The 69,886-nt window shown below is 32.5% G+C and overlaps 3 protein-coding genes and 1 long non-coding RNA gene across 6 annotated transcripts; 1 reads left to right on the forward strand and 3 right to left on the reverse strand.

The window, feature by feature from the left end:
* The first annotated feature begins 12,815 nt into the window (after positions 1-12,815).
* LOC108469164 (probable protein S-acyltransferase 14) lies at positions 12,816-16,329 on the forward strand. Of its 3 annotated transcripts, none has more exons than XM_017770052.2 (7): positions 12,816-13,242; positions 13,646-13,892; positions 13,976-14,067; positions 15,229-15,352; positions 15,432-15,517; positions 15,601-15,672; positions 15,791-16,329. In XM_017770052.2, the coding sequence occupies exons 1-7, from the start codon at positions 13,054-13,056 to the stop codon at positions 15,911-15,913; spliced, it is 933 nt and encodes a 310-aa protein (XP_017625541.1). In that variant the 5' UTR covers positions 12,816-13,053; the 3' UTR covers positions 15,914-16,329. The 3 variants fall into 3 exon arrangements, with proteins under 3 accessions (XP_017625541.1, XP_017625543.1, XP_017625542.1); XM_017770054.2 differs by having other exon boundaries at positions 15,804-16,329; XM_017770053.2 differs by having other exon boundaries at positions 15,453-15,517.
* Positions 16,330-16,581: 252 nt separating this feature from the next.
* LOC108469476 (uncharacterized) lies at positions 16,582-17,523 on the reverse strand. The gene is made up of 2 exons (XM_017770358.2): positions 17,433-17,523; positions 16,582-17,317 (listed from the first exon to the last, which is right to left on the reverse strand). The coding sequence occupies exons 1-2, from the start codon at positions 17,490-17,492 to the stop codon at positions 16,733-16,735; spliced, it is 645 nt and encodes a 214-aa protein (XP_017625847.1). The 5' UTR covers positions 17,493-17,523; the 3' UTR covers positions 16,582-16,732.
* Positions 17,524-33,121: 15,598 nt separating this feature from the next.
* Positions 33,122-35,889, reverse strand: LOC108469194 (LRR receptor-like serine/threonine-protein kinase RGI5). Its single transcript, XM_017770090.2, has 3 exons — positions 35,087-35,889; positions 34,747-35,007; positions 33,122-34,653 (listed from the first exon to the last, which is right to left on the reverse strand). Exons 1-3 carry the CDS (start codon positions 35,514-35,516, stop codon positions 33,302-33,304), a joined length of 2,043 nt encoding a protein of 680 aa, XP_017625579.1. The 5' UTR covers positions 35,517-35,889; the 3' UTR covers positions 33,122-33,301.
* Positions 35,890-49,139: 13,250 nt separating this feature from the next.
* On the reverse strand, positions 49,140-50,084 carry LOC128279460 (uncharacterized). The gene is made up of 2 exons (XR_008269646.1): positions 49,918-50,084; positions 49,140-49,294 (listed from the first exon to the last, which is right to left on the reverse strand). It is a non-coding gene; the product is annotated as an uncharacterized LOC128279460 (long non-coding RNA).
* Between the last annotated feature and the right edge of the window lie 19,802 nt (positions 50,085-69,886).

Below are 69,886 nucleotides of genomic sequence, written 5' to 3' on the forward strand. Positions count from 1 at the left end.
TTAATGAAATGCTTTTTTAATGATATATATGTTATAGTATGTTCGATAAGCTTTTTATTTTAAGCCTATGAACTTACTAAGCTTCATTAAGCTTACTTGTGTCATTGAATGCTCTTTGTAGATTTTCAACAAGTTCGGAGGATCAGATCAACACATTGGACTACACTATCCAGATTACTCTGATAGATTTTGTTAAATATCTTATGGTTTATATGACATGTATAGGGTTGGTTTAGAAAAGAGTTAAACTTATAACATGGTTGTGAATGATACATATGTATATGTTTGTATGCATGTATTTAGTAGTAGTTTTTAGTAAACAATGAATGGAGTTATTATGGTAAGTTTATGCAAATAAGTCTTGTGATTACATATTATGTTTAAAACTTGATTTTTGGCTTGTATTGGTTGCTTGATTGGGATATATTGGTGTATATCAATGTTATGTGCAAGTTGATATTAAAAAAAGTGAGAAAAGTGGCCTCAAAATGACCTATTTTTGTCCACACATGCGTGTATCTCAGTCGTATGTGGCACACGACCTGACACATGGGCATGAGGTCTGGCCGTGTGTCCCCTACACCTTGAAATTTCAAAACAGAATGCCCAGGTTTTTGTACACAGGCTAGTACATGGGCGTGTGACTTGGTCGTGTAACTCCTGCACTTTACACACAGCTTAGCACACGGGTGTGTGGTTGGCCGTGTGTCACAAGTCAGAGAGTTACGCGAGTAAGGACACGGGTTGAGACACGGCAGTGTGTTTCATTCGAATGCCTACACGGCCTAAGACACAGGCGTGTCTCCTAACCATGTGAGCCATAAGGTCTGGCCACACGGGCATGTGTCCCCTACTCTTAAGAAAAAATTGAGATTTTGAAAAAATTTTCTTGAGCCTTCGGTTTAGTCCCGGTTCACTTCTAAAGTGTATATTGGGCCTCAATGGCCCATCTAAGGGACAATATAAATATTTTATGATTGATTCTTGATATGAATAATAAATGTTGTGAAATATCTGTAATTAATCAATAAAGTTCGGTAATACTCCGTAGCCCTGTTCTGGCAACGGATAAGGATTAAAGGTGTTACACAGGATCTCAATTTACACCTAACTTGTACACAAAAAACAAAATTGTACGTTGAGCAATAGACCTTAGTGGTACCTTATGATTCAAGTGATGATAATTTAATATAAAAGCATGACAATACGTATATGAACTCAATTTGTAATTTATATAAGTTTATATATAGAGAGAGAGGTAAGTATTTATATCCCATTAGGTAAGCCAATTTGTTTAACATTTCAATATTATCATTTCGCACCATATTTGTATACTTACACCTACCCAATTATATACCACATTTGTAAACATATACTTAATCGTATGCATAAACACTTATTTTTATCTTAACCCATTTCCATAATTTCTGAGGTTATTAGCTTTTAACTTAATAGGCCCTTAAGGCTCATTTTTGGCTCATTTTGCATGATCTTTTATATGTTATCATATATCACATTTCATATGTGTGCAATTATGTCATATCAATTCACGTTTCATATCCAATCTACCTTATAACTAAATCACATTCATACGCTCCTATTAACCTAACTCGGATTTTCAAGACGGATACTCAGATAAATCAATCTACATCTCAAACTAGCACCGCAGTGTATCATCGGGTTTATGTGCATCATCAGATAAATCAAAGAATGTTTATTGGCATACATAGTGCATAACCAGGTATACTGAAGCAAATATACTAGCACGTAAGTGTATCATCGAATATACCGAAACAAATATACTAACATATAAGTGTATCATTGGATATACCAAAGTAGTTGTACTGGCACGTAAATGCATCATCGGATAAATCGAAGTATAGATATGTACAATTAATAGAATAGCCAATTTCCAATTTCATAATATAGTTCAATTCACATCTCATCATTCTCAATTCAATATCAATTCATCATTGCATCATATGATATAACATAATTCAACTCAATTTCATACAAATTTTCTATATTAGTTAAGTCATTAAACTTTGCATTCTATTCAATTTAGTCATTGTCTCGATATTTAATTTCAACTGTAACATTTCAACTCAATAACCATTAATAACTCATATCAATATAATATAATGCAAAATGTCACTAGTATGCAATAATTAGATTAGTCTCGGGTTATAGAGATACAAACCGAAAACTCGTGTTACTCGTTGTCCACTCTCATCTTTCCTTTCCTTTTTGACGGTCCTGCCCCGTTTTTAACTACGAATAATAATTCAAAAATAATATAATATCAAATTTCATCAAAATCATATTCAATTATAAAAGTCATACATATTTTACAATTTATTCAATTTAATTCTTAAACTCGAGACAAACATAATTTTTTATTTAGACCCTCGAATTAAGATTTGATTTCACAATTACTCATTAGGGACTTCCTATTTCTTATTTCTATTGTTAATTGTACATTTTATTCAATTTGGTTCTTATGAATAAGACTAACAATTAAACTGTTAAATCTAGTTCTTTTTCACATCTAAACTTAAAATCTATCAATTTAACACCAATTTCTTCAAGAAATCAACAACTTTCAAAAACTTTAATATTTTTGTAAATTGGTATATAAGCTTGTTAAATCAAGTTCCTATAACCGTAAAAACATAAAATTAGAAGAAAAAAAAATTAATTGCACTAACCAATTTATTGTTGAAACTTGAAACCCTTATGGCCGATTCTTGATTTCTTTGGCTATGGTGTTTTCGGTGGTTGGAAGAAGATAAGGATAAATTCTCTTTCTTTCCGCCTTTATATGTTTAGTTTATACATTATAAAATTTTAGTTATAAAATTTAATAATAATAAAACTTACACATTTCACCATTGTGCACTATACATGGTTTATTTTCCATTTTAGACCTTAGGTTAATAATAATTTTAATGTAATATCCTGATTTTGGGCCTAGTCGGAATAGTGGTTTCGTGACCACAAAATCCGAGATAGAAATAATTATTTTATGATTATTTTGAGGTCTATGATATGATTGCATGATTGTGTGAAAATTTCGTGAAGAAATTTTATGCATAAAGTGCTTAAATTGAAATTAGGGACTAAATCGAATAATTTGCAAAACTTGCATTCTAGAAGTTTCTAGTATGAAATTGTTTTGAAATATTAATTAGGAGGTCTTAAATAGAAATTTTACCAATTTCTAAGTCTATGGACAAAATTGGACATGGATGGAATTTTTGGAAAGTTTAGTAGTAAGGGCATTTTGGTCATTTAGGGTAAAATGAATTAAAATACAAAATTAAAGCCAATTTTGCTCATCTTCAACCCCATGGCTGAATATAGCAAGGAGAAACCATGGCTAGGGTTTTTCAAGCTTCCAAGCTCGATTGTAAGTCCGTTCTAGCCTCGTTTTTAATTATTTTTACGTTTTTGGAGTCTTGGTAGCTCGATTAAGCTTATGCTAGCAATAATTCAACCTAGGGTTCATATTTGGAAAAATACCCATAGGTGAAATTTGTGTATTTTTGTGTTTTATGATAGAATATGAGGTTTTAAATTATGTTAGACAACTTTTGCTACTCGGTTTTAAGCGAAAACTAGCAAAAGGGCTTAATCGAGAAAAATACCTAATAGTCATAAGTACATGTTAGAGTGAGAATTTGATGTCTCCATAGAAGGGAAAATGATCAGCATGTCATAAAACATAAGAAAATAGGCTGAAGTTTAATTTACGAGCTTTGGGGAAAAAGTGTAAATATGCAAAAGTTTAGGGCAAATCGTAATTTTGCCAAAATATGATTTTGGGTCAATTTGAATAATGTGAGTCCTAATTAGACTATATTTTAAATGATAGAGCAAGGAAAACTGAAATTGAGCTAAAATGGAAAAATACCAAGTTGTGGACGAAATGGTAAAAGTAGCCATTTTTGCATACGAGGTAAGTTCATGTGTAAATAATGTAGCATAATTGTTATTTTTAAGTTATTGATGGTAATTATATGATATGCTGATTTTTTTATCGTGAAATATTATGCTTTGTGGTTAATGTTGAGTAATATGCAAATTATGTTTACTACTTGATAAATATGAATTGCTACCGAGTATCGGTTCCGATATTCCATGGAAGACGGTAATGTGAGATCGAGGAAAAAAGCCCGTTTGAACCTTAGGAATAGATTAGGATACAAGTGACATGTCACTAGGATGGCTGAGCATCCGAACTCGTTGAGTTGAGTCCGAGTTCACTTATGGATGCGAATGTCCGAACTCGTTGAGTTGAGTCCGAGTTCGTGAAATGTAACTAGGCATCCGAACTCGTTGAGTTGAGTCCGAGTTCACTTATGGATGCGAACGCCTGAGCTCGTTGAGTTGAGTCCGAGTTCACTTAGGGGCGGGTTACATGATTTCTTGATTACATATGAGGCACCTATGTGCAAATTATCCGTGTATCCGAGTTGTATTCGATGTGTTCAACGGGTGAAATTTCTAGTGAAATGAAAGAACACTTAAGATGCAAGCGACGTTTTGGTAAGTGTTGTGAAATGGACACTTTGGACAGGTATGTTCTTAACCCTCGGGTTGATAATAGATACAACAACGATAAGGTAGTAAGATGATGAATGATGTTTAGAAATATGATATATGTTTTGGTGATACCATGCTAAAGTTGTTTGGTATATTTGTATTGTTATGTTACTTGTTATTTACATATGAACTTACTAAGCATTTATGCTTACTCCTCCTCTTTTTTACTGTAGTTTTGAACAAGCCAGCTTGGGAATCGGGACGGTCGAAGGTTCGATCACACTATCCAAAGGACTTTCATCCGGGTAAATGGCTTGTAAAACTTAAGTATGGCATGTATAGCAATATATTTATTTTGTGTAAATAATTTTATGATATGGCCATGATTGGTTGAGAAAATGTTTGATATTGATAAGTCATGGTGATGGTTAAATTTAGATCATGTTTGATATCATGGAAGTTTAATAGGTTATTTAGTTCATAACAACTCATGAAAAGATGAAATTTGCCTTAAAACAGAATATTACTGCAACAATGACATGAATTTGAAAAATCAATAAAAATAGTATAAATGGAATTAAATGATGAAAAAGTATGAAATTGAAGCTTAATGAGTCTATTTTCATATGGGTAAAAAAAAACAGGCATATAAATTATACTTTATGAGATATTTGAAACCTTGTGAAACAGGACCAGAGTGATTTCTGGATCCTCTATTCTGACTTTAAAAATTCATAATAAATTGTAAAAAAATAATTAGAAGTCATTCTTTATATTTACAGATTTCTTATTTAGTCTAGTTTTAATAGAAACAAACCTAATGGTCATTTAAATTCTGTATAGAGAGATATCTGGTTCGTAATACACAGATGTCAGAGCAGTCAAACCCTAAAACAGGGGAGACTTTAACTAATAAACTATACTAATTGGCCCAACAAAAAATTCTAGAAAAAAATTATTAAATAGATATATGAGTCTAAATTTAGGGAAAATTTACGGATCTTGATTTTGAGTTTCGTAACTCGAGATATGATTTTTCTTGTAACTGTGACGTTAGTAGCTAGAAAGCTGTGAATGTAGAAACAAAAGATTTGAAGTTCTTAATTTGATAAATTATGTTCGGTAACTCCTCAAGCTCGACTCCGGCGACGGTTTCGGGCGTGGGGGCATTACATTTAGTGGTATCAGAGTAGGTTTAGTTAGTTCTCGGACTAACCTAGCATGTGTAAAAGTTTAGCTATACATGCCACTGATCTGTGATAGTGTGATGTCTTCCGACGCGTATGAGTACCGTCTTATTTAGACAGGGTACTCTCCAACCGAGCTGCGCGACCATGTTCAATGTTATGCGAAGGTATTTGAGTAAAGTTATGATTATGATAAGTCTTGGTTCAGAAAAGTATGAATAAAAGTTTATGATACATATGTGATAATATGTGAGATGAAAGTTCATGTTGTGATAAATATCCATATTTGCTTAATGCTCATACGATGTAGTATATGTGGCTTACTTGATAAGATGAACGGAATAAATAGAAAGTAGTAGAGGTATGAATAAAGGTCATAATATCATGATACGAATGAAAATGTCCTTGTCTTGATTGGACGTTGAATGTTGATGAATGTTAATGATATATAATTTTTTATGAGATAAAGGATTATAATGAAATGAACTTATCTATGTTAAATTGTTGGACTGAATTATATGATTGTAATGATATGTACATGATGATGCACGAAATGAAAGTTGTAATTGTGATGCAAATATCTATGTTTGTTTGGCCTTATATGATGTCATGAGCATGAATTAATTTAATTAAATGAATGGATAAGTAAAGCTATCTAGAAAACATAGAATGTATGCATAAGTATATTGTCTAAATGGGACAATAGGAAAATTGGTGTAAGCCAACATGAATGAATGACATGATTTTGATGATGTTGCTATGATGATGGGAGTTGTGTCATATGTGTATGTATAAGAAAGTCGAGTCGAGGTCCTACAACCCTCCCCTTACCAAAGTGGTACTTATAATGGAATTTCATGAGATTTGTATTGAATAAGTTTCCTGTTGAGAACCCAAAGAGTTCAAAGATAGAATAATTATAAGTATGATCGAGATTGAAAATGAGCTGATAAGTAAAGTCGAGCCAAGAAAGTATCGGATTGATATAAAGATTATTGGTATTATGCATTTGTCCCGATTAGAAAAGGAATTCTCCTTGGTAAATCGAATTACTCGGTGCAAGGTCGAGAAAAGTGTAAATCGAAATTTATTCGAATTGGCCTTCTTTAGTGAATGGTTTAATATGAAATTTGTGACGAGAACTAGTTGGGGAAATGATAATTGAAATGTGAACTATCTGAGTGTGACAGCTTATGACCGGACAGATTTAGCGATCTCTTTTGAGATGTTCTATGTGTTTACCCGTTCTCGAAAATATTTCTATGGCTATTGATCTTCTGAAGAAATTCTTGTTATATGGGAATGTCTTTTAATCCTGGTGTTGGATGAAAGCATTGGTAATTTGACTGGTTTATAATTTATATTGCTCTATTTCATCGGGTATTCTATTTCATTTCGTCTGATAAGAATTGATGAGAGAATACATATGATATTATGATTCTGTTTCTTCTACTTGATGCTTCATCTGATATATATGTATGGGAAGATATATTGATCTTGTTATATTTGATTTCAGTGGGATTAAATGATGTTTTCTTTTGGACTTTCTTTCTTTGAAGAATTATCGGGGTATTCTGTATTTTCTCTATGAGTTTGGTTTTCGATTCTCCGGCATAGTATCGTATCTTGGGTTTCTTTATTCTGGATTTCTCTATCTTGGATTTCTTTATTCGGTTTCCTTGTTATCTTTGTTCCGTAATTTGTCAATTATGACTCGTGTTCGAAGTGCGTTCTTCAGCTCGTGATAATCATGTCAAATATGACTATACTTCTAATTTGATCTTGGTAATGTGGTGATTTTAGTATTGGGATTTTTCTAATTTCGTAAGGATTTGACATCGAGAAAGGCATAGGTGATAAAAGCGCGAGTTTCAATCGGTATGGTGAATTATTTATTTGAAAGATTTCATGTGACAATTATGTCAGGATTATTTTTCTCAAGTCTGATAATAGAATTTCATTTTGTACAGATAAAAGAGTAAATAGTCTGAACGAGAAGTGTATATTTATTAGAAAGAGTTGGATATTAGTTAAAGTCACTACGAATGATAAGGTTTTCGTCTTGTGAAAGTGAAAAGTTTATTACATGTTGACAGAGTTCGGATAGATGAGAATATTGGTAATCAAGCATCCGAACTAGACTAGTCTACATTGAGTAAAGACTTCCTGACTTTCAATAATGTACCGTTGTATGAATTGTGATGTGTTTCAAGACAGTGAGGTAATGTGATAGTTTAGAGCATTCGATGTTACATAAAATCTGAGTTGTTAAAGAGGTTAAAGCCGAGCATTGGGATCTATCAAAATTATCCTTGCCAGTGTTGATATTGGGATGGAAATGAGAAGGATTATTCTTGAGGCCATATCAGAATTATTTCCATGGCGGAAAGAGGAAAATGTGATGTATCCTATTGTTAAATGTTTGGCGAGATCTATAAATCATATCGGTATTGAATGAATTCCTACTCATCAGATTCATGGAATTTCAGGTCTTTTTGATTGTTGAATTTCTTGGAATTCTAGTCTCCATTAACCAAATTGAGATCTGGTTTTATGTCAAGATGACAAGGGAAACGGAGAAGGGTTGAAAATTTAAGAACAATTAAGAGATGAGTTCGTAAACTTTCAGAATATATGAGAAATTAATGAGATATATTGGAGGCACCGCCTGAGTGAAAGTTCTTCAGCACCGAATATGAAATTGAGGAATCTAAGTGAAGACCACTTTTCTGGTAAGATTTTCGGGGACGAAAATCCCCAAAGGGGGGGAGAGTTGTAATATCCTGATTTTGGGCCTAGTCGGAATAGTGGTTTCGTGACCACAAAATCCGAGATAGAAATAATTATTTTATGATTATTTTGAGGTCTATGATATGATTGCATGATTGTGTGAAAATTTCGTGAAGAAATTTTATGCATAAAGTGCTTAAATTGAAATTAGGGACTAAATCGAATAATTTGCAAAACTTGCATTCTAGAAGTTTCTAGTATGAAATTGTTTTGAAATATTAATTAGGAGGTCTTAAATAGAAATTTTACCAATTTCTAAGTCTATGGACAAAAATTGGACATGGATGGAATTTTTGGAAAGTTTAGTAGTAAGGGCATTTTGGTCATTTAGGGGTAAAATGAATTAAAATACAAAATTAAAGCCAATTTTGCTCATCTTCAACCCCATGGCTGAATATAGCAAGGAGAAACCATGGATAGGGTTTTCAAGCTTCCAAGCTCGATTGTAAGTCCGTTCTAGCCTCGTTTTAATGATTTTTACGTTTTTGGAGTCTTGGTAGCTCGATTAAGCTTATGCTAGCAATAATTCAACCTAGGGTTCATATTTGGAAAAATACCCATAGGTGAAATTTGTGTATTTTTGTGTTTTAAGATAGAATATGAGGTTTTAAATTATGTTAGACAACTTGTGCTACTCGGTTTTAAGCGAAAACTAGCAAAAGGGCTTAATCGGTAAAAATACCTAATAGTCATAAGTACATGTTAGAGTGAGAATTTGATGTTTCCATAGAAGGGAAAAATGATCAGCATGTCATAAAACATAAGAAAATAGGCTGAAGTTTAATTTACGAGCTTTGGGGAAAAAGTGTAAATATGCAAAAGTTTAGGGCAAATCGTAATTTTTCCAAAATATGATTTTGGGTCAATTTGAATAATGTGAGTCCTAATTAGACTATATTTTAAATGATAGAGCAAGGAAAACTGAAATTCCGGCTAAAATGGAAAAATACCAAGTTGTGGACGAAATGGTAAAAGTAGCCATTTTCGCATACGAGGTAAGTTCATGTGTAAATAATGTAGCATAATTGTTATTTTTAAGTTATTGATGGTAATTATATGATATGCTGATTTTTTTATCGTGAAATATTATGCTTTGTGGTTAATGTTGAGTAATATGCAAATTATGTTTACTACTTGATAAATATGAATTGCTACCGAGTATCGGTTTCGATATTCCATGGAAGACGGAAATGTGAGATCGAGGAAAAAAGCCCGTTTGAACCTTAGGAATAGATTAGGATACAAGTGACATGTCACTAGGATGGTTGAGCATTCGAACTCGTTGAGTTGAGTCCGAGTTCACTTATGGATGCGGATGTCCGAACTTGTTGAGTTGAGTCCGAGTTCGTGAAATGTAACTAGGCATCCGAACTCGTTGAGTTGAGTCCGAGTTCACTTATGGATGCGAACGCCCGAGCTCGTTGAGTTGAGTCCGAGTTCACTTAGGGGCGGGTTACATGATTTCTTGATTACATATGAGGCACTTATGTGCAAATTATCCGTGTATCCGAGTTGTATTCCGATGTGTTCAACGGGTGAAATTTCTAGTGAAATGAAAGAACATTTAAGATGCAAGCGACGTTTTGGTAAGTGTTGTGAAATGGACACTTTGGACAGGTATGTTCTTAACCCTCGGGTTGATAATAGATACAACAACGATAAGGTAGTAAGATGATGAATGATGTTTAGAAATATGATATATGTTTTGGTGATACCATGCTAAAGTTGTTTGGTATATTTGTATTGTTATGTTACTTGTTATTTACATATGAACTTACTAAGCATTTATGCTTACTCCTCCTCTTTTTTACTGTAGTTTTGAACAAGCCAGCTCGGGAATCGGGACGGGTCAAGGTTCGATCACACTATCCAAAGGACTTTCATCCGGGTAAATGGCTTGTAAAACTTAAGTATGGCATGTATAGCAATATATTTATTTTGTGTAAATAATTTTATGATATGGCCATGATTGGTTGAGAAAATGTTTGATATTGATAAGTCATGGTGATGGTTAAATTTAGATCATGTTTGATATCATGGAAGTTTAATAGGTTATCTAGTTCATAACAACTCATGAAAAGATGAAATTTGCCTTAAAACAGAATATTGTTGCAGCAATGACATGAATTTGAAAAATCAATAAAAATAGTATAAATGGAATTAAATGATGAGCAACTAATGAAATTGAAGCTTAATGAGTCTATTTTCATATGGATAAAAAAAAAGGCATATAAATTATACTTTATGACATATTTGAAACCTTGTGAAACAGGGCCAGAGTGATTTCTAGATCCTCTATTCTAACTTTAAAAATTCATAATAAATTGTAAAAAAATAATTAGAAGTCATTCTTTATATTTACAGATTCCTTATTTAGTCTAGTTTTAATAGAAACAAACCTAATAGTCATTTAAATTCTGTATAGAGAGATATCTGGTTCGTAATACACAGATGTCAGAGCAGTCGAACCCTGAAACAGGGGAGATTTTAACTAATAAACTGTACTAATTGGCCCAACCAAAAATTCTAGAAAAAAAATATTAAATAGATATATGAGTCTAGATTTAGGGAAAATTTACGGATCTTGATTTTGAGTTTCGTAACTCGAGATATGATTTTTCTTGTAACTGTGATGCTAGTAGCTAGAAAGCTGTGAATGTAGAAACAAAAGATTTGAAGTTCTTAATTTGATAAATTATGTTCGGTAACTCCTCAAGCTCGACTCCGGCGATGGTTTCGGGCGTGGGGGCGTTACATTTAATCCCTAAACCTTTAACCAATTGAAAATCTATAGTGATAAACTTTTACAATTTAATCATTGTACCTTAATTAGCTATCAAATCGATAAAATTATTTGACGAAACTTTAATATGCTTTTGTACTTGTCTCTTACATATTAAATATTAATATTTACAAGCTCAGTTTATAAAAATGGAGTTCCAAAACTATTATTTTTGACACCACTGACTTTCGAGTCGCTACATATTGTTTGTGATTTTCGATAGAAAATTTCACTGAGGTCATAACTTTCAATCAAGTTTTTTTTTCTTTTATGAGATTTTAGGGTTTTTTTTCCAGCTATTAGGATTATAGAATGATTGGCAATTTGGTGGATTAACTTGCTCTTTATCATTCTCTAAGTAGTTGATTTAATTATTTGGCTAATAGATTCATATTGTATAACAGAGACATTACAGTAAAGTTTGATTTTAGTTAATTTTACATTCCGTCAATCAAACGCCTGAATCTTACATTAGAGCCAAATGAATCAAGGTAATCTCACATTCCACTTGAAATCTTACATTCTTATAATTTTATTAGGAATGTAATCTGAGATTCAACAAGCCAAACGTAGGGTGTATTTCGATAAGGGATTTTTAGAAGAGATTTAATTTGTATCAAGGTTTCCAAAATTTTGAAAAATGAATTTCCTTGTTTGGATGAATATATTGGAGAATTTTAAATTTTGTGATTATTTTTTTTTAAATTCCACCTAAATTGGTGGTTTTCAATTTTCTCATAATTTTTAAATTCCATCTGTAATATAAAAAACTTAAAATTCAAAAACTTTTTATTTAATTCTAATATATATTTTAAACTTTATTTTATTAAAACTATTTATAAATCTTTACAATATAATGATATCTATATTCAATATTTTATATTATTCATTTTAATATAACTATTATTTTTAATTATTTTAATTTATAAAATTTCGATAACCTAATTTTCCTAGATCAATTATTTATCCAAACAATTAGAATTCATCAATTCAAATTCCTAGTAATTATAATTGATTTGGATAATTTTTTAAAAAATTAGGTTATTGAAATTTTACAAATTAAAAATAATTATAAAAGAAGAATAGTTTTATTAAAAATGAATAATATAAAATATTGAATATAGATATCATTATGTTGTAAAAATTATAAATAGTTTTAATAAAATAAAGTTTAGAAATATAAATTAGAATTAAATAAAATAATTTTGAAGTTTAAGTTTTTATCTTATAATAAGAACATGTGTATTAAATCAAATAAAAATTTAAGAGATTTGAAAAATCACCTCTTTTAAGTGAAATTTGAAAAGAAATTTGAGCTACTGAAAATTTCTTTTAATTTTTTTTTTTTTGAAATTCTGTAATATAATTTTTAGAATATTGACAAACTTGATACAAATGAAATTTCTCACCCAAAGACACGAGATTCAAAAGGTGGAGGGCCAAATTTGAACAAATAAAAATAGAAGGACTATATCAGCAGAAATCTAAAAGTATAGGGATATCCACCCCGGATAATTCATATAGTTGTACACGTATTTTGATTTCGTTGCCGGGTAAAACTAAAGGGTAAATTTCTAAGTTTCCAAGACAAGTCGATCAGAAATAATACCAACTTCGTCGTATTTCAATTTTTATCCAAACTCAGGGAACGGAGTTCCTTTTGTCAACGGAATTCCGTATTTCCTCTTCGTGTTTTTATTTAAAATTTTACCTCAAATTTTCTTATTTGATTTTACAGTAAAAATCATTATGGCATGGAACGTGTTCAAATTCTGTACCGCGTTACGTGCCTTTGGTTCGATTATGATTGTTTTCTTTCTTGGGCTTGTTGGGGTCACTTATTACGCTGCGGTCGTTGCTTATTATGGTCCACATCTCTTTCGTGGAGGCTTTGATACGCTTATTGCTGTTGCATTTCTCTTCTTGTTTCATCTTCTGGTAAGAACCCTTTTTTCTGTTTTATGATTTGTTTGTTTAAGTGTTAGCTCTATGGGGAACAATGGTCATTTAATATAGGATATTTTATGATAAAAGAGAGTGAATTTGAGTGATTTTAGGAGGTTCAATTAATTGATTTTGTCGTACGTAAGGGAAAAGGATTTTAGTTTTCATTGGTGATCAAAATGCAGGTTATTTGTGATAACTAAGGTATGAGAAGTTAATTGTTTTGTCCCTTTTGTTTGCGATAAAGATGACAGATTGAATATTAGGGATTTTATGAGCTTCAGCTTAGTGGGGTTCTGCTGAGCTTGGACGGAAACAAAAGGATCAACTGCATCCATAATTGGTTTTATTAATTGGCAATTGCTGCATTTTTATTTAGTGTTCATGGTTTTTTCAGCTTGTAATGGTACTATGGACTTACGCTACTGTTGTTCTAACGGATCCTGGGGGTGTTCCACTAAATTGGAGGCCTCTTAGGGAGGAAGAGAAAGGTGATGCTGATCCTTTGGTAGGTTTAGGTTATGGAATTGCAAAAATTGGCACAAATCAGTCAGCTGTGCCTGGTGATTTCAAAAACCTAGACATAGGTTTCTGCTTGAAGTGCAACCGATTGAAACCACCTCGCGCCCATCATTGCTCTATTTGTGAGTAATCTAGATGTATTCTTTTGCTAGTACTTTGTTGATAAACAATAATGAAAGAACCCTGGTTTGTTACTTAATTGCAGGTAATAGATGTATATTAAAAATGGATCATCACTGTGGTTGGGTCGCTAACTGTGTCGGGGCGTTGAACTACAAGTCTTTCCTTCTTTTCTTGGTATGTTAACTTCAATGAATCTTCTGCAAGTCTTATAGCTGCATGATACCATTTGTTTGGCACTTAATTAGGCTGGTCATGGAAGTCAATCTATGTGGTTATTGTTAATTTCTAATGCCTAGAATTTCCTACGTTAGTATTATACACCGTAGTCTAGGAAAGTATGGTGGCAGTCAATATGCATTTTGATCAAGGCAGAACATAAGATAGAAGGGTTGAAAAGAGAGAATGAATGAAGTGGCTTTCAAACTGAATTTTTAAGATATGTTTTATAATTAAAAGTAAATAAAAATTTTATTTATTAATACTATGTTCTGTGCCAAGCTCTAAAACTCTTGACCAAGTCTTGGCACAACACGCCAATATCCCAGCTCATGATCAAGTCTACATTTGCCTAGACTTGGCAATTCATCTGTTCATGTTATGTTTGTTTTATTCTTTTAGTGTCATGTTATGTTTAAAGTGTTATATAAATATTGATACCTTAATAATTTATGTTATATAGATTTTGACACGCTAAAGGTTCATGTTATGTCCCAACGATTGAAGCTTTAAGCATTTTAAGCCCCTCTTTTGTTGCTCAAAAATTAATATTTTTGTTTTTAAAAGAAGATAATATTATTATATTAGGTTGTCAGTTTTACCATCCCAGAGTAGGAAATTTTCAACCAGAATGAATGTTCATTTCTCACTGTTGTGTGCTGGCAATGTCCATAGTTCATCAATTCACATGTTTCATTATGATGGTTGACCATTGAATATCATGTCATCCCTCTATTGTACCATGGTACAATGTGAGAGTTTAATGAGAAAGAGTGGCATATGTTAGTAATCTTTGTAAAATCCTAAAGATTCAGGGCTTTGTATATTTTTTCTGGGAAAATATGTGCACTTGAGCTTGTATTACAGAATTTACTTGACCATTCATCACAGATTCATAGTGATTGATACGGTCCCTTTCTAGCTTTTAGTATTTTATAGTTTCAGACACCACTTTTCCTGGTACAGCCCATTTTCTTTTGGCTTTGTTGTTGATTATCCTATTAAGTACATTCTTATGCCAAGTAGATACCGCTGTTATGCATTTGACTAACCGGCATCTACCAAAAGGGCAAAAAAGAAACATGACTTGTAATTTTGTTTTGCTTAAACTTGATGCAGTTTTACACATCTCTTGCGGCAATACTCGTCTGTTTAGCCTTATTGCGGGTGTTTATGGAAATTTTTAATGATGATGAGGTAGATTTAACACCAGGAAAACTTGCAGCTACTTTCATCGCATTTGGTAAGTTTCCAAGGGTTTGAAGTTTCTTCCATCTCATCGCTTGTCATTATTTTAGATAATTCTCACCCAAGTTTTTCAGTCTTAAATTTGGCATTTGCAGTAAGTGTGCTGGGCTTTCTGATTATGCACATAACATTGGTCGGAGCTAACCGGACCACTATTGAGGTAACCATCTTTGCATAATCATGTTTCCTCTTGTTGCCTACATAACTAGTTAAGGTCACAGTTTTTGCTTTGATCAATTTTAGTTTCAAGCAAAAGATAAGAAAACCGGTCTTACATGGCGCTATGACCTTGGTTGGAAGAAAAATTATGAACAGGTACCTCTTCTTTCTTTGTTCCCAAACTCCTCGCTTACGGCTTTGATACTTTTCCAGCGTGTACATGTTTCATCAATGTCTTTGTGTCATGTTCAGCTCATGCCTATTCTAAATTCAGGTGTTTGGTACAGAGAAGAAGCTGTGGTTAATTCCAGTGTATTCAAAGGACGATATAAGGAGGATGCCAGCCCTACAGGGTTTCGAATATCCAACAAGACCCAACTGGGATCCTCAGCATTAACTTAAAAGAGTTTTACAAAACAAGCTTTCAAGTATACCGTAAATTATGTTCATCATTGAACCAAAATTGATTATTTGTCCTGAAGTTTTCATTTGTATTTTTTTATTTTTTATTTTACTGAATTTTGGTGGTAATATGAGTAAAGTTAACACCAAAAGGTATCGCATATGTATAAATTCATTTCATTGTATAAATGTAAATGTATAAAATCATAGAAAAACATTTTGATTATTTAATTTATTAGGCGTTAGATATCCCGAACTACTCTTTGTACTGCTTTTGTTATATGATTTATATGGTGTAAAATAGGCCTATATAAAGAGTCAGATTGTATTTTACCCTTTTTATTTATAAAATGAGTAAATTGGTCTTCATACATTAGATGGAAAAGTAAATTGATCCTTTTTTGTTAAAAATTTCGTCCATTTCAACAGTTAAAAAATCGATATTTGTACATCAGTATATACTTGAGGTATACATAGCATGTCATGTGAAATTGTCTAGTTAATTCGTCAATTACGCCAATTTTTAACAATAGGAATGGATAAAGATTTTAATAGAAAATATCAATTTTTTCTTGGATATAATATATAAGGATTAACTTGTCCATTTTTTGAGTAAATGAGGTAAAATGCAATTTGACTTCTTGTATAGAGATTCTCATAGTATTTTTACCCTCCTTGAAACATTTAGTAATTGATTGAATTAGGTAAATGTAAATGTTGTTGTAAATAATTGAGGTTTAAAATTTATGTACAAGGTTGAAATGAGATTAACATACAAATATATAATCTCCGTTTGTGGAGAAGAATCTTAATTCTACCTTCGTATGACATGTTCTTCCCCAGACTGTGGATCAACATGTTTGATCCATCGCCTTTCAGCTTCACCTGAATTCCCTCCACTGCTTGCCACATGCGCAATATCCAACCCTTTCCCTACCGGAAGGAACACACAACGAACTACCCTGTACGATCTCTCATCAACAACACTTTTCCATCTGAAAGTTGAAGCAGTTTTGGGGTGAGCATTCTTGCATGCCAGAACAGCCCCTCTGTCACTCAGTTTTGCCAGCTTTAATATCTTTGAAAAGTCATTTCGTTGGCTATCCACCACCATGAAATCTATGCCATTTAGCCCTTTCATTACCTCTTCAGGTTCTCCAACAATGGCTTCTGCAGACATACCAACCTCTTCCAGGGCCTCAGCGTATTCTAATCTCGATCTTTCATCAGGGACTATACATATATGTCTTCCATTTGTATGACTGCTAGCAACTGCCAACCCGATGCTTGTTGCCATAGCTTCGCCTTTTGACCATGTTTCCACAATGAATCTGGCGTTCCAACCGGCAGCCATAGCTGAAACAAGCTCTGCTACACCAGATTCATTATAAAGTTCACACTGCAGTGCAAACAAAATAAGAAAAAAAAAAAAAAAACAGATCAAAAAACACCAAAAATGAAAACAATAAACCATGCAGCATAATTCATAAGGTTTGTTTCCCCTCTATGCTTACGAATTTAACGGTATCAATATAAGCCTTGGAGGCTGTCCCCGGAGACCAAACCTGCTTCATTTCTTCCTTCAATCACCCAATGCCAAATGACAAATCGAAACGAGCAGTTGTGTTTAATTTATATGCGAGACAAAGATATGGTGGAAAGTGGAAACTGATTTGTGTTGGACCGTTGACAATGTATCCACACCAATCCGACGTGTGTCGGATTAGGATTACCTTCAATTTGGTGGGTAATCTATAAAAATAGTCACTTTTGTTTGTCCCAGGTTATATTTTAGTCACTTATGTTTGAAATGTTACGTTTTAGTCACTTATGTTATTATTTTGTTACGAAGTGATCACTCTACCGTCAAGTTTCGTTTTCTTTCTAACGGTAATCCTACGTGGCAGTCCAACTAGATTTTAGGTGCCAACTTGGATTTCTAGATGAAAATAGATTTTTAATAATTAAAATTTTTAAACCTAAACCTTAACTAAAAAAGCTGTTCATCTCATCTTTTTTTATTTTTCTTTCGTCTCTTCTTTTTTCAATGATTTTTTTTATTTGACTGGAAAATTTATTATTAAGTTCAAAATAGTTAAAATCAAATTGACTACTTCATAAAGATGGATTCAACGGAAGGTTCAGGCATATCTTCTTTGCATTCCTCTATCTCTTTTATTCAATACTGAAAAACAAAAGAATAGATTTTTTATTGTTTAATAAAAACCCTAAATTAAAATTTTTGAAGGCATTCAAGTGGATTACCAAAAAATCTAAGAAACTGTTTTTTAATTTCAAGAATTTTAATTTAGGGATTTCATTAAACAATAAAAAATTAATCTTTTGTTTTTCAAGATTGAATAAAAGAGATAGAGGAATGCAAAGAAGACATACCTGAAACCTCCATTGAATCTATTTTTATGAAGAGGTCAATTTAATTTCAACTATTTTGATCTTAATAATAGTTTTTCCAATCAAATAAAAAAAACTATTAAAAGAAAGAAGAGACGGAAGAAAAATAAAAAATAGGAGATAAACAGTTTTTTCAGTTAAGGTTTAGGTTTAAAAATTTTAATTAATTATTTTTTTAATTAAAAATCTATTTTCATCCCATTTAGAAATCCAAGTTGGCACCTAAGATCTAGTTGGACTGCCACATAGGATTACCGTTAGAGAGATAACGGAACTTAATGGTAGAGTGATCACTTCGTAACAAAATAATAACATAAGTGACTAAAATGTAACATTTCAAACATAAGTGACTAAAATGTAACCTGGGCAAACAAAAATGACTACTTTTGTAGATTACCCTCAATTTGATATTAAACTAGTAATCTGATATTTCCAGGACAAGTTGGGGCTGTTTCAGAAGGTTAAAATGTGCTTATAGTCCTTGTACTTCTTCAAAATTAAAATTTAATTTTTTTACTTTTGAGATTTCAAAATTTAGGTTTATCTGTTAATACTATATTCTTTTTAAAAATTTTGTTATTGTGATGTTTTGAAATTAAAAAAAGAAAAAAAGGCTACTCACTTAGTACTCATATAATTAACCTGAATTTAATAAAAAATAACAAAATTAATAGTTAAACCTGAATTTTAAAATCTAAAAAGTAGAGAAACTAAATTTTAAAAATACAAGTATGAAGACTAAATTCCTAATTTTAAAAATTACAGTTTCAGAATCATTAAAATGTCAGTTTAAATAGAAACTTTTTGCAAATTCCTAGGTGCTCCACCGTAATTTAGAATGGATAACAGGGGTCAGAGTACACGATTTTTTTGCCATTTTGGTAACTTGATAATGGTTAAGAATTAAGATAATTACCAAATGAAATTAAAATTCCATAAACAAAATACCTTGCTTGTTTTAGAAGCAATATGAAGCAGAATATAGATGCGATGTATCTAACACAAAATTTATAATTATAAATACGAGATATTTAAATATATTTATTATTTGGTACACATTGTTTTTGTGTGTGTTATTTATATTTATACAATTGGCATAGAAAAAATGTGTATTATCAAAGCATGAGGCTGATTATTCACTTATTGTACATATAAATTAATACTGCAATTTATCTATGTTTAGTTATTGTTGAAAGTGAGAAGGATTGATGGGTAGAAATAGAATTATTAAAAGAACTTGAATAATAATGGTTCAATCGACTAACTTTTACCTCATATAAACCAATAATATCATAATAGTAAAAGTGGAAATTTTGATTTAAAGAGTATATATAATCTTTATTGGGAGATAATAATGAAAAGATAAAAACTTGTAGAAAAGTTTGGATAGTTCAATGATCATAGTCTCTTTTATCAAAGGAAGATGAATATGGGTAGCCATTATATATGTATAGACTATTTTTATATTTACTTTTTACCTTTAATTGGTTGGGTGGCATGAAGTGGATGAGAGAGCTGCCATTTCAATGCCACTACCTTATTCATGTGATTAATATAGGGGTTTTGCTTTTATTCTCGGTCAACCCTACTGTTTAACCTTTTTTTCTCCTTTTTTTTTTAACAATTTTAGATTCAATGTATATTTGTATCACATATTTCTTCTCTTTATATAGAGTGAGAAAGGTGATTAAACTAGTTAAATATGTCGAAAATATATTTTTAAAAATATATTAGTTTTTTTGAAAAATTAGGAAAATAAATTGATTTTAGAGAAAAAGTGTGAAAACGTGTCCAGTTGGACGTGTTTTCTGCACAATTGGTAAGAAAGTACGCCCAGTTGGACACGTTTTCCTCTTAGTTGGCAGGAAAACATATCCAGCTTCCTTTCTCTCTCTTTATTCGTTTTTTTCTTTAGGGTTTTTTTTAAGTTTAGGGTTTTTAGGATTTTGTTAGTTTTAAGGTTTGGAGTTTAGGGATTTTTACAGGTTAGGATTTTTTTTATTGTTTTTGGATTTGAGATAGACATTTTGAAATCTTAAAGGTAGATTTGAGTTGTCGAGGATGCAATAACGCTCGAAGACACACACATTTCATATGTCATGTCGGGATGAGACCATTACATTAGAAACTCATCCTATGGAAGTCAGGTTCCTGGGTGATAGTGCTTTATACGGTCACGAGTTGAAGTGTATGTAAAAGTCCCAGTTGGCGGCTGTTATGTGGTCACAGGTTGGATAAAACAATGACGAGGGGGTGTTTGCGACACTATTGGGATGCGATAACGCTCGGAGACACACATTTCATATGTCATGTCGAGATGAGTCCATTACCTTAGAAACTCATCCTATAGAAGTCAGGTTTCTGGGTGATGGTGCTTTATACAGTCACGAGTTGAAGTGTATGTAAAGGTCCCAGTCTGCGGCTATTATGCGGTCACAAGTTGGATAAAGCAATGACGCGGGGGTGTTTGCGACACTATCGATAGATAAGTGTATGGTGTCGCATAAACTGATTGCGGATGATATCCCGAAATCATTGTTGTTAGTGGATACGTAGGCATTGGTGTTAGCATCGATGTTATCATCGAGGCGTAATATGCTGGGGACAGAGGTGCCGCAAAAAACACACCTAGAGAAGGTGTAGATACAAGGTGGGGTGGTGCATAGTGTAGTGCTTGTGTAAAATACATGAGGTTAGTGAAAGAAATAGGAAAATATGGAGGAAACTAACCAAGATTGTAACACCCCTTACCCGTACTCATCGCTGGAATAGGGTAAGAGGCATTACAGGAGTTTAACGAATTAATTTTTCCATTATTACGAGTTAAATGCTATTTGTTTACCGAAACATGTTATGATGTCCCTTAGATGGGCCTCCGAAGCCCAAAACATACATCGGGACCAAACCGGAATTAAATCGAAACTATAGAAAATTTTTCGCAAAACTGCAATTTTTTTATGAACTCAATATAACCCCTTTATAGATATCTAACCTTCCCTGCAATTTTAAACTGAGATCAATCCAAATTAACCAATCCAATTTAACATATTTTTAAGAAAGATTCATACATATCCATAAGATAATCTCATCACATACATCATCTGATACATATTACCTGAATATCAATCGTTCAACCGATGTCATAGCATCTCCCATCCACGGTCTTATTTATCTTTGACATGATGCCATAGTGTCTTTCAACTATGGTCTTACTCATTTTCTGTCAGGTTGCCATGGTATCTTTCAACCATGGTCTTGTTCATTTCACGTTACATTGCCATGGTATCTTTCAACCATGGCCTTGTTCATTTCATGTTACATTGCCATGGTATCTTTCAACCGTGGTCTTATTCATTCCCGTCATGTTGCCATGGTATCTTTCAACCATGGTCTTATTTTTTTCATGTCACGTTGCCATGGTATCTTTCAACCATGGTCTTACACATTTTATATCCTGTTTCCATGGCATCTTTCAACCATGGTCTTACACATTTCATATCATGTTGCCATGGTGTCTTTCAACCATTTTCTTACACATTTAATATCATGTTCCCATGGTATCTTTCAACCATGGTCTTACACATTTCGTTTCAGAAAGCACACTCCCGCGAGCCTCATCCTTACAGCGGGATTACCAGTCCAGGCTAAATCCCCTGTAATATAAACTCATAGAGTATTTTCGGGATTACCAGTCCAGGCTAAATCCCCTGCAACGACAATTACTCTAATGAGCTTGGATCTGAATTACTAGCCCAGGCTAAATTCAGACCCTAATTCGGATTACCCATCCGGGCTAAATCTATTTTCCACATATTCTTCGGGAGGGCTATATCAGAATAGGATCACCCGTCCGGGCTCGATCCTTTTTACCATCAATTCCTTTTCCAATGAGCTATCGAATTCCATTCCATTCAACCGGGATTTATTTTCAATTTATATCAAGTATTATCAATATTTCATCAATTATCATGAATTGAACATTCAAATCATATTTTCATCACATAACCACATATTTCAAGTATTTAAAATACAATTCAAGTTATACAAACTTACCTCATTGCTTGTTTATGTTTATAATTTCATTAATCTGATATCTTTTCTTTTCTACGATCAAGTCTCTTATTTGAGTCGTCTGAATCTTTATAAATAAATTTGACCATCATTTTCATTCATTTCATATTCTAATGCATTTAATTAATGCTCTAGGCAAAATTACCATTTTGCCCCTAAACTTTTATTTAATGACGATTTCATCCTTAGGGTCAGGAAAATAAAATTCTTGCAATTTAATCCTTATTTCCAGCTATTATTCTCATACATATTGATAACAACCCATGAATTCTATAAAATATCAGAATTTTCCATAATTTCAACACTTTTCAATTTAATCTCTAAAACATGTTTTTCCCCGATCTTGAACTAAATTAATAATTTCATTCAAATTTTTAATTTAAATAATAAAATAATCCATTTCATGAAATTTGGTCATTTCTGAAATTTTTACAAAATTGCCCATAAAGTTTTACTTTTATTCAATTTAGTCCTTGAGCCTAAAACATGCAAATTAGCCATGCTAGATGAATATTCATACATATTCTCCTCCTTCTCCTCTCCATTCCACATCCTTAAATTTATATAATATGCTTATAAGTAACATTATCAATAATTTCACTATTTACTTATATGTATATTCAAAGCTGTCCATTTGAGTCATAGTCACTAAATTATTTATATCTTGAGCTACAGAACTCAAAGTTAAGATCCGTAAATTTTATCTGAAACTAGACTCACATATATTCTTACCATAAAATTTTCAAAATTTTTGGCAGTTTAATCATTAAAGTCACCCATGTTCTGCTGTCTGACAGTTCCGACCCTTCTTCACTAAAAATTAATTATCTCCTTATACAAAATTCAAATAATATTCCCGTTTATTTTTATTGAAAATAGACTCATTCAAAATTCTAAGCATATAAATTTAATTTCCTAATTATTTTCTCCAATTTTTGATGATTTTCCAAACTCAGAATAGGGGAACCGAATTCATTCTGACCTTGTCTCACAAAATTCATTATATCTCATGATTTACAAATTCATTGCTTACACTGTTTCTTCTATGAGAAACTAGACTCAATAAGCTTTAATTTCATTTTTTTTTCATCTTCTAATTCAATTTCTAAAATTTATGGTGCTTTTTTAAATTTAGCCTACTGCTGCTGTCCAATATTGTTTTAGTGCAAGCTATTTATTACCATTTTTTCCCCTAAGCTTTTAATAAATAACAATTTCATCCCTACTCAATTAGCGTCTCAATTGAGCTGATTTTTCTCAATTAAAACTTTATTCTATCACTTTAGACTACTTTACAACTTTTGGAAATCATAATTTCAGCATTAGACTTTAATTCTAAAAATTTTCACAATTAGGTCCTAAAATCAATTTCCATCAATTTTACTTGATAAAGTTATCATATATCAAAATTAAAGCTTCAATTCTATGTTTATTCATCATATTCTTCCAGCACTCATCCATAATAACTTTAAAAATTAGCCATGAAATCAAAAACTAATGAAATAGTAAGTTGGACCCAATTGTAAAAGTCCAAAAACATAGAAATTTCAAGGAGAAAGCAAGAATTAAACTTACATGTAGCTAGAGAATGAAAACCAGCTTGAACCCTCTTCCATGTCTGTTTTTCAGCTGATGAAAATAAAGAAAAATGAAGAGAATTCTAGATATTCCAATTTGGTCCCATTTTTATTTAGCTTATTTTGGAAATTTTCCAATGTTACCCTCATTTCACCCTTTTCCTGATTTTTCTCAGCTATTGCTGCCCAAAATATCTCCTTTGGGCTTATTTGCACTTTAGGTCCTTTCTCATTTGACAATTGAGCTATTTAATCCTTTTAGCATCTTTTACACTTTTTTCAATTTAGTCCTTTTTATTTAATTAACCACCCAAACGTTAAAATTTTCTGACGAAATTTTAATACTACCTTATTGATACTCCATAAATATTTATAAAAATATTTACGGCTTGATTTATAAAATTGAGATCTCGATAACTGTTTTCTTCAATTTCTTGACTTAATAAATCTTTATAAAACACAAATTATTAATTTAAAATCTCTCAAAAATCACATTTGGCTGATAATTATTAAATAAATAAATTTACGAGCTTATTTTTTGAATTTAGTGGTCTCGAACCACTATTCCCGACATCATTAAAAGTTAGCTATTACATACCTAATATTTTCAATACAATACAATTAATATTCATACATCCACTTAATTTACCATTTACCTATCACACGCAAACTCAAACAAAACGTTAATTAAATAGCATCATATGAGTTCAATATAAAGATTAATGATTGATGAGCTCATCAATTCCATGTTTTCTATTACCCTTATTATTTTCCATATTTATCCCGTTGAATTTCTTAGACTTTCGATGGATTTTTAGAGTTACACTTTTAGTGTACAATTTCAGGTCCGGCAATTCATATTCATGTGCGCACATTTCCATTTGAGAGAGCACACTCCCGCGAACCTCATCCTTACAGCGGGATTACCAGTCCAGGCTAAATCCCCTGTAATATAAACTCATAGAGTATTGTCGGGATTATCAGTCCAAGCTAAATCCCCTGCAACAATAATTACTCTAATGAGCTTGGATCTGAATTACCAGTCCAGGCTAAATTCAGACCCTAATTCGAAATACCTGTCTAAGCTAAAACCATTTTACACATATTCTTCGAGAGGGCTATATCAGGATAGGATCATCTGTCCAGGCTAAATCCTTTTTACTGTCAATTCCTTTTCAGAGATCCATCGATTTTTCCTTTCATTAAACTGAGATTTCTTCCCCTTTTTTTAATCAAATATATCAATGTTTTATCAATTTTCATACAATGAACATTTAAATCATATTCACATCAATAACATGCATTTCAAGCATTTAAGAATATAATTCAAGTTACACGAACTTACCTCGATACTTGTTCGTAAACAAAAAATCTACTAATCCCGAACTTTTTCCTTTTCTCGATCTAACTTCGTATTTGAATTTTCTGGATCTAAATAAATAAATTAATCATCAATTTAATACATTTCATGTTTATATGTAACATTCTCTATAATTCCACTATTATTTATAGTTCATTCAAAGCTGTCTACTTGAGTCGTAGTCACTAAATTATTTATACCTCAAGCTAAAGAATTTCAAATTAAAAACCGCTTGATGTTTCTGAAACTAGACTTAAATACCTTTCTACCGTAATATTTTCAGAATTTTTGGTTTAGCCAATAAGTAGAATAAAATCTTCGAACTTACCCTTGTTTTGTTGTCTGATAGCTTCGACCTTTCTTTTCAAAAAATTAATTATCTCTTAGTAAAAAATTTGGATGATGTTTTCGTTTGTTTCTATTGAAAATGGACTCATTAATAATTTAAACATGTAAATTTTAACCCATAATTATTTTTCTCCAATTTTTGATGATTTTCCAAATTCAAAACAGGGGAACCCGAATTCATTCTAACCTTGTCTCACAAAATTTAATATATCTCATGATTTACAATTCCATTTCTTACAATGTTTCTTCTATGAGAAACTAGACTCAATAAGATTTAATTCCATATTTTGTTCATACTCTAATTCGATTTCACAATTTATGGTGAGTTTTCAAAATTAGCCTACTGTTACTGTCCAAAACTGTTTTAGTGCAAGATGTTTATTACCATTTTTACCCTAAGCTTTTAATAGATGATAATTTCATCCATGATCAATTAACCTCTCAATTGAGCTGCTTTTTCTCAATTAACACTTTATTATATCACTTTAAACTACTTTATAACCTTTGGGAATCAGAAATTCAGCACTAGACTTTAATTCCAAACTTTTTCACAATTAGGTCTTAAAAATCAATTCCCATTGAAATTACCTAATAAAATCATCTCATAAACAAATTAAATCTTCAATTTCATGCTATTTCATCATAAAATTACAACACTCAACCATAGCGACTTTCAATTTCATCTATGAAATCAAAAACTAATGAATTTAATAGTAGGACCTAGCTGTAAAAGTTTTAAAAACACAAAAATTACAAGAAAAAGGCAAGAATTAACTCACTTGGTGAAAAAATTATGAAATACCGGCTTAAGGAACCCCTCCTATGGCGTTTTGGCTGATGAGAATAAGAGAAATCACAAGAAATCTAGATATTTCCATATTATTCCTAATTTTATTTAGTTAATTATGCAATATTCCAATTTTGCACTTAAATCATCCATTTTTTTGCTGATTTCATGCCCTTGCCGTCCAGCCCAAATAAATTTTAGGTCTAATTTCCTTTTAAATCCTTTCTCATTAGACACTTAAACTATTTAATCTTCTCAGTCACTTTTACACATTTTCCAATTTAGCCCTTTTCATTTAATTGACTACCCAAATATTAAAATTTCCTAACGAAATTTTAATACCACATTACTAACATTTAATAAATATTTATAAAAATATTTTCGACTCAATTTTACGAGATCGAGGTCTCGATACCTTGTTTTTACCCAATTTCTTCAATAATTTCATTTTCTAACCAACCACTAAATCGGTAAAATTTTTCTATTGATATTTCATACGATTTTCCTATCATATCAATATTCATGCAAAAATATAAAAATAAATTTCTCTTTAAATCAAATTTGTGGTTACGAAACCACTGTTCTGATAACCTTGAATTTAGGCCATTACAAAGATGTGGTGTAGACATCGATGCCCCTTATTGGGTTGAAGCTGATGACAAAACCATCGCGCAACGTGGTCCGAACCTAGGGTTTCGGGGTGGTCGTTGTGGCCTTTTTGGACGAATTTCCCTACTCCTCGCTTTTATTGAAAGTAGATATGGCTTCTCGTGGTGTCTAAATCATGGCATGTACTTCGTAGAGGTCGCCATTTCCGGTGCGAAAAAAGGTTTGCATATGAGTATGAAATCGTTCCTATGATCCAAAATGTCGAGATATTCCTTACAGAGTTCCTACTAATTTTCGTCGATTTTCTCCCATAAATCAAGCTTGTGCAGTGCTTCAATGTCTTGCTGTGGCAACAGAATATTTTGCCTCCATCCGAACTACCACATCACTCAATCGAATTTGTGTATCTCCACCGTTGCGTAAACTACCAATGGTACCCTTACATCCCACATACTTCAATTGGCCAAATTTTCGGGTAAGATGCATTTTACGATTGTTGGATCGACATATGACATCCATTCAAATTGTAGTACACAGTTATATGTTTTGTAATCTACAAAATATTAATTCCAAATCATTACGTAATTATTATATGTTTAAAAATTCAATAACTAACCTCGACTTCCGAACATTGATCTAATAGCAGTCGGATATCTTCAAGTTGCTTCTGTAGTCCCACATAACTTAGCCTAAAGTTCCACCTACTCAAACAATATGTTAATTCAAACATATAAAAAATAAACAACATTTACTATGATAACTATATTATTATCAAATAAATTTTACCTTGTCAACAGTGTGAATGTATAAGGGGTATCGACTTAGGGACGTAAAAATGGTAGCTGCCACCCCGCCCATGATTGTAGTAAAAACAAGCAACCACCAATTGACATCTTATCCGTGTAACACCCCTAACCCGTATCTATCGTCGAAACAGGGTTATAGAGCATTACTAGAATTAACAGCTCAATTACAGTTATTTCATGTCATTTACTATTCATTTTACAAAAATCAATCACATTCAATCATAATATCCCTCATATGGATCCTCGAGACCCTAAATACATATTAAAATTGAGTCAAAACTAAACCGGGATCACATAAATTTTTTCACGAAATTTCAAAATTTTTCTTAGGTGTAGGGGACACACACCCGTGTGGCCAAGCTGTGTGGCTCACACGGCCAATGACACGCCCGTGTCCCAGGCCAGGTGGGCATTCGATGTGAGGCACATAGCTATGTTCCAGCCTGTGTCCTTACCCGTGTAACTCTCTGACTTGAGTCACACGGCCAGATACAAGCCTATGTGCTAGGTCGTGTGGACAATTTAATTTTCAAAAATTAGGTTCAGGATTCACACGGCCAAGACACACGCTCGTGTGCTAGGCCGTGTGTCATACATGGCTTAGACACACGCCTGTGTCTCTGCCCGTATGAACAATTCTGAGTATTCTGTTTCTAAATTTTAAAGATGTAGGGGACACACGGCTAAACCACACGCCTGTGTGGATGAAAATAGGCCATTTTCATGAAAACTTTTCTCAACCAAATTATCTTCAACCTACACCAATACATACATACATATACCAACCAATTCAAGACATTTAAACCAAGCCAATAATAACATTATATAAGATATATCATCACATGGATTCAAACTTACCTTTTGTAATACATATATGCTTTTCATAGTTCAATCAAATCATATCAAGCACACATATGTTAACCATGTTATAACATCATATATATAAATATTTTCACTAAACATACTATCATTAGCCATTCCAATGGCTAGATTACAAACAACCAATATATGCCTATATTGGCCTAGTTAGCCTATACATGCCATTATACCAAAATAAGTTTTCTATTTATACTAAAATGGGCTGAAGGATAGTGTGATGATGCTTCGACTGATTCCAACCTTTATGAGCTTCCGAGCACTATAAAACAAAGAAAAGAAAATCAAGTAAGCGTTTCAAATGCTTAGTAAGTTCATATAACAGGAAATTAACTTACCAATCATATTCATTTAAAGTAAGCATACAAACATGCATTCAAAACTATGTGGCCAATTGCCTAAATACATGCTCACGCCAAAGAAGTTAGCCATGGAATGTTATATATTTATCAAGAAAACAAAGATGAGCTCATCATACATCCACTTCTAGGTATTTCAAGGATATTCAAGATATAATTCATTTAATTCTCATATTTTCTCATATTAAGAGTTTTGTCCGTTGAATCATTGAAATACCAATGGATATTCAGGTAGTACACACAAGATGTACTTATCATTAATCTGCTAATTCTTACACAAAGGGTACTCTTTAGAGTATATAATCGGGAAGTACAATCTCAAGCTTTGTAACGGAAAGCTCACATAGAGCCATTTCAGGAAGCTTATTTAGGCTATATAACGGGAAACTCATAAGAGTCATAATTGGGAAGTTCACAAAGAACCATATCGGGAAGCTCACAAAGAGCCTATCAGGAAGCTCACAAAGAGCCATGTAACTAGAAGCTCCGGATAGCCATATATTAGGAAGTTCAAGCAAGCATTATTGGGAAGCTCACAAAGAGCCAATTTAGCAGGAAGCTCATAAAGAGCCTATAATCAGGATGCTCATAAGAGCTAAGGTGTGTCTACAACACATGTAGGATTACAACTTATTGGGACGCTCCGAAGAGCTATAACGGGAAGCTTGCTGAACCATATAACAGGAAGCTCGAAAGGGTTAATAACAGGATGCTCTTTTGAGATGTGGTGTGTCCACAACATATGCAAGACCACACCCAATTCGGGAAAAAACTTGTATCTATCGAATTTCATCTATTCAAATGGGACTTAATTAATTCTTAAGCATGTCGGATATATAACCAATTTCATATACATAACAAATTCATAATTCACATATACAACATTCAATTTAAACATGAAAATATACATAATTTAGTTACACGAACTTGCCTCGATAAACGTTCGTATATAAGGATCTACTAATCTAATACTTTTTGTTTTCCTCGATCTAACTCAGTATTAGGTCTTTTTGGATCTATATAAATGATTTAACATCAATTTAATCCATTTCATACTCAATTTAATTCAATTCACATCCTAGGAAAAATTACCATTTTGCCCCTATAATTTTCATAAATGACAATTTCGTCCCTAGGCTCGAAAAATGAAATTCATGCAATTTACTCCTTATTCCAAGCCTAACCTATTTTTACATATAACATTTACAACAATATATTTAATAAAAATCAGAAAATTTTCATGAATTTTACATCTTTACAATTTAGTCCCTAAATCACAATTTCATAAAAATTCACTTTACAAAAGTTGTTTATCTATCAACAACCTTTTATTTTCTACCATACATTTCATATTTTTAGCATATTCATCCATGGAAAATTTTCAATACTTTAATATTTTTACAAATTGATCCCTAAAATAGCTAGATTGGGTTATTCAGATTTCAAAATATAAAAATTACTAAAAACAAGACATGATTACTTACCTAATTAAGCCAAGAAAGCTTGATTTCTCTTTTCTAGGATTTCCATGTATTTGGGGATGAAGATGATATAAAATGATGATATTAAACCTTTATTTAATTTATCATCTTTTAATTTTTCTACTTTTCAATTTAGTCCTTTTCTTTTCTAATTTTCCATGGATGATTCACCTAAAATATCTAATAAATTTTCTTTAATGGTCTAATTACCATATAAGGACCTCAAATTTTGAATTCTATAACTATTTGATACTTATAGCTACTAGAATTCAACTTTTGCATTTTATGCAATTTGGTCCTTTCCACAATTAAACATGTAATTGGTAAAATTTTCTTATCAAAGCTTTTATACGTCTTTCCTATCATAATGCAGACCATGAAATATTATTAAAATAAATTTTCTTTCTGACTCGGATTTGTGGTCCCGAAAACATTATTCTGATTTCACTAAAAATGGGCTGTTATAATCCGGTTTAGTTGCCCAGCACAACTCTCGATACAACGTGGCCAACACGGTTGATCCCCAACTGAGTTGACCGCATTCTTTGAAGTCAACCAGATGTAATAGCCACCTTATGTGTACTAAATTTTGAGATTTATCGGGCATTAGAAGGTCCCTGATTAACCTCAGGATGAATGCTTGGGCATATTATTCATTTTTTAGGATAGTCGCGTGCTCATCAAGTTCACCGAAATTATCTTCCAACCATTTTGTCTCCATCCAACCACTTTGAAACTTGTTCTGCACCTTCCCTAATAGTGCGTCGCAAAGGTCCTTCCTATCGGGAACGATCACTGGCCTTGTAACAACTCCCCCATCCACTAGTAAGACTAATTGTAAAGCCATGTCCTCCATTGTGATTGTATACTCACCGTATGGAAGATGGAATATATGTGTCTCGAGTCTCTATCTTTCTACCAATGCGCTGATAAATGTGGAATACAATTTACAACCCCCGAGCATACGAGACGCATGTAAGAACCTCGCATTTTGCAAATGATGACGAATTGCATTAGGTGCACTCTTTGATCAATTGTGTATGAACCCTTCCAAAACCCGATCATCTGTCTATTTATATCAACAAAATAAATTATAAATTTAAAAAATTTAAAATTAAATTAATTAAGATTAATAAAAATATAAATTTTTCCTTACGATGGCCAATTACACGGCGCAAATGTGCTTGTCGTCAAAACGAATAAGAGAATTTGTCATTCGTGAAAAATTAATTAAAATGAATAATTTACGAAATAATAAAGTAAAACTAGAATGTTTTTATAGAAATTTATTGGAAAAATTAGAATTAATCTTGAGAGAATAGAGAGAACGGAGAGAATTGGATTTGAATGAAAAGAGTGGAGAACGGCCTGCGTTTATATAGAAAAGAAGTTACCATTGGTTTATTTATAATTTTACTATTGGTCAGATTTGAAATTTGACCGTTGGAAATTTACTATTGGAGGAAAGGGCCCAACTTGACATACTTTCTTGCTAACTAAGAGGAAAACACTTTCAGCTAGGCGCACTTTCCTGCCAACTACGCAAAAAATAGGTCTAGCTAGACACATTTTCAGACACTCTCTTCAAAATTTATCTATTTTCTTAATTTTCTAAAAATTGACATTTTTTTAAAAAAAAAACCCCTACATTTTTTACTAAATTAACCGAGAAAAGTCAAATACAAATTTTGTTTTTGGATAAATTATTATTTTTACTTCTACTTACGTGTCCATTTCTAATGTCATCACTTTTAAAATAATAGAAACATTATAACTGTTAGTTTTGTTTGAAGTTTTTAATGCCATACTAGTGTTAAGTTGTTGCTGTGTGTATGGTTGGGTTTAATTTGGGTTTCGGATAAAATTTAAATTGAATTGTATTTTTGTTTTCTGATTTTAAAATTGAATAGTAAATTCCAAATATTTGAAATCAGTAATTATGGTTTGGTTTGATTTGAAGGAGTTTGAAAATTTTAAACTTTAATATTGTAATTTTTAATTTTTTCATAATAATCATAATATGTGCTCTAAATTTATTTATACATTTATACATTTATAAAGTGAATTAAATAACTTTTAGTATGACGATATTTAGTTTTTTTAAATAACATAGTAACTGGATTACATAAATTAGTACATATAGATATCGAAAGGGTCCATCCACTATTTTATTAGGACTAATTCTTTAAATAATTTTTTTCATTCGGTCTGAGTTGGATAAAATGAATTACTTTGTGAAAAAACTAAACTTGAAATGAACTGTAAAGTTTGGATGATAACATTAACTTGAAACAAATAAGGTAGTAACAAATAAGGTACTCATTTTATCTCAATGCATTAGTTTGAATTGATTTTTTGATTTTTTTTGGTTTCTTTGTTCAATCCTACTGTTTATGCAGGGATTTAACTTTTTTCGGAAATTTATTTGATTAAATAATAATTAATTTTTATTAATTTAAGTAATTATTTACTTAATCTTTTAAGTAAGTAATATATTAATATGCTAAAAAAAAGTAGTAACAAATTGATAATATATTATGATACCATTAAAAATCTTAATGATTTGCGTGGTTAACTGATAGTTCTAGTTTATGTCGAAATGATACCATAAACAACCAACCAAAAGCAGTAATAAACCTCTTTGATCCTATCATTTCATCGCTTTGTGGGTATAAAAAAAGAATGTACATCAAGAAATCATGAAATGTCATTTAGCTCTTTGATTATTGTCTCCATGCATGGTCTATCGTTAGGGTGTTGATTGGTGCAACGAAGTGCAATTTCCCCCAGCTTAGCAGCCATCGATTCCGAAAATTCTCCTTTTAGATTTGCGTCAACAAAATCTTCAAACCTGCTACATTCCGCTCCCAATCGCATTGAGCTTGTGAGTTGAAGTTTACCAGACAGGATTTGGAGAATAATCACTCCAAATGCAAATATGTCAGTCTTTTCTGTAAATCTGCCTGTGGTAACATATTCTGGTGCTAGATAACCCATGGCTGCACTTACTTTAAGAGCTGAGTACACAATGTCATCAGCAAGAATCTTATGGAGACCAGAGTCCGCGATCAATGGGCTAAATTGGTGGTCAATCAGTACTTTCTCTACAGATATGTTGCGGTGGACTATGGGTGGCTTGCTTGCTTCACTTTTATGCAAATATCCGATACCTGTTGCGATGCCATTGATGATGGAAATCCTTGTTGGCCAGTCAAGAACCGGTTCACCTCCATCTTCAACATCGAGATACTTAGACAGGTTTCCCTTAGAAGCAAAGTCATAAATGAGAAAACATTCGCCTCTGCCCTTTGAACAACAAAACCCTCGAAGCCTAACGAGGTTTTCATGTCTCATGGAGGTTAATAAGTACAAGCCTTTAACAAACTCTGCTTCTTCTGATTTGCAGCTGGTTACGTTTATGCTCCTAATGGCTACAACAGAACCGTCTCTTAGTACTCCTTTGTAGACTGACGAGAAATTGGTCTTTCCTAGTAAGTTTAACTCGGAAAAGCACCGAGTTGCGGACTCGACTTCTTCTAGATTGAATCTGAACTTATCTAAATGTTCCTTGGAAAATCCAATGTTGTCCCATCCATCACCTAATGGATCCCATCCATATGAATATTCGAGTGTTACAAGCGGAGAAACACTTCCATTCCTTTGAAGTTCCTTTGCTTGGTGGTCAGTGCTAAGCCGCCCATCAGAAGATTCACATGTGTTTCCAATCTTTTGTTTCTTCCTACGGTAGTGGAAAATTGCAAGAAATACAGCAAACATAAAAACAAAACCGACTGTAATAACCCCTGTAATAATAGGTAATTTCGGGAATCTCAGCGGATTCGAGCAATGAGTGTGGTTGCAATGTCCTTGGTTATGTACTATATGCGAGTTAACCCCTGGAACCGTGTCATTCAGATCAGATCGGAAAGGTTCAAGCTGGTTGATGTTCATATTGTCAAAACGTGAACAGACTCTCAATGTTGGAAAGCCTGTTCCACATAGACCTCTATTGTTGTCACCAAGGAACCCTCCGTTTAACCTCTTAAGCCCTTGGTTTTCATTCATTACAGGTTACAAATCAGTATTAAGTTAACACAAAGAACGTGAATTATTATATATGAACAATATTTAATCAATTTTACCTGAAGGAACGTTTCCATATAGCGTATTGTTTCGAACATCTAGAGTTTCCAATTGTAGAATATTAGCTAATGTTGTAGGAATTTCACCAAAGAGACGATTGTAGCTCAAATCAAGTCTTCTTAACATTACCAAGTTCCCTAAGCTAGCTGGAATTTTACCATCTAGTCTATTTCGTTGCAAAGAAAGAACACTTAATCCCTTCAAATCCCCTATCTCTGTAGGTATATTCCCTGTCAACCGATTGCAACATAAATCCACAACTACAAGGCAAAAGATTTACTGTTACTACTTTGAAAAGTAAGAATAAACGAAAATTCAGAAGCCAAATGATGAACTAACCTTGTAAAGCAGCCATGTTACCAATATGAGGAGGAATGGTGCCGGACAGATTATTATCATTAAGATAAAGATCAGTTAACTCTTGAAGATTGGAGAGTTCTTTAGGTATCTCCCCAGACAGAGAATTGTAATGCAAGTACAAACCAGAGAGACATTTGAGCCCCGCAATAGCAGGCGAGACTTGACCAGAAAGACCCTTTCCCTGTAACGAAATGTTAGCCACCTTACGGTGCTCATTACAAGCCACACCGACAAAGGAACCACTGCAAGGGTCACCATCGCTTTTCCATGACTCGAGGATCTTGTTTGTTGGGTCTAAAGAAGCCTTCAGTTCCATTAAAGATCTAAGCTCTGTGTTCGCATGAACCGACATTGGAGTGTAGAGTGTGAACAAAGGAAAGAAAAAGAACAGAAACTGACAGATACTCATCTTTTCCCTAGGCTGAAATCTTGCAGGGTTTCTTCGTTTAATAACAAAAGCAAGCTCAAAGACAACAATCCATTACAAATCAAGTCACTGTTAAGTGAAGAAGAAGAAGACAGTGAGAACAGAGAGGCAAGAAAGAGACAAAAGGGAAGAGAAGTGTAGAGCTTTAGTGTATGTCAAAGATGAAACAGATAAAGCACCATTAATAGTGATTTTTCTACATGGTTCCATTCAAAATTGAATACCCGGGTTGATAAAGAAATATGGGAGGTGTTATGATGAAGACAGCTAGCCATCTGTTTCGGTGTTATTAGGTTTGATTTTCAAGAAATGGGATGTAATGAAATTTCAACCATAGGAAGGATATTAAAAAATACATTATCATGCCATGCATATAACATTTCTAAATCAGTGATGAAACTATATTTCAAATTGTTTGACTTCAAAAAACGATTGAAAGGTCAAATTTTCTTTCAACCTTAGAAGAAATTATTAGTAAATTGCGGGGAATCCAATGCATATAAAGCTTATCTAATTGAGAACAATTCTGAATTTCCAAAGTTAGAGATCTCTTTATTGGACAAAATATTCATTTAGATTACCAAATTCTAATTGTTCCATACTTTATATTATTGTAATTTGCAGTTGCTAGCCATGAAATATAAACAAGTCTAGCTCTGGCCATCATGGTATATATAATATATTCCCCTTAAATTGAAAAAGTAATGTTAATGGAAGTCAATGGAAATCGGGTAAGGAAACCTAACCACATGGAGGTTTGGACCATATCCTCATGCCTTACGGTACAATTAAATGACAGTCCATTTAACAAGTAATTTGCAAAATAAAAACAGCAGTCTAGAAAGTGGATGGAGAACGGGAGATCACTACTACCTTATTTGTTTTTCGTGGTGGGCTATTCCTTTATGAGGGATTTGTTTTTCCTTTTCTCCGAGGAAAGAGTAGACAATGGTTGACCCAATAATATCTACATGTTTGGTGTCATAATGTTAGTTCCAATCTTGAAATAAGCCGAATGGTCCTTTAGCTTTGCTTCAAGGGACAAAAGCATTTTATTTAACCAAAATATACAACTATTCCTTGACCTTGCATCATGTCAATAGTTTTAAGACATGTTCCTCGCTTATTGCTACTGATGTTTGCTTCCGAAGAAGGAAAGGGAAAAGGGGTCCATTTCAAGGATTCTGAATCATCTCAATTATAACTTTGTTCTTATCTTGTGCTGCAATGCCGACACTGAGCTCACGGTTCAATAATATTGACTAAGTACTGAATATAACAAAAATTGTTTTTCCTTCATCAGATGCACATCATTGAGGATGCAATCCAACAATCTTTTTAAAAACAAGATTCGTGTTGTTTCTAAGTTAATGGTATCCTTTGTATTTTACTGCATTTATCATATTTATATATGTATAGGCAGTAAAAGTATAATGTAAGTGTATGTATTAAAAATTAAATTGTATTTTGTTTTTTAAATTTAAAAAATAGTAAATTAATCTTTGTACATTAGTCATTTCACTTGAAAATTCCATCTATTTGTACTTTTAAAAACTAGTATGGCTGACAAAATAATGAGATAGTGACACACAATGTGTCATGTATACCTAATACTAATGTATATATGGATCAATTTTTAACAACAATAATGAATAAAAATTTTAACAAAAATACCAATTTACTCTTAGATATAATATGTAAAATTAATTTACTTATTTTTAAATAAAAAATAAAATGTAATTTGATTTCAAATATAATAATGTCTGATAATTCAGTGTGTAAGTGGGGAAATATAAATAATTGGTAGGAAAAAGTGAAAGGAATAAAGGCGAAGGAGGCAAAAATTCCTTGCAATTTCAAAGACTAAAGTTAAAGTGATAAGGCGCTCTCAAATAAAAACAAAGTTGAAATGCAATTAAAGAAATGGAAATGGTTGGGATTAGATGATTTATGGTCCACAAGGAAGAAAAAGTAGTAGGCTGCCAACTTTACGGTAGGAACAAAGGAAGCCATCTTTTCAATGTTCTAAAAAGATTGGATCAACCCTTTAATATCATATCTGACCTCATACTGTCTCACATGCTATAATTTAAACTAGAAAGTGAAAAATAACGGCATGCTGATGATGATAACTCGTAAATCGTTTTTGTCGTTTGTTGTTAGAATATTCAAATTTTAATTTTGAGTTCTTCATAAAGTTTTAACCTATTCTTCGTAAATTTAAATAAAAATAAATTATTAAAATAATTATTTTACTTATTTCAAGTTATATTTTAGTCATTTATATTTGAAATATTATATTTTAGTCACTTAAATTATCGTTTTATTACGAAATAGTCTCTTAATGGTATAATGGCAATATGATGTGGCCTATTATTTCATCATATCATATTAAAATTTTTGGTCATATTACATAACTAATTCCTTAACTTTTATTTTTTGAACAATTAAAATTTTCTTTTTATTTCTTTATTTTCCTTATCTTCTACTTCCCATTTATTTTTCTCTTTTCATATTCTTCACTGCAGAATATTGTGACTAAAGGTTAAAATTAAAATTTTAATCAAATGTCAATTCATCACTACATAATCACTTTTATTCAATCCAAAATAAGAAAATTTAATAAAACTCTTTGATTTTCTTTTTCTTTTTTCTACCTCTTCTTCTTCCTGCTTTATTTCTTTATCCTTTTTCTTTTAATGTTTCAATTCATGTCTGTCTCATCTCATAATCCCTCATTTTTCCTTTCAATTTCCTAAAAATTTCTGTAGGGCTTTCCTTAGTTGGGCATGTAAGGATATTACTTACAAGTCTTTAACAAAGCATCATTTTATTTTTTGTTTGTAAATTTTCATTCTTTTTCTCGTTTGAATCTTGTGTTATTTCATCTTTATGCATCGAATTAAAATTTGGGTTTCTCATATTTTGTTATGTAATACCTTAATTTGATCTTCGCAAAGTTAGTGACTTTTTAGTTTGTTGCCTAGCTTTCCCAGTGAAGATTTTATGGTTCTTTTAGTCTTAGCATTCAATCTAGCTTCATGTTCTTACCTGCTTACTTATTTCTCTTCTTTCAACTTTCAATTTTTTATTACTATTCAATATTAAGTTTTGATTTCGCTTAAGAATTTCTATTGTGTGTAGTTATTAATTTCCCTCTAAATTTTCTTTAGCTACAAAACATGGGGATCTAATACGCCAATTGAATTTAAAAGATGTTAAATTTTAACATGATTTATTCAACTGCAGAAAAAAAGATGGGTATATATCTTAGCACCCGTAAAATTGAAAAATTCTCTAAAGATGGAGAGCGTGATATGGTTAAAATTTTAACCTTTAGAGACAATATTATGTTTCTGCAGTAAAAAATATGAGAAGGGAAAAAAATAAAAGGAAGAAGAAGAGAAGGAAAATAAAAAAAATAATTTTTTTAAAAAAAGTTACAGGGACTAGTTGTGTAATTTGATCTCAAATTTTAGTTTGATATGATGAAATAATGGGCCACCTTAGATTTCCATTACACCAGTAACAACCGTTAACAACTCAGTGGCCATTTCGTAACAAAACGATAACGTAAGTGATTAAAACGTAACATTTTAAACATAAGTGACTAAAATGTAATTTGAGGCAAACAAATGTGACTATTTTTGTAACACCTTTTGTAACACCCCTAGCCCGAATCCAACACCGGGATAGGGCTCGAGGCATTACCGGAGCTTTACACTTTCAGTATACTAACTTGGATCACAAAATTCATTTGAATTTAAAACCTTTCAATCATGAACATCTCGTCCCTTGTATAGGCCTTCGAGACCTATAACATATCAGAGAGCAATACGGGACAAATACGGGCACGTTCGATTAACCTTAGGCTACTCAGAAAATTTTCCTTAACATAAAGGGAAACACGCCCGTGTAGGTGGACCATAAAGGGAAACACGCCCGTGTAGGTGGACCATGTGGACTCACACGCCCGTGGGCTTATCCCGTGTCTAAAACTTGAGCATTCTGTTAAATTAACACGGCCAAGATACACGCCCGTGTGTCCTACCTGTGTGCTAATTTAGCTTAGGGTTTTAGGTGCAAGGGACACACGGTCATACCACACGCCCATAGGGATGGACCGTGTGTCTCACACGGCATAGCCTACTTAAATTAAGCCAACTTTTATGGCTATATACAAAGAGATAAATATATTTCTACATGCCTTCATTTGGCAAATCAAATGACACATATAACAAAATACTCAAAAATCCTATAAATGCCATTAACAAAGTAAAAGCGTCCTTATACCAAAGCTTAGCTAGTTGATAGTGTGTTGGTTCTCCAACTGTCTTCTAATCCTTATAAGTCCTCGAGCTCTGTAAAGTAGGGAAAAAGATAGGGGTAAGCATTTACATGCTTAGTAAGCTCGAATAATCGGAAAGTAAACTTACCGAGTAATTAGCATACATCTAGGCTCAATTCATGAAATCATCCATTATGAAATGATTTCCTATCATATGCACTCAATCAATGAGTTAGTCACATTTTCATATATCATGTAATTTAACTAGATGAGCTCATCATTTAATATTTCATTCATATATATATATATATATATATATATATATATATATATATATATATCCAATGTTAATCTCGTTGAGTTTCTAGCAAATCTTGATGGAATACCCTTTATCCGTCAATTCATACGAATGATCATTCCATATATACACTCCCGCGAACCTCACATCTCATGGCAGGATTACCAGTCCAGGCTAAATCCCCCATATCATAAACTCATAAGGTGATGTCGGGATTACCAGTCCAGGCTAAATCCCTTATAGAGACAAACACCCTTAATAAGCTCGGATCTGAATTACCAGTCCAGGATAAATTCAGACCCTAATAGGATTACCTGTCCAGGCTAAATCCTCAATGCACATATATTCTTCGGGAGGCTTGATCATTTAAGGAACACCCATCTGGGCTAGATTCCTTTTCATACTTGAGATCAAGGATTACCCGTCCGGGCTAAATCCTTACTGCAACACATGCAAGATCTCATTCTACATGTAAAACATGGTTTATCCATCGAATTCCCTTTTTAACCTCAACCGAGACGGTTATCAACAATTCATTATCAAAGATGCATTTTATACATTTTCATGCCATCAATAATTGCAAATATCATGCATTCATAAATCATGCAATTATACATATTAGGTTTACTTTAAGTTATCTGAACTTACCTGGTATTCTTTTTGGGATTATGTTTCGGTTACTCCAAAACCTTGCGTTTACCTCGATCGACCTTCAAAATTTGTTCCTCGGGGTCTATAACAACAAAATTAACTGATTATACACTACATTATACATTTTGAGTTTAATATCTACCCCCGATCCAAATGACCATTTTGCCCTTAACCTATCACATTTTTACGATTTAGTCCCTAGGCTCGGATAATGAAACACATACACTTTCTATCTTACCCAAGCCTAGCTAAACACTTTTCCTTCTTATGGTAGCCCACATTATCCATTAATTTCTCATTTCTACCACACATTTACATCTTTTGCAAAATGGTCCCTATAAGGGTTTCTTATGAAAATCAACTAGAAAAAGATGTTTAACACACATTAATCTTTCATATTCCTCCATAATCTATCAAAATACAAGCAAATCATGCACGGATAAATTTTTAAACATGAACCCTAGCATGAAATTTGGGTAGAAACGGAGAGATCAAGCTACTGGGATTTCAAAAATACAAAGAAAGTTAAAAATAAGGCTTGGGGGCACTTACTATTAAGCTTGGAAATGTTGAAAACCCTAGCTATAGTGTCTATTCAATTTTTGGCAGCCATGGAGAAGAAAATGGCTGATTTTGGCTTGATTTTTCCCATTTTAATTCTTTAAAATGACAAATGACCAAAATGCCCTTATGCCCTTTCTTTAAAATTTCATTCATGCAAGCCCATTTTTTTCCAAAAATTTAGAATTTGGAAAATTGCTCTCCAATACCTTCTAATTCATAATATATATCAATTTCATACGAATTGCTTCTAGAAACCAAGTTTTGCAATTTATTCAATTTAGTCCCTAATTTCCAATTAGACATCTTATGCTCAGAATTTCTTCATGAACCTTTAACACATGCATAAACTCATATTCTAGGCCTCATAATAATCATAAAATAAATATTTTGATGTCAGATTTCTGGTCCCGAAACCACTATTCTGACTAGGCCCTATTTCGGGATGTTACACCTTTAACCCATCTCTGTTGCCAAATTAAGGTTACTGAGCATTACTATTCAATTGGAAAACATTTAACAACATAACATTTAAATAAATTAATCATACTATAAACCATTCAATTATATGCATATTGTCCCTAAATCGAGCATTCGAGACTTAAAAATAGCTTAGAAGTGATTCGAGACTAAGTTGAAACAAAATAGAAGTTTTAAGAAAAAGTTGAAAAAAATGGAAAAATAGGGGTCACACAGCCATGTGGCCAAGCCGTGTGACATAGCCCAGGTTGTGTAACATTCGAACAAAAGGACACACGGCCGTGTCCCAGTCTGTGCCCTCACCTGTGTAACTCACTGAGTTGCCACACGCACCCGTGTGCTAGGCTTTGTGCTAGGCCATGTAACTCCCTGAGTTACCACACAACCCCGTGTGCTAGGCCATGTGTTAGGCCATATAACTCACTGACTTGAAATACTAAGAAATTTCAAATGACACACGATTGTGCCGCCAAGCTGCGTGTGTCACATAGCCGTGTGACAGCTCGTGTCCCTGGCCGTGTGAACCCAAAATATACCTAAAATCAATCCATTTCAAAACCAATTCATACCTAACCATTCAAACCATTTGGGCATACATTCAAGGGATTCAAACATCATTCAAACACACATAAACATGCCATTTCAAACATCCTAAATCACTTAACCAATATGACATTCAAAGGCACCACAATTGTATCAAATATTATGAATCAAACTAAAGCAATTTGACCATATCTCAAATAGACAACCTAATTCACTTAACCATTACATTCTACCACAATAGACCATTTTCAAGCCACCAAAACATACCAAAAGACCTTATTTACAAACACTTAAAAGTGACCAAAATGACATAACTTGGTAAGGTATTAAAGTGAACCAAACCAACATAATCTCAAAAGCTTAAACATACCAAAACATACATTATAAAGATCTTATACATGCCATTATTAACCTTGGCCAAAATACACAAAATCTATCGAAATTATTACTGGATAGTGTGAGAGGTCTCAGACGAGCTTCCAATCGATCAAGCTTCTGATAATTTATAAAATAAAGGAAAGTAACTACATAAGTAACAAAGGCTTAGAAAGCTCGTTAAACTTAAACATAACTTACCATTTCATTAACACTTCATAGATTAAGCATAAACCATTACCAATGCCATAAGCTTAGTATAAACCTATTCAAGCACCATCAAGCTCACAAGTTAGTAGGCTCATCGACATCACATATAAGTTCATTTATATCATAAGTAGATTTCATAAGATACATTACATATTCATCAAACTTTTTAGAAAATCATGAACATTTCCATTAACCTACTTACCATTCCATTCCTTTTCTTACCCATTGAACCATCTAGAATTACATTAGATACTCAGGAATACTTACACATATAGTGTGCCTTTCCATATAACCGTAACATTTCTTTTACATCAATGCTCACACGAGATATGGAGAATCAGCAACAAATGCATGACCTCAACCATCAGTAGGACACTCAAGACCAGCACCCGAAACCTAAAATCCCTAATGACATGTCATTTGTATCCTAAGAATTCTTAAGGTTCAACCAGAACTCGTTATCCATCAATTCATCATAGCATGGATACATTTATATATAGTTTCAATTATATTAAAACAAAATAACAAATAATCAATTTAACTAACACTAAAACGATTATAGTTCATAAGAACTTACCTCGATAACTATGGCGTGAAAGTAGAATCAAACACTAATCTAAAGCTTTAGTTTTTCCTCGATTTAAGCCCGATTGTGGTTTATCTTGATCTAGATAAATAATTTTATTCAATTAAGTACTTCTAGAATTCAATTTAATCCATAATTCACATTTATGTAAAATTACAAAATTGCCCCTAATACATTGATTTTTCACAATTTAGCCTTTAAGCTCATAACTTAAAATCTAATCGTTTTAACCTAAATCCAACTTAACCAAAGTTATAAGGGACCTTGAAAACACCCATTATTACCAACATTTCGCAACAAAACCTATGGATTTATACTTTTAACAATTTAATTCCTATTTCCAAAATTCAATAAAAATCACTTAACAAAATAAACATCAAAAACACATTCAAAAACATCCATGGAAAGTCCCTCAACCTCTAAAAATTTTGCAAATTAACCCCGGGCTAGCTAGATTCAGCTAAAATGAACTCAAAAATATAAAAATCATTAAAAACGAGACCGAAATCACTTACCATGCAAGTACTTATACTAGTCAAATCTTCAAACCCTAAAATGGCTATTCGTTTCTTCAATTTTCGGTGGTGAAGGAGATTAGAGAAGATGAAACCAATTTGTTTTATTTAGTTTAGGTTTAATTTATTCAATTACTATTTTAACATTTAAAAAATATCAAAATTTCAATAAAACCTTGTCCATGCACATCCACTAACACTTTAAATGGTATATTTACCATTCAAGTCCTTTAGTTTAAGATTTCATAGCCATTGGACCCCTTTAACTAATAGAACTCAACTCGTACACTTTTTATGATTTAGTCATTTTTACCTAATTAACCATTTAAACATCAAAATTTCTTAACAAAAATTTAATACGACCTTAATATAATCCCATAGGCATTAAATAAACACTAAAATAATAACACACTTGTCAAAATTATGGTCTTGAAACCAGTATTTTTCTAACACTATTGAAAACGGGCTATTACAATTTTGGTAATTTGCCCTTAAATAAATAAAATATTTTTACAAAAAATTAAAATCATGTCATTTCGTTGAAATATTTGGGTGTATGTTTTCAAATGCATAGATAAGCGCTAAAAATAACATGTTTTAGCCTTATACTTAATATGTTTTCAAATGCATTGATAAGTGCTAAAAGTAACATGTTTTAGTCTTATACTTAATGCGTTTTTGGGAGATTATTTGATGCTAATGGTGAATTTTATGCTCCTATTCCTTTAAATTCATATTTTTTACTTAGGAGAGCATTTGGGAACAAAATGAGTGAAAAACGAGCAAAAAAAGAAAAAAGAAAAGTAGAGCAAGTTACAGGATCCACACGGGCTGACCCCTTTCACGCGGCTTGGCCACATGACCATGTGAGCCACACGGGCTGCCACACGATCATGTGGCAGGCCTTATTGATTTCGCGATTTGCACTCTAAACCTGAGAAAAAAAATACAATTTTTAGGTTTTTCGGGCATTCTGAGAACTAGATATGACAAAAATAAGAAGATAGGAGAAAGACATCATAGAATATTCAAAAAAACAACTCGAAAAATACCATTAAAGCCAATTCTAAAGAAGATTTCCATCAAGATTGAAGACTCCTAATTGATTTATTAGGAGATTATCATTAGTTTCTTTATTTCTTTTGGTTATATTGTCTTTAGGATGTTTTTATTTGCAAGCATGAATTAATTTTCTAAATACCTAGGAAGATGAACCTTATGATGGATTCTGTCGTTTGATTTTTATTTTACACAATAAATAATTAGATCTTGTTCTCAATTATGTATGTTTAATTCTTGGTTTGATATTTCTATATTATTGATCCATGTTTGATGAGCTTAAATCAGAGGAGGAATAGACCTTATTTAAGAGTAGATCCTGCGTAATTGAATGGAGTTGCATGCAATACTAGAAATAGGATGACATAAATCTACTGGATTAGAGTCAAATCTAATAGGGGAGTCCATAAATCGAGTTACTACGATAATGGGGGTTTTAATTAGAAAGAAATTTCAGTTAATTAACCTATAGTAAGTTGCTCTTACTTTCAAAAGAGATATTAGCATAATTCAGGGATTTCTACGGATCAAGATACTAAATGAATAAATTGCGTAATTTAGATTGATAGTGGCAAATGAAGTCTAGGTGAATTCTTTCCTGGGCATTGTTTCGCTTCTTAGTTGTTAATAGTTTATTTTCCTGAATTTTTTTTATCATGTTCGTAATTAATTAATTTAGTTAATTTTAGTTTTAATCCACCACTCAATTTTATCGGTTAAATAATAAAAGACAATAATTACTTTTACTTTTAGTGTTCATGGGAACAATATCTTTGCTCACCGTAGCTATACTATTAATTGATAGGTGCACTTACCTTAGTCAGATTTTTAGTTGATTTTGTGGACATCATGCATCCAACTATTTCGATTTTGATCTCTTCTAAGTTTATTTTGGTAATATGAAAATTGTAAAGATAATGGATTGAAGGGAGAAAAAAATATTTTTCTTCTAATGCATGCCTAATTCTTATTGTCACACCCCAAAATTAGGTCTAGAAGTTTTGAGAGTAGTTTTAGAATTTTGGCTTAAAATTGAGTTTGGAAATTCGAAATGTGGTAACCTAAAAATATATTTTTTGGAAATTAAACCAAATTATGAAATAGTATGAAAAAGACTTTCAATTTTTAAAAGAGGATTGTTTTGTAAAAGGGTTTATTTTAAGAGTAACTTTAAAGCAATTATACCAAGTTTTAAAAATTAGCTCATCTTTCCCCCTTTCATCTTAATATTGAAGTGAAAAAAAAGAAGAGTAGAAACATTCCCTTCCCCTTGTTGCCGTCAATTGAATCCCCAAAACCCAATTCACTAATTTTGATTCTCAAAACTCTAATCCTTTTGATTTTTACCATCTTCCAAACACCAAATCTTTTCTTAAGCCAAAGAGGAACATCAAGAACACTATTAAAGCCATTTTTATTCATATTGTTTTCTTCAATCGGAGTAAGGTTTTGTATTTTTAACAATTTTTGATGTAGTCTAGTAATTTAAATCAAGTTTTAATGAATTGAATCAAATATATTCAAAGGTTTTGTGTACATGACGAAATTTGGGGCGTTAATGGTAAAATTTGGGATTTTGAATGAAACCAATGTTTCAAAGTGTTTTCAACTCATTTTGATATGATTAGAAGGTTTTTAAACTCTCCTTATAGTTTCGTTAAAGAATTCGAAGGTTTTCATGAGTTTTCGTTAAAAGGGGCATTGTATGTTGAATTTTCGAAACCATGAATTTGAGCAGTGTTGTGTGGTTTGAAGGCTGAGAATTATTCTTAGGTGGGTAATTAGATGATAGGAATTAATTTTAGGATATGAGAATGAGTAGAGAGTAAGATATTTAAGTTTTGACTATGCTAGTAAGAAAATTCAATTCTAAGAGGAACTAGCCTTAGACCCGCATTTTTGTTTGTTTAAAGTGTGTTATGATTGCTAATTAATTGTTTTTACTGTGTGATTTACTTTGGTGAAGCTTTGAAATCATTAAGACTTTTTTCGAGTAAGGTAAAATGCAAGGAAAAGTTAGTTTAAGCTTTCGACAATTAGGCAAAAGCGTGAACGGTGAGTATTTTGGAATTGCTGCTTGTAGGCGTGATTCATAGTGTTAATCGAGATCTTAGGAATAGCCTAAACCCCTATCTTAAGTTCTGAGTGTAAGCCTTTCTTATACTTTGTCTTGTTATGAAATATGCATAATGTATGTCAAATTGTGGAATGTGATGCTAATGTGACACGTAAAGTAAGTGATTATTGGTATGTGGTATTTGATAAAGTGATTTTTAATGCATTCGTTTGTGAACGGATATGTGATGGCTCAATGAGCATATTTGTGGACTTAAAGTGCAATTAAATGAATTTGATAAGTGTGTTTTGTGTACAAATTGTTATGTGAATTGATGTTTATGAATAGAGATTAAGTGCATAAGAACAGTAATTAAATATGCATATTTGGGGATACTTTGGCCTTGTGATCTTATGAAACTGTTGGATTTAGTTGGCATAGTGAGCTCTCACCCTTGTGCTTTGTGATTTGCATATTGAGGCCCCGGGACAAGTTTGAGGGATAAGGGAATGTTGAGCCAAGCTCCATTCATAAGGATATGTTGGTATGTTGGAAAGTGTTTAGTTTCATGCTACAGTTATGGGACATGCTAGACTCTTTGAGTTATTGGTGTGATGGAGATCTGTGTATCCAATGTGTGGTGATAGAGTCCACTTTCATGTTTCATGTTTCCAAGTTGCCAAATTATCATAAAGTGATTAATATATGAAAATGTTGTGTGTAAATGCATGTGAATATATAAGCTAGACTTGTGAGTTATTAAAGCATGAATATGTTGTTTTATTTTGAGGAATTATCGTAAAATAATATATATATATATATATATATATATATATATGAGTTGAGTGTAATTGTATAAGAGGGCATATGCTACTTTTATGAATTAATGAAATAGGAACATGTAATTTTAACTTGATTAAAATATGGTTGTGAATATGTTGTAGTATGCTCTTGCTTAACCTTTGATGTTGTGCATGCTTTGTGGTTATTTCGACATTCACTGAGCTTGTTTAAACTCACACACTCCTCACTAAATCTTTGCAGATAAGTAGTGTTTTCGGTGTGAGCGGTGTAGCCAAGAAAGTGATCTTAAAAAGACAATAACTTTTTGAGTAGGTGGTTTAAAATTATTTTTGAACTCTTTGAGTAAAGGCAATGTGGGTTTAGAAATTCGTTTGATTATTATTACTATTATCATTTGTTTATTATGTAACACTCCTTACCCGAGACTGTTGCCAGAATCGAGCACGAGGCATTACTAAACTTATTCTATCCCTTACATAGGTTTAAATTGTTTATTTAAGCATTTCGGAATGTGCTGCCATTCTGCATCGTAGTCGCCTAAAAATTCATATCTTGAGTTCCGAAACTCGAAATTAAGATCCGTAAATTTTTCCTGAAACTAGACTCATATATATATCTACTAATTTTTTTTCATAGATTTTTGACTTGGCCAATTAGAACATTTTATTAGTTAAAGTTTCCCCTGTTTCAAAACTCGACTGCACTAACCTCTTGTTACTACAAACCATGTTTCTTCCTGTAAAAAATTCATATCACTAAGCCGTTTGTTTCTCTTAAAACTAGACTCAACAAGGATTATAACCATATAAAGTATACCTTCTAATTAGTTTTATAAAATTTATGGTGAATTTCCAAAGTTGAAACAGGGGTTCCAAAAATCGCTCTGACCCTGTTTCACTAAAACTCAGATATATCATGAAATATAATACCTTTACCTATTTTTCTTATTCCATAAGAAAATAGACATAATAAGCTTTAATTTCATATATTATTCATCTTCAAACTATGTTTATACAATTTTTAGTGATTTTTCAAAGTTACATTATTGCTGTTACTTGAATCTGTTTTTAGGTTACTTTCACATTTTTCATAATTTTCATGTGATAATCACCATTCAATCATACATATTAATAAACATGCATATCATCGGCCATTTTATTAGCTAATCACTAGCAAGTATTTACACATCATTCATTGTTCATATTATACCAAAAGTGGCTAAGTTTCTATACATGCCATACACAAAACAAAACGTCTAATTATACCGAGTTATTTCTTTGATAGTGTGATCGGCCTCCGACGTTTCCTTCGATCCCCGAGTGGCTAGATAAGTACTATAAGAAGAAGAAAATAAAGAGATTAAGCACTAGGCTTAGTAAGCTTACAAGCAAATAAATCACAACATTCAACATAATGGATAATTATGCATAATATCATCTAACATCATAAATTTCTTTACTTCTCAATTTCTATCTTCTTCTTTATTCCCTTACCTTCTTTCTTTCCTGACCTTTCCTTTTTCATAAGTATAATCTACTTTTCCTTTGCTGTTAATTCACTGTAATTTAACTCGTATCCTGACCCGTTGAACCACTCGGAATACTAAGGATACTAGGGTCGTTCCTGTCTATCAATATCCTGCCAATGCCATGTCTTTGACATGGACTTACATGAATTATTCCTGTCTCCAATGCCATATATAATATGGACTTACATGGCTCAATCCTGTCTCCAAAGCCATATTTCTAATATGGACTTACATGGCTCATTTCGTTCGCTCATCAACCCTAATATCCTAACATTCCTAGGGTTCAACCGGCTTTCTAACACTTTTCCTCTCATCACTTCACCTTAAATTCGACTTTAAATATTTTCATAACATAAATATATAAATGCTGGAAATTGACAATAATAATGTAAAATAAAAGAATATTGCATTTATTTACTGTAAACTTACCTCGATACAAAATGTGACTAAACTTTACAATTTAGTCCTTTACTTTTTCTTTTCCCCGATCTACTCTCGAATTTCGCTCTTCTTGATTATGAAGCTTGAAAGTTGAAGAAACCCCAGCTATGGAGAGAGGTAAGGTTCTGCTGGTAACTTGAAGAAGATGATACAATTTTATCATCTTTTTCACCTTTTTATTAATGTTAATAACCAAATGACCAAAATGCCCCTTCTTACTAAACTTTCAAAAATTCCTTCCATGTCCTAATTTTGTCCATGAACTTAAAATTGGTTAAGTTACCATTTAAGATCTCCTAATTAATATTCCAAAATAGTTTCATGCTAAAAACTTCTAGAATGCAAGTTTTGCAAATTATTCGATTTAGTCCCTAACCTCAATTTAAGCACTTTATGCATAGAATTTTATCACGAAATTTTCACACAATCATGTAATCATACCATGAACCTCAAAATAATAATAAAATATTTTTTTTACCCTGAATTTGTGGTTTCGCAACCACTGTTCCGTTTAGGCCCTATTTCGGAATGTTACATTTCTCCTCCCCCTTTAGGGATTTTCGTCCCGAAAATCTTACCTGTGAAGAGATATGGGTACTGTTTTCGCATAGCCTCTTCGGGTTCCCATGTAGCCTCGTCAACGGGGTAGCTATCATGGAAAATCCCTCCACAAATCGTCTATAATATCCGGCAAGACCAAGAAAACTTCTAACCGATACATTTCTAGGAGGCTTCAAATAAACAATGGTTGAAATCTTACTCAGATCAACCTTAATACCTTCACCGAGACAATATGTTCAAGAAAACCAACTTCGTAACGAACTCACTTTTGCTGAACTTGGCATACAACTGATTATCTCTCAGAATTTGTAAAAGCGTTCTCAAATGCTCTGCATGCTCAGTCTCATCATGAGAATAAATCAAAATATCATCAATGAACACAACTACAAACTTATCTAAGTATGGTCTAAAAATTCGGTTCATTAAGTCCATAAAATGGCAGGAGCATTAGTCAAGCCAAATGGCATCACAAGGAACTCATAATGACCATACCTAGTCCGGAAAGCGATCTTGGGACATCGACTCTTTAACTCATAATCGATAGTATCCGGATCTCAAATCTATCTTGGAAAACACAGTAGCTCCTTCAATTGATCAAACAAATCATCAATTCTAGGCAATGGATACTTGTTCTTTCTGTTACCTTGTTAAGTTGCCGATAATCTATGCACAATCTCATCGATCCGTCTTTTTTTTCACAAATAGCACTGTGCACCCATGGTGAACTCTGGGTCTTACAAAGCCTTTATCTGTTAATTCACGCAATCGAGCTTTCAATTCTTTCAATTCCAATAGAGCCATTCTATAAGGAGCAATAGAAATGGGCGTGGTACCGGAATCAACTCAATACCAAACTCAACTTCTCTAACAGAGGCAAACCGGTAGTTCTTCCTAAACACATCGGAAACTCACATACCACAGCAATCGATTCAATTTTCAATTCGGATCTTTAGTGTTCAACACAAAAGTAAGATAAGCTTCATACCCTTTTCTCAAGTATTTACGGCGGACATAACGAAATTATAAGAAATGAACTATCGACTCTTCCGAATTAACCCAAGAATTTCACCATTTTCACACTTCAACTCAATGAATTTCTTTCCACAATTCACTATCATATCATGTGTAGTCAACCAATCCATACCAAGAATCACATCAAACCCATCAAATGGCAATAGCATGAGATCGGTAGGAAAACAAGAGCCTCTAATCATTAAAGGACAATTTCTACATACCTTATCTACTAATACATGCTTGCCTAATGGATTCGATACTTTAATCACAAATTCAGAGATTCTATAGGCATACTTATACTAGGCATCAATTTCATACAAACATAAGAATGAGTTGAACCCGGATCAATCGAGCAATGACATTAATATCATGTAGAGAAATGTACCCGTAATCACATCGGGAGGATGCCTCTTCGCGTGCACGAATAGCATAAGTCCTTGCAGGGCTCTAACATCTAGTCTCACACCGAATCTCTAGAGGTACCTCATTACTTGCTCCTACTCCCGGTTGCCTCGGTGATCGCCTCTAGTAGGAGCATTTCCGGATCTAGCACTCTGTGTTACCTCTCGGCTAGCCACTTCGGACATTCTCGTACAAAATGATCCGGAGCACCACATTTATAGCAAACATTTTCACCCCGACAAGGACCATAATGAAGTCTACCACACCGTGGACACCACGATCTACCCTCATCGACATTACCTACACTCGTAGTCGAGGTGGTCCGAGCCTTCGGATCCTTAAATCTGCTACCTCTATTCGACTAGATTGCCTGCCAAAAGCTAGATCTGTAGAAAACTCTCTGGGCCTCTTGGATGTAGCCCAAATGATCTCGCTCATCTGTCTCTTCTTTGTATCTTGTGTCTCTGTCTCAACTTTGCCTTTTCTTTTAATAGCTCCTCGCCTTACAGTGCTCTCTCAACTAAAATAACGAACTCTTTTATTTCTAGGACACCCACCGACAATCGGATATCATCATTTAACCCATCCTCAAACCTTTTACATAGGATAGCCTCTGTGGACACACATTCTTGAGCATATTTATCGAGCGACAAATTCACGCTCATAATCGGTCACCATCATATTGCCTTGTTTCGATTCCAGAATTCCTTTCTCTTCGGTCAATAAACCTCTGATGATGTACTTTTTACGAAATTCTTCTGAAAGAAATCCCAAGTGACCCTCTCTTTCGGTACAACCGATACAAGTGTCTTCCACCAGTAGTAGGTTTGAGTCTCTAAGAAGTGATACTACACATTTCATACATTCCTCGGTGTACAAGATAATTCGTCAAAGACTCGATAGTATTTTCTAACCAAAATTCGCTCTTTTCGCATCATCATCTTTTGTTGCTCGGAACTCTTCTCGCCTTGTTTCTGATTCTATCAACTGGTGGCTTTTCTCTTACCACTGTACCTGTGACTGGGGAAGCTTGAGCTACATGGGTAGCCAGAGAATCATGAGGGGGTGGAGGTCTAACTGCCGGATTTGTATGAACGAACTCGGCAAACAAATCATTCAAAGCTCGGAAGAGAGCTTCTCGAGTCACTCCTCCCTGATCAACTATTACTGGCCTATTCTCAGATGGCGCTGCCCATTCTATAGAAGCAGGCGCATTACTTTCTACATCATCATCACCGGCTCGCCCGGGATCCATTACTATAAAACAAAATATTTAAAAAAAATCGTCAGGAGTCGTCACACTATCAAAATACAAGTATGGCATGTATAGCTAGACTTTTTCTCACACTAACTATTCCGAGAACCGACTAAACCTGCTCGATACCAATAAATGTAACACTCCTTACCGAGATCATTGCGAGAATCGAGCACGAGGCATTACTAAACTTATTCTATCCCTTACATAGGTTTAAATTGTTTATTTAAGCATTTCGGAATGTGCTGCCATTCTGCATCGTAGTCGCCTAAAAATTCATATCTTGAGTTCCGAAACTCGAAATTAAGATCCGTAAATTTTTCCTGAAACTAGACTCATATATCTATCTATTAATTTTTTTCATAGATTTTTGACTTGGCCAATTAGAACAGTTTATTAGTTAAAGTTTCCCCTGTTTCAAAACTCGACTGCACTAACCTCTTGTTACTACGAACCATGTTTCTTCCTGTAAAAAATTCATATCACTAATCCGTTTGTTTCTCTTAAAACTAGACTCAACAAGGATTATAACCATATAAAGTATACCTTCTAATTAGTTTTATAAAATTTATGGTGAATTTTCAAAGTTGAAACAGGGGTTCCAAAAATCGCTCTGACCCTGTTTCACTAAAACTCAGATATATCATGAAATATAATACCTTTACCTATTTTTCTTATTCCATAAGAAAATAGACATAATAATCTTTAATTTCATATATTATTCATCTTCAAACTATGTTAATACAATTTTAGTGATTTTTCAAAGTTACATTATTGCTGTTACTTGAATCTGTTTTTAGGTTACTTTCACATTTTTCATAATTTTCATGTGATAATCACCATTCAATCATACATATTAATAAACATGCATATCATCGGCCATTTTTATTAGCTAATCACTAGCAAGTATTTACACATCATTCATTGTTCATATTATACCAAAAGTGGCTAAGTTTCTATACATGCCATACACAAAACAAAACGTCTAATTATACTGAGTTATTTCTTTGATAGTGTGATCGGCCTCCGACGTTTCCTTCGATCCCCGAGTGGCTAGATAAGTACTATAAGAAGAAGAAAATAAAGAGATTAAGCACTAGGCTTAGTAAGCTTACAAGCAAATAAATCACAACATTCAACATAATGGATAATTATGCATAATATCATCTAACATCATAAATTTCTTTACTTCTCAATTTCTATCTTCTTCTTTATTCCCTTACCTTCTTTCTTAACTGACCTTTCCTTTTTCATAAGTATAATCTACTTTTCCTTTGCTGTTAATTCACTGTAATTTAACTCGTATCCTGACCCGTTGAACCACTCGGAATACTAAGGATACTAGGGTCGTTCCTGTCTATCAATATCTCGCCAATGCCATGTCTTTGACATGGACTTACATGAATTATTCCTGTCTCCAATGCCATATATAATATGGACTTACATGGCTCAATCTGTCTCCAAAGCCATATTTCTAATATGGACTTACATGGCTCATTTCGTTCATCTCACAACCCTAATATCCTAACATTCCTAGGGTTCAACCGGCTTTCTAACACTTTTCCTCTGTCACTTCACCTTAAATTCGACTTTAAATATTTTCATAACATAAATATATAAATGCTGAAATTGACAATAATAATGTAAAATAAAATAATATTGCATTTATTTACTGTAAACTTACCTCGATACAAAATGTGACTAAACTTTACAATTTAGTCCTTTACTTTTCTTTTCCCGATCTACTCTCGAATTTCGCTCTTCTTGATTATGAAGCTTGAAAGTTGAAGAAACCCCAGCTATGGAGAGAGGTAAGGTTCTGCTGGTAACTTGAAGAAGATGATACAATTTTATCATCTTTTCACCTTTTATTAATGTTAATAACCAAATGACCAAAATACCCCTTCTTACTAAACTTTCAAAATTCCTTCCATGTCCTAATTTTGTCCATGAACTTAAAATTGGTCAAATTACCATTTAAGATCTCCTAATTAATATTCCAAAATAATTTCATACTAAAAACTTCTAGAATGCAAGTTTTGCAAATTATTCGATTTAGTCCCTAACCTCAATTTAAGCACTTTATGCATAGAATTTTATCACGAAATTTTCACACAATCATGTAATCATACCATGAACCTCAAAATAATAATAAAATATTTTTTTTTACCCTGAATTTGTGGTTTCGCAACCACTGTTCCGTTTAGGCCCTATTTCGGAATGTTACATATTATGATTTAGGACTTTGGACTTTTGGTATTGTTTGGAACTATATTTATGAATGTTTGATGATTGGTAATGTGTCAATGATGCATGTTGAAAGGAATATTTGTTGAGTATGAGTGTGTCCTCTGTTTGTTGTGTTCTTGTTGATTTGTACAAAGGTTTCGATATTCGGTCTTAAATATTGATACCTCGATGTTAAAATGTATGAGCAAGAAAATAATAGCTTAATTTGGTATCAACACCTTTCACGAGTATCGATACTCAGGGTAAAAATACCGATTCATTTTTTATGTATTGATAAAAAGTTTTTGGTTCGAAATTATGTTGGAAAAACATAATGCTGAAATTAAAACGCCCTGACTTTTTGTATTTGTCTCTAGGAATATTTAACAACTGTGTATCTGCTTCAGTGGTTATTTATTCTGGGTGTGTGTGAGAGGTTCCAAGTTCAAGCCTTACCTTTAGTAATTTTTGTTATTTTTGGAATTAAGCCCTACCATTATTCAGTGGGCTTACATTAAATTATCTGTAATTCCATATCAGAATGAGCTTGCTGGTTGGAGTGGTAAAGAGATAATATATTGGAAGTCTTGTGTTAAAATCCCTGCGCGAGTATGGATGTTATATTTTTGCTCGGTTATGCGATAGAGTTTCGGTAGAGCCAAACTTCTGAAGTAGTTGTTTGTAGTGGGGTTAGTGGGAGAGATATGAGGGATTTGGGTTATCATATTTCATTTTTATTTGAGTTTTATTTCTTTTTTAATTTTCCCTCTCCTACCGAAATTCTACTCATCTTTGACGTTTCTTCTCTAATTTTTCCCTTTTCTAAGTTTCCTTTGATTTTTGACCTTTTTTGATTCATGTTCACTTCTCCGTTTTTGCAAATTATCGCGTTTGGGTGTGGTAGGTAAGTCCTCTTGAAAGTTTGGAGTATTGGGAAGCAATTTCGGGTTTAGTAATGTGTTGATTTCATGTTTAGGTATTGCTCGATGGATTCAAAACGTGTTTTCTAGCGGGTAAGGTGTTTAGGCTTTCATATCCACTCTGGTAAGTGACTGAACCTTCGTTCGAAGTAGTTTCTCGAGTATGTCATTTGGGGGTTTTAGTGCTATAAACGTTTTGATGTTGACTTAGTGTTGTAATCGATTTTATTAGGTGCTAGTGGTTTCGGGATAGCAAGTGAAGCAAAATCGAAACAGGTGTGTACCCAAAACGCGAAAAACTAAGTTTCGGAAAAAGCTAAAAATAGCCACTGTCAACGCCACACGGGTGTGTGGTCACCCGTTTGGTAGGTCGTGTGTGAAAACACAGTCGTGTGATTGACGAAAGCATGGCCGTGCATAAGACATGGTCGTGTAGTGGCTCGAGTGTGGTCGTGTGGGCCACACGAGCTAGGCTAAGTTAGGTGTGTGGGCCGCACGGGTATTTCACACGGGCGCGTAGACTATTGAGCCAGGCCGTGTGGACCACACTGGCAAGGCCAATCTGGGCGTGTGGGCTAGACGGGCAAGCCAAACAAGCATGTGAGCCTATTATACTGAAATTTTTCATAGGGTCGCACGAGTCATTCTAATCGACTGTGGACCTATCATAGGGACGATAAAGGCTTACTAAACCCTAAAACTATGTGTTCTGTTAGACTGAAGTACTGTTCTGAGCATGACTATGCCATGTATATCTGCTATCTATTTATATAAGCATGTTAAGCATATTTTATCCATTAATTTTGTATGTATGCTCTGTTTCTGTTTTGGGGTAGGACTTGTATATGAGTAGAAAGTATTCTGACCGGCGTTAAACGCTTATATTTTGGTAGTTTGACTACATATACTATTTGATATGTGTCCTAATGACACGACGTAGTGTGTAGGGATGGATGGGTGTTTTTAACCTCACATGGCGTGATGGGATAGTCGGAGACGATGTGTAGAGGATGGAGGTAGGATTTTGCATATCTGTATCTGTATCTGATTTTGTTACTGCATCTAAAAAGGACATTGTATCTATATCTGTTTCTAGTTATGTGTATGATGATTGTATGCTTGCATGCTTAATTCTGCTAGGTTACACACTGAGTTTACGTAAACTCACATCTGTTTGTCTGTTTCCATTTAGGTAATCCACAGATTTAGGCAGATCGGTGCAGAGGAGACTCAGAGGCGACCACTTTAATGTAAAACTGTTAAAACTTAGTTCATTTGGTTTATTCTAAATTTTAGACTGATCTAAGAGTTGTAATTTTTTGGAGACTCTCTAAACTTATTGGTTTTTAACTTGGATTTTGGATTTATTTGCTTTAAATGTGGCATGTTTGATAAAATGTTTTATAAGGCTAATGATTTTTACTTAATCAAAGTTTTTCCTAAAAATACAAATTCGATTTTAAAACAAAACGTTACGATTGTTAAACTTTCACTGTAAATAAGATTTTTGACAAATAAGCCAATTAAATAGTGTTTTCTAAAATGGAGATAGAGTATTTGAGTTAGGTAACCGAAATGATGCTACGAGACAACTTCGTTTTCAAACTCATTCTATGTGACATCACCAAATTCGACCATAGCGTCTGGGTCGGGTTTGAAGTATTACAGGAATAGTATCAATTTTCTTATTAGTATCGATACCTATTTTACTAAATATCGATACCCTCTGTTGTGTATCGATACCTACATTATTTTCTTTGGAAATTTGCTAAAGGATCTCTAAGCATGTTTTTATATTGTTTCTAATGTCAATTAATGATTGTTAAGCCATGAACACCTCTGTAATTAATTAAGTTATTAAAAGTTGACCTTGTTTGAATGTTATGTGCGTATGTGTAAGTTGCAGTGTTTGATGTGGCATCTTGATACTCAAGTTCGGCGACTGGGCCGGGTATGGGGTGTTACAGTTACTTTTATAATTCTTTCCTCCTACCATTTGGGATGGTTTACTTTGACATTTTTTACTATCCCGATCTTAATATTTCAATTTTTGGAATAAATAACTAGGAAGTTTTTGTACTTAAAAGCAATTTAGTCCCTCAAAATAAGTTATTAATTTAATCTTCAAAATAAGCAAATAGAGATAATTGAAAATGATGTTAACTATTTTGGTTAATAAACTATAGAGTTAAAGATCAATTTAATTCATTTCAAAATAAATAATAGTAATTTAATGGGTTAAATATAAAATTAGTACCCGAATTTGTCCACTTCTTCCATTTTGGTATTTATGGTTTTTTTTGTCACTGATTGGTACTCGAACTTTTTTTTGTCAACTATATTGGTACCTGAGCCTAATGTTATTATTTTTTTGTTGATGTGGTAGCGCTGACCACTCGTACGGTGCCACGTGTTTAAAGGAATAATTTTTAAAGGAAAATGAAAGGGAAAATAATTAAAGGGGGTCTAGTTTGCAGTCAAAGAGGATGACACGTGTTGACGCATGAATGGTCAATGTTACCATGTTAGCAAAAAAGTAACTACGTTAGGGTTGGGTGTTAATATAGTGGACAGAAAAAAAGTTTGAGTACCAATCTGGAACAAAAAAAAAAACAGTAAGTACCAATCTAGAAATAATGAATAAATTTGAGTACCAATTTTATATTTAACACCAATTTAATCATTACACCATTCAAAAGTGAATAACTAAAGATAATTGAATACCATATTAACTATTTACATTCCTTAAGTCTAATATTTAAAATTTAAAATAATTTTAATAATTAAATAAATATAAAATAAATCCTTCCAAAATAATTATTTTTCAAACAATTTTTTTTAAAATTAGTCTGAAATAATTTTCAATTGATACTTGGTTTAAAATATTGTTTCTAAAATAACAGTTTTTGATGGTTAATTGAATTTATAAAATTCAAATTTGATATGGGTTTTATTTAAAATATTTTTAAAAATAATTTATTATAGAATATTTTGTAATTTTTTTCCAAAATTTTGGAAAAAATAAGTTTATAATTTTTTTAGTATTTAATATTTATAGGATTCTTTGCATATTATGATTTTCTTTATTTTAGTGATTTTTTATTTTTAGAAATTTTATATTTTTTCTATTTTTAATGTCTTATATTTTTAATATTTTTTCTATATTTTAATTTTTAAAATGTTTAAAATTCAACCAATTCTGAATTTGCTCATGTTGATGGTGTCATTAATTGTATTTTTTTACTATATATTCACATGTTGAGTAAGGATTAAATTATCTCATTTATTTTGAGAGTGATTAAATTACTTCACATCCTATAATTTATTAATATAAATATTTAAAATTCTTTATTTATTCACTCTTAAATAATATAATAATTAAATTATTTTATTTATTTTTAAATAATTAGAATATTTCTAAACTACCATACGAAGACCACGTAAATTTTTATTGATTTTTTTCCAACTCAATCAACAATATTCTTTGAGCAAATTGTTGAAAATAAGTTAGAAAATCTAACCAAAAGGACAAATAAATAAAATTTTCTTTAATAGTAGTTTTCTTATATAGTTTGATAGTACTTAAATGCGTACATAATAGAAAACATTATTGAAATATGCCAATATTGATTTTAAATAGATGTGCATATTTCTTTTTTTCTATAAATTTTAATTGTTTGAGACCAATAGGTATGTAATAATTATAAGGTAGCTTTTCATATTATAATTTTAATGAAATTTGGTTGTTTGAAATGTGATTATTAGGAAATTACTTTACAATGTTTGATATACATTGTAAAGTATTGATTAAAATTTTAGAAAAATTGTATTATCATTTTGGTTCCCTAAATACTTTTTAAGAAAATAATGATAATTTATGATTTCACCCTTATTAAATAAATAATAATAATATTCATATATTTAGATTTTATTTATTAATAAATATTTGGATTAAATATTTAATAATAAATTTTAATTGATATTTTAGAATTTTTAATTTATTATATTAATTGAAAGTAAAATTATTTTAAATTTGTCCTACTTATATTTTGTAAATATAATAATGCACATATAAAAGTATGTATATGTAAAACTTATTTTGGAAAAATTAAAAAGAAATGTATATATAATATTTATGAAGATTCCATTGAAATAATAGAGAAAATCAAATAGACAATAATTTTTTCCTTTTTAGACTAATACCCTGCACCAATATAAAATAAGGTTAACTTTGTCTTAATATTTTTTTAAACATCCCAATTTTATCAAACCATGGAAAAGTAACCTTCCATCATATCAAAATCTACGATTTAATCCAACTTCGATAATATTCATCCATGAATTTGGTGAGTACATCTTTGAAAAGTACAGGCTATATAATAATTTCCATGGACATCTCCCCCAATTACGGGCATACTTCTGGAAGAGTTCAAGATTTTCCTTTTGGGGGAAAAGGATTGAAAAGCTTGAAATGATGCGAACTTCATTTTATCTCTACTAAATTAATTAAGATTAAACTCATTCATTTCTTTATTGATGCGTTAAGCTTATTATACATTATTTGAAGGAAAATAATTTATATTAAAATTTATTATTGATGGAGTGAGAAGAGACTTCTATTTTAATTTATTAATATTGTGTTTTATTTGAAATATTATATAAAAGTATTAAAAACAAAATACCTTATAATAATATCAATGACCTTTTAAATTAAAATAAGAATATTTTAATAATTTCACAATAGAATTAGTGTTGAGTTAACTTATAAAATCAACCTATTCTAGATATGATATTAATAATTAATTAAGCGGTAAATGTGTTTATTAAGCCCTTTATTATGTGGATTAGATCAAATTAATCCATATCAATTTTATTCCTATACTATTAAAAAGAAATAACTACAATCAAACTATAACAAAATTAACATTTTTGTTTTAAAAATGGGAAAAAAATATTATTATTATTATTATTTATTTGTCGCTTCAATTTCAAATAAAAGATTTCACTTGTAAAACTATAAAATTTTCAAAATATTAACTATGTTAGATATAAATGACCTTTTTTAAACAATAAATGTTAACTCTGTTCATTTAACCTTATTTGATTCTTTTAATAGTACAAAGATTAAATTGATTCGTTTAATAATAAGTAGACTAATTTAATCCGGTTCTTATAATAAATGTACTTGCTAGATATTTTCACTTGAATTAAACAATGCAAGTATCAATGGCTAAGTTACAAGGAGGTTAATATATGCTATAAGTCTTTGTACTCTTTACAAATTTAAAATTTAGTCCATGTACTTTTATTTCTAGAAATTTAATCCTTTTACTTTTTACATTTCAAAATTCAGATCCAACTATTAACAATCTTAAAATTGTGTCATTAAATTCAAGTTCATTAAGTTATTTTTTAGTTACATGGCTACCAAGTGAATTTATTTTTATTTCAAAATGATACACCAATAAATTTAACAATGTTAATAGTTGGACTTAAATTTTGAAATCTAAAACGTAGAGGACTAGATTTATAAAAATATATCAATCAATAGATGAATGATTCAAATAATTTTCGTCCCTTTCTCTTAACTTGGTATCAGTTGCCATGATTTGGGGCCTTACCTGTGCTTTTCATCTTTTGTTTCCCCTTATTTCTTCTTTTTGATTTTCTTCAATGGCAATCCCTCAACTATCCCTTGTCATTAATTTTCATCATCCTCATTATCTCCGTCCCTCCAATACCCCTAAAGCTTTACTTGTCTCTCATAAACTTTTTGGCTTCGAAAATTATAATGTTTGGAGTTGATCCACGCGTATTGCTCTCCTCACCAAAAATAAACTTGGCTTTGTTGATGGAACTTACTTGAAAGTTGATCTTCCAACAACTCTTCACCCACAATGAGAACGTTGCAATGCGATTGTCCTCTTTTGGATCTTAAACACTGTCTGGAAAGAACTTTTTGCTAGTGTTGTTTTTGCTTCAAGTGCTTCCCTTGTTTGGCAAGATTTTCAAGAACGGTATAACAATATTGATGGTTGTAGAATTTTTGAATCTATATCAAACCATTTCTTTTCGCACTCAAGGTATCTCTTCCATCTTCATTAATTTCACACAACCCTGACATCTTTAAGATGAATATGATGTTTCAGTCCCCTCCACACCATGTGACTGTGGTAATGTTTGACACACTTCTGGACACCTTCCTCAACACTACTTATTTCAATTTTTAATGAGTCTCAATAACTCTTATTATGTTGTACGTAGTCAATTGTCGTTTATGTAACCTCTACCTTTGATCAATAAAGTTTACTCTATACTTGTACAGGAAGAATCTCAACACAAGCTCTCTTCCACCCTGCCATCTACCTCTGCACCTACTACTTTTTATTTCGCGGCTACTCCTACTGGCCCTTCCAGGCGCAATTTTCTCTTTAATTTGAAGTTTATTATGAAGAAACTTGTTGCTAGTCATGTTATCTCCTTAGAAGATCCACGTGAATTTGACATCGCTTATTTTGTCAAGTCTCATTTACCACTACTTTGACCTTAGAGCAATATCAGCAACTTCTTACTCTTTTTACAGAAGGGCTCTTCTGTTATTGCTACTACCCACATTATAGGCATGCATTCCTCCTCTGCATCAACTTCATTTTGTTGGATCTTTGACACAAAGGTCCATCAATCATATGACCTTTAATTTTCAATACTTGCATTCTTCTATTGTTTTTACTTCTAACAATTCTTGTATTGAGTTGCCTAATGGAAAATTAACTCCTTTCACTCATATTGGCACTCATATCTTTTCCTCCCATCATACGTTAATCAATGTTTTATACATACCAGATTTCAATTATAATTTGATTTCCATTTCTGAACTCACAAAAGATCTCAACTATTTTGTCTCCTTTTATCCCTCGTTTTGCCTTTTACAAGACCTTTGCAATGGAAGGATTTTGGGGATTGGTAAAGAATATGGTGGCATATACTTCTTTCAACCTCCCAACATACCTACAAGTACCATTTCACCTTCTGTCACATCCGTCACTGTTCTATTGTCTATTGTTCCTTCCTTTCTAACTTTAGATAATGGTCCTTATGTATGGCATGTTAGACTTGGCCACACTTCTATATCCACAATGAAAAAAAAACTCAATTAAAATTTAGTTTACATGATCTTCATGATTTATCTTCCTGTTCTATTTGTCCATTGGCTAAACAAACTAAGTTACATTTTCCTTACAGTCACACTTAAACTCAGTGTCTTTGCTTTAATTCATATTGACTTATGGGTCTCTTATCACATCTCTAATCATAGCGGCCATCATTTTTTTTCTCACTACAGTGGATGGTTTAACTCATATGACCTGGTATACCTATTAAGAACCTTAATAGAAATCGACAAAAATTGTGTTTTGGCAATCATATGACCTATTTGTTTAAATATGATTGACTGACCTTTGGCAATCATATGAACCTTAATAGAAATCGACAGAAATTGTGTTTTGGAAATCCTTGATACAGAAATTGTGTTTTGGCAATCATATGACCTCTTTGTTTAAATATGAAAACAAAAAATCTCTTCTCAAATAGAAATCAACAGAAATTGTTATTCTAGAAAATAGATTTAATAGTTAAGAATAAATTCTATCTATTTTCGAGCAAAATAACAATATGTTAAAGCTGTGTAAATAGTTCTACCGATGACATCTATTTATAAAGAGAAGAGGTAAAACCTTTATTAAATTGTAGAAGTTTATTTCAACTAGAAAAACGAACTCCTAGTCTATCTAGAAGTATAAGGGCGACAACCCTAGTTAATAATACTAGGGTTTGCCGTCCCCCTCATTAATAAGAGGAACTTTTGGGCCTCTCCCATATCAGGTCTAATTACAAGTAATTCCTGGGCATTTAACTCAATACTTTATAATTTGATCTAACCCAATGTTTTTTTTTCTATTTTTCAAAATAAACATATTAATATATTTCCAATTAAATATTCTTCTCAACCCAATTTTAATTCCATATCATTACGACTTTATCTTAAAAGAATTCATGAGAAACTATATTTAATATTTTCAAATTCAACGGTTCACTATGACCAAATTATTTATTTCCATTTTCGAACTTCATTTAATTCGAAAATATAAATTCATTTTCAAGTCATTTTCATTTTCATTTTAGAAAAAAACCACATTCATTTCCAAATGATTCCATTTCTCCATTTTTATTTTCATTTTGGAGAAAATCATAATCATTTCTAAATATTTCTCATTTCTCCATTTTTACCATTTCTATTCATTTATTTTCATTTGATTCAATTTGAAATTTATTTATGGTTTCAATGAGCTAACAGAGAGATCGATTGGACATTTGCAATTGAGGCTCGAATGATTTATAATTAAGTTTAGGATTTTCGCCTATTAATTGTAAATTAATTTAGTTACGAAGTCATTCCACTATAGTATCATGATTGAGTTCTCCCCAATGGCATACTATTACGAAAGCAACTCAATTAGTACTAGTCCAATGACCTTGTCATAAGTGTGTTACCATCATAGGATATCTTTAATCTCTTTGTAATAATATTCGTTCTCCTAATATGATCTTATTTGATCTTATAGTAACCATTACATCTTCCTTCATGAAAAGTTAACTACTATTAAATAGTAATCATGTCATTTATCACAAAGACGAACGACCAGTGGTCACATTTACTTTTCATCAACCATTTAATGCCAATGAGAGGATATCATTTACCCATGTCTTGGGCTATGAATTCCACTAATGTGAATGATGCTACATACTATAGAAGTCGTATACCCAACGCACCAACTTTTAGTTTCTTATCTATCTGAACTTAGGCTTTTACTTACATTAAATTATAAGAGTCACGTATACATAGTCCATCATCCACTCAAGATTTATGTATGTCACACTATGAACATCACAACTGAATAAATCCATAAACAGATTCAAGATCTATTCTGTTTGGGTTTTATTCGATGTACTGTCAGTCCACTTAGTTACGTCTATGTCTCAATCTTCTGGGAGTCATCCGCTCTGATGCCCAAGACAAAGTATCTCCCCAATTAGACTTGATAGACGACATATTAGTCTTTCAATCGGTTTACTTATTCCAATTATACTAAGGACATGTTTAGATTCGTCTGCTAATATAAGTTATCTTTTCGTATTACAACTCAGTCACGTAATACTGCTTGGTATTAGTTTAAACATTAGACAACAGTGAACAACATTTGCTTCTATTTTCCTTTGTGTGCAAAAACCATATAATGACAATTATACAAAGACTAAAAAAATTACAAGTGTACATAGACGAAAATACTACTTAAGGCACTAGATCCAACAACCAATTGATACAATAAAAAAGAAGGCATTGACTTTTAGGACACATTTTCTCTTGTAGCAAAATAGGTCACTATTCGCACTGTCTTTGCTCTTGCTGCTCTTTTCAATTGGCCTTTTTATCAACAAGATGTCTTTAATGTCTTTTTACAATGTGACTTGAAAGAAAAAGTGTTCATGATTTTTCTACAAGGATTTAACAACTAGGGGGAACATAAGGTTTGTAGATTGCTTAAATCTCCATATGGATTGAAACAAGCTTCAAAACAATAAAATTTGAAGTTGACTGAAACTCTAGTTTTGTATGGTTATATTCAAAGTAAATATGATTATTCTATGTTAACATGTTTAATGATCTCCTGATAACTGGCAATGAAAATAAGCTAGTTAATAATTAAAAGGCATATTGCATAATAATTTCAAGATGAAGAATCTTAGAAATTTAAAGTATTTTCTTAGGATTGAAGTGTCAAGATCAAATACAAGCATTATGTTTGTAACGCCCCGAATTTTGAGCCTAGAAGTTTTGGGTTTTGTGCATAGGGTCAGTGAGGTGGTTGCACATATGTGTTTAGTCGTGCAATTTAGTGACAGAATGGGCCTGCTGGTCTGGTGGTTAAGTGGAGTGTTAGTAAATCTCAAGGTTCTGGGTTTGAGTCTTTGTGTGCGCATTTTATTTTATTTTGATTTGTTTTTGTAAATAATTATATTAATTATTAATTATTAATTAATGGTTTTAAGATTTTCTATTATAATTTCTATTCTTTTGTTTTTATTAATGTTTTCCTATTTTCTCTGGCTCTTCTGCTTTTTCTTAATTTTTGTTTTTGCTTTTGATAATAACACTCAAAATTTGATTTTGGTTGTTGGCTTCGGGAATTCTGCTCCTCTGTCGTTACTTCCGATCACAAAACAGGTGTGGGATTCGAATTATGACTACGTTATTTTAAGTGATTACTATCTCTACAAATTTTCTACTTGGCTTTTCTTAACTGTATGCTAACCCATTAGTTTTGGGTTTTTAGTCGATGGAAGTGATAGAAAATCGTCACTTTCTGATATATGTTGATAGGGCAAAGGTTAGGGACTGTTAAGGTGGCTTAAACGACAGTTTCGGGGCTGATTTGGGGTGGTTTTTTGGCCTCCCCGATGACCACACGGGCGTGTACTGAGGCACACGACCGTGTGGATTTAGGAATTAAGGTCTCCGGTCAATTTTGGATGCCACGCGATTGTCTGGTCGATTTGGGGATTTTATCGAAATTCACACGGCCGTGTCCCTTAGGCACACGGGCTTGTAGGTTTAGGAATTAGGGATTTAGAGTTTTGGGAGTCACACGATCATGTGGCTGATTTGGGGATTTAGGGATCACACACGGGTGTGTGTTTCGAAACACACGGCCGTGTCTGGTGAGCACACTAGCGTGTAAGATCCTCACACGATCGTGTCTTCCTTGCACTTTATTTTAGCGATTTTGGACAGTGAGTTACATGACTTGTTTACACGCCCATGCCTCTGCTTCACACAGGCGTGTGCCTCTATCACACGGGTGTGTAAAACCCTTCACACTGGCAGTTAGACTCCCACACGGCCTAGATTGCTCCACACGACTGAGGCACACAGGCATGTGGCCCTATCTCGCCAAACTTTGGTTATAGGTCAAATTCAAGTGTAATCGCAACTCCACGTGCTCCAACCTTCGACTAAGCTTTACTGAGGGTATCTATGACTCTGATCTAGGCTTGATATGTGTGTCATTTGTGATTGGTTGTGTGATAAGCTTGATACTGAATTCGAGTTATGAGTGTGTACATGTATGCTTCTGTAACTGACTGATTAGATTTGAATGTCTGCTTCTGATCAATAATCTGAGACTGGTATTCTGATTGTGCACATCTAATTGCATACATACATACATACATACATATGCATAAACTATTTTGGGTGGGATTTTGAAGAGAAGGAAGATTGACTGAATTGAACTGGCACCTGATCTGTTGGTTATTAACCCCTAAAACCCAAAGGGTCATGGGTGGTCCCAATACCCTAAGGGTCATGGACAATTTGGTCATCTCATGGACTCTTCGCTACTACACCAGACAAGATATACGTCGACCTTTGCTTATCATTGATTGAACTGACAGTTTTATTATAACCTAACGGTATAACAGTTTACCGCATTGCACTGTACCGCATGTACGTTAGCTACGCTACGTACTATTATCTGATCTAATAGTTCATACTACATGTTTGTACTGCGGTTTACCGTATTGCACGGTACAGCTTATACACTAGCTTTGTTGCATAATATACGTGACTGGCAGTCTATCTGCATATTATTAGCCCCAATACCTAGAGGGTCATGGACAGTCCTGATAGCCATCGTTGTCGGGCTTCCCGGGATGAGATCAGTTGCATAGTGCAAGGTTGGATAAGCCTTACAAAGTCTTGAGTGGAATGTTTGGCGGGACGAGCTTAAAGCTCTTATGAGGAGTGATGGGGGACGGAGAGGTGTGTTGGCTGGATGTGTGGGTTTTTCTTAACTCAATTGCATTCATATGCATCATATTGACTGTTCGACTGAAATGCCTAATTGACTGTTCGACTGAATTGTCTGAATGACTGTTCGACTGAAATGTCCGATTGACTGTTCGACTGGAAGGCAATTGTGCCTATGAGAATTTTGTAGTCTTTGACTGCAACTGTCTGACTAGATAGTTGCTGTGACTGTTGAGAATTACTATTGCTACTGTGTTTGAATGGTACGTGAGACTGTGTGTGTCTAATTGACCCATATGACTATAAAATACATATGGTGTGTGTTTGATGTTGGGCAAATTCGCTCAACTGTCATCTATCTGTAAGTATGTACTACTTCTGAACTACTTCTAGTTCCCTGTTTCCTCTTCTGCAGGTTATCAGGTTTGATCTCACACTGAGCTCAAGTAGCCCACCCCCTCTTTTATTTCCCCTTTCGGGTATAGTTCTAGATTCTGTTGATGGGCTAAGTACGCGGAGGTTTACAACAATTTTGAAGGAAATGAACTATAAGTTTTATTTTGTTTTTTAATTACTATTCGGTTTAAGTTGAACTGTTAAGTTTTATAAGACTGAGGTACAATTTCTATTTAAAACTTTTATTCGTATGGTTATTCTGTTAACCTTGCGGATGGAATTTTTAACGTATATATGTTTTTGGATTTGTAATAAAATATATGTTTTGGAAAAATGGAATTAAGGTCGATTGGTTTTGTAAAATTTTCTCACGATCACTTTCGTAATCAATGTAGCATTCCGAATTCGGTCTAAACTTCTAGGCCAGGTTTGGGGTGTTACAATGTTAAATCAAAGAAAGCATGCCCTTAAATTAATTGAAGATATTGGCTTAGAAAAAGCAAGACCTGTAGTCACTCCATTAGAATAGAATAAAAAACTTACAGTTGTAGAATTTGATGAAACACTGCAGACAAAAGGTGATGATGAAATTCTAATAGATGCAGGAACCTATCAAAGATTAATTGGTAGATTGTTATATTTGACAAATACTAGGCTAAACATTGCTTATGGTGTACAACATTTGAGTCAGTTCATGCATAGGCCTAAGCAGTATCATTATGAAGTTGTACTGAGGATAGTAAAATACATTAAAAAGGATCCAAGACAAAGAATTCTTCTTACTTCAAATGGAGTTCTAGTCTTGGTTGCATATTGGGATTCTGACTGAGCATCTTGCCTTATGTCTAGAAAATTAGTAATAGGCTTTTGTATCAAACTTGGAAGCTTCTTGATTTCTTAGAAATTAAAGAAACAAAGCACTATCTTAAGATCTTCGACTGAAATTGAATATAGAAGCATGGCATCTATTATTGCAGATTTAAAATAGCTACAAGGCTTGCTTATTGAATCAGGGATTAAAAATGACAAGCCAGTTGTGCTTTACTATGACAGTCAAGTTGCAATCCAAATTACAGTAAATCTTATTTACCATGAAAGAACCAATCACATTAAAATTGACTACCATTTTGTGAGAAAGCATTCAGAAAGGTTTTGGTGCAAACTAAACACATTCCAACAAAGGAGCAACTTGCAGATATCCTCATCAAATGACTAAGAGCACAACAACGTCAGCACTTTGTATCCAAGTTACGAGTGATAGATATATATATCACCCTCCAACTTGAGAGGAAATGTAGAAGTTGTTAAATGAAG

The sequence above is a fragment of the Gossypium arboreum genome, chromosome 8 (assembly GCF_025698485.1).
Source record: "Gossypium arboreum isolate Shixiya-1 chromosome 8, ASM2569848v2, whole genome shotgun sequence".
Lineage (NCBI taxonomy): Eukaryota > Viridiplantae > Streptophyta > Magnoliopsida > Malvales > Malvaceae > Gossypium > Gossypium arboreum.

What these genes read in the sequence shown, in the direction of transcription:
- LOC108469164 (XM_017770052.2), top strand. Translation starts at nt 13,054, where the DNA reads ATGGCATGGAACGTGTTCAAATTCTGTACCGCGTTACGTGCCTTTGGT. An exon ending in TCTTCTTGTTTCATCTTCTG is followed by an intron (nt 13,243 to 13,645) that starts GTAAGAACCCTT and finishes TGGTTTTTTCAG; the next exon opens with CTTGTAATGGTACTATGGAC. An exon ending in GGAAGAAAAATTATGAACAG is followed by an intron (nt 15,673 to 15,790) that starts GTACCTCTTCTT and finishes TTCTAAATTCAG; the next exon opens with GTGTTTGGTACAGAGAAGAA.
- LOC108469476 (XM_017770358.2), bottom strand. Translation starts at nt 17,492, where the DNA reads ATGAAGCAGGTTTGGTCTCCGGGGACAGCCTCCAAGGCTTATATTGAT. An exon ending in ATATTGATACCGTTAAATTC is followed by an intron (nt 17,318 to 17,432) that starts GTAAGCATAGAG and finishes TTTGCACTGCAG; the next exon opens with TGTGAACTTTATAATGAATC.
- LOC108469194 (XM_017770090.2), bottom strand. Translation starts at nt 35,516, where the DNA reads ATGAGTATCTGTCAGTTTCTGTTCTTTTTCTTTCCTTTGTTCACACTC. An exon ending in TAACATGGCTGCTTTACAAG is followed by an intron (nt 35,008 to 35,086) that starts GTTAGTTCATCA and finishes TTTGCCTTGTAG; the next exon opens with TTGTGGATTTATGTTGCAAT. An exon ending in ATATGGAAACGTTCCTTCAG is followed by an intron (nt 34,654 to 34,746) that starts GTAAAATTGATT and finishes ATGAAAACCAAG; the next exon opens with GGCTTAAGAGGTTAAACGGA.